This window comes from Nicotiana tabacum, unplaced genomic scaffold (genome assembly GCF_000715075.1).
Source record: "Nicotiana tabacum cultivar K326 unplaced genomic scaffold, ASM71507v2 Un00316, whole genome shotgun sequence".
In the NCBI taxonomy this organism is placed as follows: Eukaryota; Viridiplantae; Streptophyta; class Magnoliopsida; order Solanales; family Solanaceae; genus Nicotiana; species Nicotiana tabacum.
The window spans coordinates 1-68,461 of record NW_027438553.1 but is presented as its reverse complement, the minus strand read 5'-3'; the positions used below and the strand labels follow the sequence as shown (position 1 = coordinate 68,461).

The following is a 68,461-nucleotide window of genomic DNA, read 5'->3' as shown; positions in this document are numbered from 1 at the left end:
CGGAATAACTTTAAATTTTGCACTCGAGTCATAAATGACATAATAGACCTGTTTCAATTTTCGAAATTAAAGTTCGACCCCGATATCAATAAAGTCAACTACTGGTCAAACTTTCTAAAATTCTTCCATTTTTCAACTTTCACCAAAATGCGTCGAATTGACCTACGGACTTCCAAATCCAATTCCCATGCATACGTCTAGATTCGAAATCACCATACGAAGCTATTGGAATCATCAAAATTTCATTCTGAAGTCGTTTGCTCAAAAGTCAAAACTCTGGTCAACTCTTTTCATTTAAGCTTCAAAAGTAAGAATTGTTCTTTTATTTTAATTCCGAATCTTCCGAAAACCAAACTCGACCGCACACGTACGCTATAATAGATATTACGAAGCTGCTCGGTGCCTTAAACCGTTGAACGGGACGCCAATTCACAAAATGACTAGTCTGATGGTTACATTCTCCCCCTCTTAAAGCATACGTTCGTCCTCGAATGTGCCAAGAATTATTCTGAAGACATTAAATTACTGAGTGTATTATTACGCACATACTCGCGGGTGATCCCACGTCATCGCAAATTTAACATGGATCTGACAACACCATATCAGTTGAGATTATTTCTTTTATCCACATTTATAAAGTTTAAAGCCAAATTTCTCATACTCCAATTAATTTAAAAAGGTCCGCATTTTTATTTTATATCAGCACACCATGTTAGTCTCTACCGGCTGTAGCAACTCCTGCCTATGCACATATCATATGTATGCCCATAACCACGTCTCTGGTCATAATAGTTGTTCATTATTAATTCCAGCATCGTCAATTAACCTCATATTAACCAAAACCTCGTTTCAAATTTTCACAACGCTGACAGCAAATCGCGAGGCATGAAGACCTCATAATTATTTACCTGAATTAACGAGTCACATTTAACGCCACATGGGCACACATCTCATAGGCTAAAACTCAAAAGTTATATCACGAATATGGCTAAATATGCACAGAAAAATACATACAAGAGTTATCAAATAAGCCTAACAGACATGACTCCCTATTAGTACTATAGTACAAAATTAATTTTATAAAGGGAAAATTTAAACACATAAATTTAACCACAAGGATTTCATCCTCAACTCTAAATCACAAGTATTATGCACATTGTGCCAACAGAAATTTTTCATTTCTTTTTCTTCTTTTCATAAATTCCGATAAATAATTTCACAACACATAATAAACCTTCATGCCGGTAGGGCATATAATTCACAAAATTTTAATCAAAGATTAGACAAGTCTGTGAACCTCGTTATAAAAGACTTAGAAAGAATCATGTTCCTTGAAGCTCTGAACAAACGCAAATCAGTCATCCAAATAAAAGATTTAGTACAAAACCTTCCATGCTCAGGAATCTCAAACCCAGAAGCTTTTTATGATTGTTAAAACATATGCCTCCGACATAGGTTATGGAGGAATTCTTAAACAAAGAATAACCATAGAATCCCCTGAACAACTTGTTCATTTTATATCAGGAATCTGGAATTCCGCCCAGAAAAACTATTCTACTGTCAAGAAAGAAGTTTTATCTATAGTACTATGTATTACCAAGTTTCTAGACGATCTTATTAACAAAGAATTTTTAGTAAGAGTCGATTGTAAATCTGCCAAAGAAATTCTTCAAAAAGATGTTAAAAACCTTGTTTCAAAATAAATATTTGCAAGATGGCAAGCTCTATTATCTAGCTTTGATTTAAAAATAGATTTTATTAAAGGAGAAAAAACCTCTTTACCTGATTTTCTAACAAGAGAATTTTTACACGGAAAAAATGAGGTCCTTCAAGCCTAATACTCCTACCAAAGGAAAAGAGACCAATAATCCACAAATGGCTAGACTGTTTGTTCTTACTCCTATTACTCCAAACAAAACAACAACCCCTCAAAGGCCCCAACTTCCTCTCCAAAACAGGTATACAGCCTTAGCTGAGTATCCCAAGCTACCAGCCCCAATACCAGTTCCATCAGCGAAACTGACCAATCTCCAACCAACAAAACCTTTTGAAAAGGGATCAACTTCTAATTCCTCAATTCAAACCAAAGAAAGTTACACTATGAAAGTCCCAGAGACTTTTGCAGAAGTAGTCAACCCTTCGGCAAAGAAACCACAAAATGATCTTCCAAAAGAAGAAAAATTTGAATATGTTACCATCCAGGTATTACCTTTGCTAGCACTCGACAAAGAGTATGAAGGTCTCAGAATTGAAGACCTTATTAAACCTTGTTTTACAGATTTTAATTTCATGGATACCAAAAATCCCTATATAACAAGAAGGTACTATGAATCCATCCTTATTGACACTGATTCTATAGAAGTAGAGCACAGTTTAAACGACAAAAATCCAGAGTACATCAACTACTCTAGAGTTACTATTAAGAAAATATTGTCACCATTTGAATGGTTTGTTGATCACTTGCACACACCTATAGCACTATCAATGATGCATCGACCTCAAACATATAACTGGCATGACTACAAAGCTGCCTGGTTCAACTTCCTATACCTCAGGCCAGGACACACTTGATTTATTAAGTATTGCATAGAAGTCACTAAGGTAATAATCTCAAGATGGTTCTACGAGTGGTGGAGCATTTTTGGAGAAAACAAAGAAATACTTCCTTAACAATTCCTTAACAGGTTTGAAGATTTTCATACCAAAGAGGCAATATCATCCTTACCAGAGCACATTAAAATGTGCAAATACTTTATTCAGAAAAGAATTTCTTTTATTATTAGTTGGAACTTTTCTAAGGCAGAATTTGATAGAATTAAATATCTGTCTAAAGAATTCAAAATCAAAGGCTGGACTCCCAAACAGCAGATTCCCAAGACAAATGTTCGACAAAGCCTTACAAAAGCTTCATCTTCAAAGGCAGCGCTCAAAGAAAAGCTCAAGCAAGCTCTGCAAAATATTGACAACTACGAAGAACATCAAATCATGCAGCTAATAGAAGATGTTGCTTCATCAGGAGAAAGCAGTAACGGAGACATGTGCAGCCCAAAGGGAATAGCTTTGGCCTACATGGACCCCAACTACGAATAAAGAAATCCATCTTCGAGACGGACAAAACAAAAGGAATCTTATCCTTTTTGCTTTACACTAAAGCAATCACTTTACTTTTTCAAAAGTAAAACCACCCACTTTATTCTTTGTCTACAACTAAATTTTGTCTAACAAATTTAAGCGGTACATTTGTAAGCCTAAGATAAAAAGACATCTCTCTTCTAGTCTATTTAAGACCCACATTCCAATTGTAAGAGGCATCAGAAATTTTCCCAAATTTCAAAGACCTCTCTCCCTAAATATTCTCAAAACTTACTTCTCCTGTGTTTTTAATGTTCACTCAATAAAATCTTGTAAGTTTTTAAGGGCTTTTCTTATACTGTCTTTAGGAATTCAGGTACTTCCAGAGGAGGGTTCATTTCGCTAGGGATTGGACTAGCAAGATGGTCATTGTAATAGACTTTCGGGATTGCATAGGAGAAATCTAGTCCTGCGACTTTCCCTTTGTCATTATTGGTAACGTTTGGATTTGTATTTGCAAATGAAGTTGCGCTTTCCTCCGGGGGTTTTGAAGAAGAAGGTACAGAAGGAACTGTAGATTTTCTTCTAAAGGAACTGGTTCTGCTTGATAGATTGGAACCCGAACCTAAGAATTTGAGGCCTACAGATCCATCAGGAAATTGAATAACTTGTTCAATTTGGGATCTTTCAAGATTGGAAGTGGAAGGTTGAGTTATCGCATCAAAGTGCCATTCATCACTTGAGAGTATATCATTCCAGTTAAGGAGCCTAGGTACAAAGACTGTACTATGCTCGGTGTTTGCCTTTATTGTGAATTAACTCATACATGTAATGACACCATCTGATGTAACGACCCCAGCCAATTCATAGAAATTATATCAAGGGGCTGGGCCTCCCCCTCTTGGGCGCCCTCTACCTGCCTGTCCTCTACCCCTAACTGGTTGTGCACGTGGAGTATTAACTGGAATAAAGCATGTAGCCTGAGTGTTTTGAGGAAATTCGCCTCTCCCAAGTTTAGGACAATCTCTCATGATGTGCCTGATATCACCACACTCATAACAATTCCTCTGTGGGTGTGACTGCTCATACTGAGACTGTGTCGAATAATTGAAATAACCATTGTAAGAACCTCATGCCGGTAGTGTACTAAAAGTACTAACTGGAACACTACAAGTATTCTGAATTGCGGACTGGGCTGACCGACTGCTCGAGCCTCCGTCATGATGAGTCATAGCTGCAGAGTAGAATCCATTGAATCTTCCATCGAACATATTCTAACATCTTGGCAATCTCTACTACTTGCTGAAATGTAATGTCAGTCTGCTACTCTCGAGCCATACATATTTTAACTTCATAATCGAGCCCTTCAATGAATCTGCGGACTCGCTCTCTAACTGTAGGAACCAAGTTAGGTGCATGGCGGGCTAACTCACTAAACCTGATAGCATATTCTGACACCGTCATGGTGCCTTGACGCAACCGTTCAAACTCTGTGCACCACGCATCCCGAAGAGTTTAGGGAACAAACTATTTAAAAAACATCTCCGAAAATTGAGCCCAAGTTGGTGGCATTGCATCAGCTGGTCTACCTTCTTTATAAACTTGTCACCACTGATACGCTGCTCCTGACAACTAAAATATAGTAAAGGAAACTCCACTCACTTCCACAATACCCATGGTGTGGAGAATACGGTGACACTTTTCTAGAAATCCCTGGGCATCCTCTATAGCTTTGCCACTGAAAATAGGTGGGCTATACCTCTTAAACTCTAAAGTGTCTTTTGTTCCTCTTCTGATGCCTCTGACCTGACCTCAGGCTGAACCGAAATAACAGGTTGTACCGGCACCACACCCGAAACCTGACCAATGTGAACCTGTTGCTATGGAGTACGGGCAGTAAGAGACTGAGCTCCTTCCCCTATCTGTGAAATATTTGGTGAAACGGAGATCAATCCCGCCCGAGTTAATGTACCAAACATATTCAGGAACTGTGCTAAAGTCTCCTAAAGTTCGGGGGTAACAAAAAGTGTCTCTGGTGCATGTCCCCCAACTAGAGCTACTAGTGGCTCCTCAACTGCTGCTCTGACAGGTGCTCTAGCTGCGCCATGTGCCCTTCCTCGGCCTCTACCTCGGTCCCGGCCTCTCGCGGCCCTAGCAACATGTGCAGGTGTCTGCTCAGCTGACCCGGTAGCATGTGTCCTCACCATCTATGAGATAATAGAGATACAGAGTCTCAAATTCCAAAATCAACAAATTCCGCATGATAGGAATAAAGTAAGTGAAAATTTCCTAACAGTTCTGTAGCCTCTCGAAAATAAGTACATGCATATCCATACCGATCCTCAAAACTATACTAAACCAGTTCGTGACTCGTAGAACCTATGAACCTAGAGCTCTGATACCAACTTATCACGATCCAAAATCCCACCATAGGCATCGTGATGGCACATAGTCTCTAAAACTAGGTAAGCTGATATTAATAACAATTCAAGCCATTTATTTATATAGATAATCGAAACCAACAATGGAAATAATTATACAATCTCCCAAGACTGGTAATACTGAGTCACGAACTCTAACTGAACACATGAAATTATCTCAAGGATCGAATATATAATACTGTTCGAATAATAATTAATAATACAATAAAATAGGAAGACTCGAAGGGACTGCGACGACCAAGCAGCTCTACCTTGAATCCTTGAGATCAACACACTAACTCTGCTCGAGTCCAATATCTTCAGTACCTGGCTCTGCACAAAAATGTGCAGAAGTGTAGTATGAGTACACCACAGTCGGTACCCACTAAGTATCAAGACTAACCTCGGTAGAGTAGTGACGAGGTGCAGTCAAGACACTCTAGTCTAATAACCTGTGCACTATAACATACAAAAATAATAGAAAACAAATAGCAGTGATTGCAACAATAATCAACTAGTGATATAAACATCAAGGTAGCAAGAACACCAAAAATATTACTCAAATGAAAAATGAACACAAGTACAATCAATTAATCAAGTCCTTCAAAATATACATCTTTTATCTATAAGTTTTTCAAATAAAAATCTTTAGAATGTAATTCTTTCAATGAAATATATCTCTAATATACTTCATTCAAATAAATATCTTACGAATATAATTTTTTCAAATAAATATCTTTCGAATATAATTCTTTCAAATAAAATCTTTTGAATATAATTCTTTTCAAGTAAAATCTTTAGAATATATTTCCTTTCAAGTAAAAGTCACCATGTGATACCTTATTTCATAATCATAAAAATTACAGGTCTCAGTCCACTTTTATATTTCAACGGCACCTCGTGCCCATATTTCTATCATAACCGCACGGACAACTCACGTGCCAATAATAAAATTATCATATTTCTCCGGCACCTCGTGCCCATATTTCTTTCATAACCACACAGACAACTCACGTGCTAATAATAAAATTATCATATTTTCCCGGTACCTCGTGCCCACATTTCATACCACGACACTTGATAGGAAGATGTGGAGGTCGAGTATTAGGGTTATAGGTTAGGAGGTAGTTGAGTCGTGCCTTACTTCGTACCATTGTGGGACTAGCCATGTAGGAGTTTTGTCTAAGATAGCTAGTGGCAATGTTGTATTTTACTATTTCACTTTTCAGTGCAGGTCCTATTTACTAGCTATCGCTATCGCTTTTGCTTTGCATCTTTCTTCTAGATTTCATGGTGTTCCTATTTTCTTATGATTGATGCGGTGATACTAATATTGTCTCCCTTTGCTTTGTATCTTTCTTCTGGATTTCATGATGTTCTTATTTTTCCTATGATTGCTGTGATGATACTAATATTGTCTCCTTTTTGTCCTTTTGGCTTTTTGTTTTCTTGAGCCGAGGGTCTTTCGGAAATAGTCTCTCTACTTTTTCGGGGCAGGGGTAAGGTCTGCATACACACTACCCTCCCCAGACCTCATTAGTGGGATTTTACTGGGTTGTTGTTGTTGTTGTTGTTGTTGTATCATCTATCCCTATTCGCCGATTGAACCCGCTTATGTGACTATGACATGTCAATCTACACCTTAGTTATTTCTAGTGACAAATAAGATGGTATTTGGACTAACGGTAAATTTAACAAATATTCATATAACTTTATTTTCTTATACAAAAAATTATAAAACTTTCACTAACTCACACAAAAATTATAATGACCGAAAAACACAATTTTGCAGTAGTATTTTTTTATTCCAGGTTTTTTTAGTTTTTATTTTCAGTCTAATAATAGCCAAATTAAAATAAGAGACGCATATATTTTTAGCCACTCTAGAAAATAATAGCTACCTTCCAACCTCCTAGCAATACTCACAACCTGTTGGTAAGAAATATCCATCTCTAACTCCCGGGCCATGCTAAGCCTGATACTGGGGTGGAGTCCCTCAATAAACCAACGAACTCTCTCTCGAACTGTGGCAACCAAGGCTGGTGCATGTCGGGCCAAATCACTTAAGCGAACTGCATACTCTGTTACATTCATAGCACCCTGGCGCAACAGCTCAAACTTTGCGCGCCATGCGCCTCTTAGACTCTAGGGAACATACTCCCTCATGAACATATCCGAGAACTGAGTCCATGTAAGTGAAGCTGCCTCCGCCGGACTACCCAACTCATAAGCATGCCACCATACATATTCTATATATTTTTTGGCTCACGAATGCAATTAGTTTCGGCCGACCGGTCAATTTTATATTTTTTCTTCAAATAGAAATGACCCAACACAACCTGACCCAATACTCATATATGTAAATTAAAATAATACTAAAAGTAAATCCTTCCATCACAAAAAAATTAGCTTAGAATGCATGAGATTCTGGCAAAACAAAAGGGAAAAAAAATTATAATCAGAGAGCACTTGAGACAAAAATGCTTCATTTTGAATGAAAATCTTAAAAATAAAAATAAAAGATAGAAGTATTATATTTTGAAGAATTCACTTTTAGTATTATTTTAATTTATATAAATGGCTATTGGGTTGGGTGGGTCGATGTAACGACCCGGCCAGTCGTTCCGAGAGTTATAGCCATATTTTTTCATTCCTGCTTCTTTATGTGTTGTTCAGCGGTGTTGAGTTGTATCGAGTTGGTAGGTTTGGGTCCGGAGTAGTTTTGGAGTGAAATGAACACTTAGTCTCTTAGTTAGAAAGTTAAGTTAGAAAAGTCAACCGGAAGTTGACTTATGAGTAAACAAATTCGGATTTGGATTTTTATGATTCGATTAGCTTCGTTGGGTGATTTTAGACTTAGGAGTGTGTCCGAAATATAATTTGGAGGTCCGTGGTAGAATTAGGTTTGAATTGGCGAGAGTTGAAAATTTAGAAGTTCTTAGGCTTGAATCCGAGGTTGATTTGGTATTTTGGTGTTGTTTTGAGTGTTCCGAAGGTTCGACTAAGTTTGGTTAGTGATATATGACTTGTTGGAATTATTGGTTGAGGTCCCGAGGGCCTCGGGTGAGTTTCAGATAGGTTTGGGTTGTATTGCGCTCGTTTTTCTTATATTTTGACTCTGTTTCTTCAAGCATAAATGATATCATATTGAACAAATGAGCTCTGATTTCTTTTTCGATTAACGCATTAGATCCGTATCATAATTACGAACCCATAGCAAAAAGAATCGTCGAATTTGGACATCGTATGAGGATTTTATGATTATTTTACTGAAAAATTGGGTTGCCAGATTTTTCAGATTAATTACGAAATTGTCACTGACGGCGTATTTAAAAATATGCACTATTTACAAATATTGAAACCAACATATCTCCTTCGTTATAAGGTCAAATTGAGTTATTCAAAAGCCTAACTTGGCTAACATTTTACAAGGAATCCGTTGGAGACATAAAAAGTGAGTTTTGGGATTGTTTGCACGAGAAACGAGGTAGAATAGCAAGTAGAAAAATATATAAAATGAGGGTTTCTTTATTCGGTCATATTTTGAGTTGGGGGGCTCGGATTTGGGCGATTTTGAGAGCGATTTTCACCATAAGGATTGGGGTAAGTGTTCTCTACTCAGTTTTGATTATATTTCATGAATCCATCTTCGTTTTTGGGATTTGATTGATGATTTCAAAGTGAAATTGAGAGAGTTAGGGCTTGAGTTTTGGAGAGTTTTAGGTAGGGATTTGAGGGACCAAACGGAGTTCGATTTTGATAAATTTTATATGGTTAGACTCGGGAGAGGACGAGGGTTTTGATTCTGCCATTGTTAGCTGATTTCAAGACGTGGGCCCGAGGGCTGGGTTTTGGCATATTTTATAGTTTTTATTGTGGAATTCGATTCATTAGCCTATGTTGATGGTATTAATATGATTATGGTTAGATTTGGAGCTTTTGGAGACCGAATCCAGAGACGAGGGCATCGCGGAGTAGGATTTTACGTTGTTAAGGTAAGTAACAATTTTAACTCTGGCTTTGAGGGTATAAACCCGGAGAATTTGATATTGTGTGACTGTTTAGAAGTGATACCCACGCTAGGTGACGAGCGTGTGGGTGTGCACCACGAGGGATTGTGACTTGGTCCGTCCCGTAAAGCTGTGAAGCCTAATGGCTATTATCTGTGGTTATGTGTTTATTTGTTGTTGAACTTGTTTGCCTTCATGTTAGAGATCATGCTTAAGCTTTATTCATGCTCACATTAATTGTACTCAGTCATAGAAATTATTGTACATGCTTACCTCAATCTCTATTAATTGCTAATATGTTGTGATACTTGATGTGGGTTGTGTTCCCTTATTTGTTGATGATGGTGAGGCTAGTGAGGTACATGGTTGAGTGAGGCCGAGGGCCTGGTTGTGAGGATATTAATACCATAGCGCGTGAGTTGTCTGCGTAGCATGTGAGTTGACCGTGCGGGTTCAGGTATTGATACCATAGCGCGTGAGTTGTTCGCGTAGCGCGTGAGTTGTTCGCGTAGCACGTGAGTTAACCGTGCGGATCCAGGTATTGATATGAGGGCACGTGAGTTGTCCGTGCTTAGCGCTTGGGCTTTGGGAGCCCCTCCAGAGTGTGTACACACCCCTAGTGAGTGCAGAGTGTTGAGTGTTTTGAGTATTGAGTGCTGAGTGCGAGTGATGAGTGATGGAGTGACACTGCTGTGAGGTTGTATTTATTTGTGTTGTTGCTATATTTATCAGTTAAACTTCATTGTGGCATTTACTGAGTTATGGAATTTACCTGTTTATTTCTGTTTATTTTTAAATTGTGAAAATGAATAATTGGACTGTTTTACTTAGCTAGTCACTATTGCTCAGTTCCTTAGTTATTTATGTTACTTGCCGAGGTGGTTGTACTCATACTACACCCTGCACTTTATATGCAGATCCAGGTGAGTTACAGCGCGACGATCGTTGAGTTCAGGCCGGCTATTTGTGGAGATTGCAAGGTAGCTGCTAGCGTCCGCGGGATCTTGTTACTCCTTTTATCATTTCTTCTTTTGTATTGTATTGACAGTTAGACAGTTTTATTTCTTAGTTCACATATTTAGACGCCCGTGACTTAGTGACACCCCGATGTTTGGGGCTCGTTTTCGTATTTTTCTATATTATATTTAGAGTTGATTTAGTTTATGAAAAATTCAAATGTTGAAAATATTTTATTAAATTCTTATAATCGGTTTAGTAGTAATATTTTGAGAAGTAAGCTTGTCTTGTAACACGATAGGCGCCATCACGACCATGGTTAGATTTTGGGTCGTGACAGTCGGGTTGAGTTATTTCTATTTGAACCGGGTTATTATTTATTAGATTGAAAATAAATAATAAAAAAATTGGAATAACAAAATACTATGTGTGAGTTAATAAAAGTTTTATGATTTTTGTGTGACAAAATAAAGTCATAATTATATGACCATTTGTAAAATTTGTACATGAAATTTTGCAAGTTTTTTGGAAATTTTTTGAAAATGTATTTTTCAAAAGACCACTTTTTCAAAATTTTCAAAAAAACATTTTTTCCACTCAACAAAACTGCAACATCTTTTCAAGTGAAATGGATATCCAAACATAATTTTAAAATCCAGATATCATTTTTCAACCTAACTCTAAATACTACTTTTTTAAAAAAATTACAATTTTTATGTCCAAACGCCTACTTAATCTCCTTCCCTCGACTTTCATGTTTTGAGGTCGTTTGGTAGGATGTATAACAATAATGTTGAATATGGTGTATTAGTAATGCTGGTATTAGTTATGCTTGCATTAGTTATGCTGGCATTAGGTACACTGACATATTTCTTATCCATTGTTTGGTTTGATGTATTAAAGCATTGCACAATTTCTAAAAGAATTGTTTGTTTACAAAAATACCCTCATAACTAGTCTATCACTTTATTTTTTAAAAGAAGCATATGTTGAGGAATGTTTTTATATGCACAAGGTTTTAAAAATATTATTTAATTTGTCTACCTATATTGTAGTATATACACTACTAAAAATCCGGGCAAAACCGTCCAAAAAACCCGACCAAAGTGGGTCGGTAATTGTCAATAACCATCCAAAACGCGACTATTTACGTGTGGATGGTATTTTGAAGGTCGGAAGGGTATACCGACCAAAGTTGGTCGAAAATTACCGACCAACTTTGGTCGGTCAATTAAATTCAAAAAAAAAAATTGCCGAAAATTGGTCGTTTTTTTCCGACCAAAGTTGGTCGGTATTTTAATTATGTAATTAAAAAATACACCATCTGGGAATTGAACCAGGGTCTGTATTGTGGCAGGATACTATGCTACCACTAGACCATTGGTGCATTTTATTTTAAAGCTGTCTTTTATTTTATTTATACTCTTTAATTGTATTTTCGCACGAAAATAACCAACCAAAGTTGGTCGGTTTTATTAAAAAATAAAATTACCGATCGAATTTGGTCGGTTTTTTAAAATGACCGGGCGAATTAACCGACCGATTTCGGTCGATTTTTTTAATATTAATTTTAATTTATTTTAAATGAAAAACCGACCAAAGTTGGTCGGTTTCTCGAAAAATAAATTTTGCGGGACTCAAAAATAGTTTCCCGCATTTTTGCGCTAAAGAAAACCGACCAAAGTTGGTCGGTTTCGTAAAAAGAAAAATTAAAATTAAAATATTTTGAAAAATCGACCAAATTTGGTAGGTTTTTTGGCCGGTTTTTTGACCGACCAAAATTGGTCGGTCGACTGTGGTTAGTTTTTGTCAAATTTCTAGTGGTGATAACTAAATATTTATTTATAAAAAAAAAATATGCTAAGTATTTATTTATTTACTAGGGATATAATTTTATTTCTCACTTTCTTGAATTATTTCTACCTTGCATTAATATAATAGTATATTTTAATCAAGCAAATTTTGAATGACAATTTTGTCTTTAACTAAGTTGATGCATGCATTAAAATCCATTGCATTGTTAATGCCATGATTTCTTATGCACTGGTTATGCATAGGATAATACCAAAATATAGTGTATAACTAATACTTGCATAACTAATATATAAGTTCAAAAAGTGTACCAAACAAGATATTATGAATACACAAAGCCAATACATGCATTATTTTATCTAATGCATCCTACCAAACGACCCCGTCAAATAAAAATTTAAAACTTCTCTTCTTCTTTTGTTTATTTGTTTTCCCCGTCCTCTGACACTCTTATTATTTGAACTTTTTTCATCCTGACTTTGTTTTTTTTTTTAAAAACGAATAATGATGTATGTAACACAAAATTTTAATTTAACTATTGAAATATGTCCATTTAGATGTTTTCCAGCTACATAAGTTCAACCATGCATGATGTAGAATGATTACAGTGCGCGGGGAATTATCATTTTACTTACCGTTGCAACTATGCGAGACCTTATTAATTATAAAAAGGGTAACTTCAAATTCAAGCCAACCATGACCTTAAAATAAATAAATAATACTAACAATCTATGATATAATAAAAGTGAGAATGATAATAATTAGGATCAACCTAACACAGTAATTAATTTATTATTATTCATTGAGAAATAGTTTCAGAATATTTGTGACATTTATACATTGAAAAGTCTTCAATAATATGTTAACACTACTAGAAATTCGGTCAAAATCGATCGCGGCCAACTGATCGTGGTTATTTTATCTTTTATTTTTTTTACGAAACTGACCAACTTCGGTTTGTTATTTTTGGAGCAAAAATACGGAAAACTATTTTGACGTCCCGCGAAAATTATCTTTTAAGAAACCGACCAACTTTGATCGGTTTTTCATGTAAAATAAATTAGAATTAATATTCAACAAATCCATTAAAATCAGTCGGTTATGTTAGTCGGTCATTTTAAAAAGGGAAAAGGGCCAAATATATCACTCTACTTTCATATATTGTCTATATTTAACCCTCGTTATACTATCGGGCCAAATTTATCCCTACCGTTATACTATCGGGCCAAATTTATCCCTACAATCATCAAACTTTTTAAAATAGCCCTTGATCTGTTAAGTAATCAAAAATATCCCAAATTCCTTTTATTTAAATCACTTGTTGTTCTTCTTGGTCTACTATTTTTGAAATAATTGGCATTTACCTTCTTTTCGAATTAGAGAAAAAAATAAGAGAAAAAATATTAAATAATACAATTGAATAAATAAAGTATAGTAAATTAAAAAATCTAAATTAGGTAGTTTTTCTAAATTCTAAAAGTATTTACAACATCCCAATTTTAATGAATTCGTTGCACCAAATGTTTTTTTGGTCGTTTGTGAATTTTAATTGACCGACCGAAATCGGACGAAAATTGCGACCAACTTCGGTCGCTATTTATTATTGACCAGCCTAATTTCGACGGATTAAAGTCGGTTAAAAACTGATATGTTTTTTCAATTTTTCGACCGATTTCGGTCGGTATTTCTGGATGGTTTAAACAGTTTTCTAGTAGTGTATCTTGTGTATAATGATCGCCGCATACTGAGGAAACAATTCTAGATATCCACAGTTATGTCTAGTCCTGGTACAATTGTAATCGGCAACGCATTTTTTTTAAATCACACACAACGTTTCCTTCCAGGTTAAAGTATATAGATTCATGTACCACCAAATATCGTGGTGGAATTGCAAGTAGCCCTCATTTTTTAATTAAAAGTTTTAAATTTGAGCGTGCAGAACTACTGTGTTCTGAAAATAAAGCTGAAGCCTTATTGTTGCCTTCTTCTTGTTTTAATCTTATAAAAGACCATGAAGTAGAGCTAAAATGTACCATTCAAAAAGCAAAGGCCTATAATTATTGGCCAATTCCCTTGCACTTCCATGTTTGCCCATTAGGGACCCATTAAATCTCCAGACAAACACGGCAGAATTCTCAACCCATGCGGGCTACAATCCAAAAAAGGAATTTAATTTTATAAATTAATGTAATGTAATTAACATATAAATATTTAACCACTGTTAGTGTAAATATTATCAGAATGTATATCTGAATTTAATTTAAAATACAAATTTGAACAAGCAATCACATGGAAAGAGACATTTTGTTTGAAAGAAAAGGATAAAAAGGAGAAGATGCCCTTTTTGACCATATTTTGCGCTATGCATGTGTATAAAGTTGGCATAGTCAAATATGCTTACTCCACTATTCTAACTTTCCAAATTGGAAAACGAAAAAGAAAAGGGTGTTATTTGTACTTTAGGTCCCCCTACAGTTTTAAAATTAAGAAAATAATATTTTTAAATTTTTTACGTGTAAAAAAATAAATATTTTATGTGTAAAAGTAAAGAAAAGAGGTAGGATTATAGATCTAAAAACAAATTTGTAAATAACCACAAAATCAATTGAACTAAAAGAAAGTGCCCATATCCCTTTTTCAATTATGAGGTGTAATTATTACAATCTTATTACTATTAATTATTAACTAAGCACTTAGCTCCCACTCAACAAAATTCAACTTTCGGACGCATTTTTGTTTTAAGGAGGATAAAAAAAGGGTTTTCTTGCCTTCTTCCCACTGTTTTTCTAAAGGAACGAAAAGCCTATAGTATAATAATAATAATATCAGTTAAGACTTAAGAGTAATAAAAAAACGCGCAAGTTCAATTTTCCTTTCTTCTTCAATGTAATAAAAAAAATTAAAAAGAATTCTGAATAGACCAATATGGGTAGGAATACATGAGTCCATTGATAATTGGACTCACACTTGAGTGTCACTCTTCTTATTTCCGCCTTCCTCATTCATGTTGCGACACAGTCCTCTTGGTCTTGGGCTATTATTCTTCAGTCTCTTCACCTTTTTCTCTCTATGTACCAATTTGATCATTCAGATCCAGGTTCGTCATTTCCCTCTTCGTTTGCTTCTTTTTTTCCACAACTCTGCTAAACTCTTTTTGTGGGCTTCCCGTTTTGAAGTTCGAGCTTTTTTGGTTATCATTTGAAGCTCTTAAACTTTTAGTTTTCTCTTTCTTTCCGGTCTGCTTATGTATTTGTGCTTTTGAGGTTTATGAGGGTTTATGTACATTGAGTTCAGCTTTTTGTTTGACAAGAAAACAGGGAAGGTGTTTGTTAGAGCTGAAAAGTTTTGTGCTTTATGTTCTCTTTAGTTCTCAAATGACCAAAATTATGCATAACGTATCTAAAGAGAAAGGAAAAAGAAGGGTTCTTTAATATGAATGAATGTTTTTCATGTATATGTATATGGGATTTATTTATAGACATTCTTAAGCTCATAAGCTTCCAATACCCAGTTGCTTGTTTTATTTTTCTTTAATATCTTTTCATTTTTCAAAACTCAGCCTATGTGAGCTTCCACAGCATAGGAAATGAGGGTTTGGGGTGGGGGTTGGTGTAGGATCTGACCCAGCCTAAGAATAGGGTGACAGAATGCATAAAAATAGTTTAACTATGATGAATCCTCTGAATACTGAACTAATAGAGGTGTAGTTTATTGATTGATTAATATATTTTAATTTTTTTGCAAACTGCCAAAGGCTCAATACGAAAATTTGTCCTGTTGATTAGAATTTTTTGAATGTTATTCCTTCTAGTTGTAGATGTCATTTATTTTTCACTATTGTCTTTTCCTGCTCTTTATGCATAAGAAATTAGCTATGGTATTTGTTAATTACTGCTATCTATACAGGTTGAAAGAAGTTTTGCAGAACTGGTGTAGTTCTTTCCTTAGGGAAGAAGCAGTTGAAATATATTGGAGAATTCTGAAGAATGGAAGAAATACAGTCTCAATCAGATAATTATAGGTCTTCCTCATCTTCAGCAAGTAGTCCTGCTAGTAGGGTGCCATCAAGTAATTTCTTCTACTTGCGAAAACCTGGTGCATTTAGACAACCAATTTCTTTTGAAGATTCACCTGTTTGGGATGAGACGGATATAGAGGTCAAAGTCGACGAAGGAGGAGATTCTATACATGCTGCGACTACGCCACCCTCCCCTTCCCTGTCAAAAATCAATAGTGGTTCCTTACCCTCTCCTCGTTTACCGGAGGGGACAGTTGTTACAAGGAAGATTTCAGGGGCTTCTATTGCTTGGAAGGACTTGACTGTAACTATAAAGGGAAAAAGAAAATACTCTGATAAGGTGGTTAAGAGTTCACATGGTTGTACATTACCTGGAACAATGACTGTAATCATGGGTCCAGCCAAGTCAGGGAAATCAACACTCTTGAGAGCGCTTGCAGGTTTGTGGTATTCAGTTCACAGTCAGTTTATAGAAGAGCATTTAGTTGTTTGTGCATGATTCTGAACTAGTTTTCTTTTCCTTTTTTAGGAAGGTTACCTGATTCAGCGAGAATGTATGGCGAGGTGTTTGTAAATGGAACAAAAATGCACATGCCTTATGGTTCCTATGTATGTTGTAAGCGTTTACTATCATTGTGGTCATGCTTGCATACCAAATACGAAAAGATATATGTCCGAACTTTGGACTTTGACTTCCTGTTTTATAGTTTTTACATCACATTAGCTGCTGTTCACTCTGAACTGATTTTTGGAATATAAAATCATAATCACTATCATAGTAATGACTACCGGTTGAGTGACCTGTGGGTTCCTTTGGCAAGAAGATGTCCTTTCACATTTGAAGAAAAAAATTCATGCAACTGCGATGACATGGTATAATTTCATATAACTGATTTTTGGAAATCCTTTTTCCCATTTTCTTGTCCCATTTGAATAGCGCAAAAAAATCATGCAACTGCTTATTTCCTGGTTGAGTTAGGAGTTGCAGGTATGCATTTAGGCCTTTGAACCCCTTCCTGGTCGCAACCTTTAGATTAAATCGTTCTTTCCACTCAACCAATTCTCCGTCTTGCCCAAGGGGCTATGAAAACCATATTTTGCATAGGTTTGAGCACACATACAATCTACATAATCTAACACATTGAAAGCAATAGCTCAAACATTTAAGGTGGTAGGCTAACCATCACGTTAATATTAAAATAAGATAAAGTATGAATAGTTTATTTGGTTTGAATTACAGTTCAGAGGTGTTGGTACTTCTGGGCTCTTTGAAAGAAAACATCAATTGAATCAAGTAGGTTGCGAAGGGGGCAGTAGTTTTCTTTGTTGTTGTCAGCTTCTGCCTTCTGACATGGAAAGTTTGCTCATTCGCAGGGATATGTTGACAGAGAAACTACTCTTATTGGATCATTAACAGTGCGTGAGTTCCTATACTATTCAGCATTGCTTCAGCTTCCAGGTTTCTTTTGTCAGAAAAGGAGTGTGGTGGAGGATGCTATAGATGCTATGTCACTGGGAGATTATGCTAATAACCTTATAGGTGGCCATTGTTACATGAAAGGTCTTCGAAGTGGTGAGAGAAGGCGTGTCAGCATTGCTCGGGAACTTGTCATGGGACCACATATTTTATTTATAGATGAACCCCTTTATCGTCTTGACAGGTTCTTTTCTTACTCCTAGTTAAAAAATCACAGCAGTTTTTGTTGAACTTCATTGAGTTTACTCTGACATATTCAGAATCCATAACTGCATCAAGGATCTTCTTAGTCACTAGACTACTTTGAATTAGTAGCACAGTATAACTGTCAAATTGTGTAATGTGTCCTGTAGCTGCTGTAGTAGCTAAACAGCCAAATATTTAGTATGTTCTAGTTTTTCTGTCCAATAAAGTGTAAAATAATACTAAAGCTCCATGTTTATTTGACGAAGTAATTAGGCATAAAGATTGATTTGCTTGTCTTATATATAGTATGCGTGTGGTGACAGAAAAAAACCACATCATTCATTGAACTATGTAAGTATGTCAATAAAGTTGGGATATATCAAATCATACTGAAAGTTTATGTGATTCGATTATTCGAAAGGTCAAGTAGTAAAAAAGTCTGTAAATATTTCAGCATTAATGGGTAAAACATGTTAATAGAAAAAGGCTAGAATCATTCTTTTGGAAGGACCTGCAAATGAAATTTAGGATTGCTAGCTTAGCGCGTGTTGGTCTCTATAGTTCTAGGAGTCAGTTACCAGAAGAGAATGTGAAGATGCTTTGACTGGCTTGGTCACTGAAGTTTTTTCTGTCATACATGAAAGCATCCATTTAAGGTTGAGGGAGAACATGTGATATCTGGGTACCCTACTCTCTAAATATTTCCTTATTAATTCTCTGTGTTTTTGACTTTCTATTCATTGTGGTCGAGACTTGATGCTCTTGGCCCTCTTCTACTTATAAAAAATAATGAGCTACTCCAATTTAGCTGATGTTTAGTACTCCTTGTTATGTTTAGCGTTTCTGCACTTCTGATGATGGTTACATTGAAGAAGCTTGCCAACTCCGGCTGCACTCTGATATTCACCATTTACCAAAGCAGTACTGAAGTATTTGGCCTTTTTGACCGAATTTGCCTCCTCTCAAATGGAAAGACGTTATTCTTTGGTGAAACATTGGCTTGCTTACAGGTAGTTTTACCTTGGTATGCTTTGTTACACTGTCCATCTTGGTTCGTGTAAAGGTTTCGTCTTTTAGCAGTTATGATTGCATCAAACAAAAGCATTGACTAACGAATGATATTTTTTGTGCTGCAATGAGGGTTTGTTTGCTTTTTCCTTTAATAGGATAGACCCACTTGTGGGTGTGGGTTATCTGAGGAGAAGGAAGTCAATTGTTAGTGTCACGACCCGAAATTTCCCACCGACGGGACCGTGATGGCGCCTAACATTTCACTTGCTAGGCAAGCCAACGTTAGAAAATCGTTAAACCAATTCCTTATTTCCATTCAGTAAATAACAATAATTAACTAAGATGAAATATAGTAAGTGCGGAATATCATAAAATTGTATTAATTACTACCATCCGGATCTGGAGTCACAATTCACAAGCATTCTAGAATTTACTACAAGTAATAGTCTGAAAAAGAAATACAACTGTCTGAATGAAAGAAAACAGTAGGACATAAAAGATAGACGGGGACTTCAAGGTCTGTGAACGCCGACAGATCTACCTTGAGTCTCCGGACAGCGGACTAGTAGCAAATCTCGATCAACCGGAGCCGGTATCAAAATCTGCATAAAAAGTGCAGAGTGCAGCATCAGTATAACCGACCCCATGTACTGGTAAGTGTCGAGCCTAACCTCGGTGAAGTAGTGACGAGGCTAGGACAAGACTCCCACATATAACCTGAATAGTATAATCATGCTAGTGGCAACATCAGTAAGTAAAGCAATAACGCAGAAATAATGCGAAGGGGACATATAGTGGGGGAATACAACATAAAGAGTGAGAATAATGAAAAGACAGAATTACACAGAAAATCCGTAAACGAATTGAGCAATTAAAACAGCAAAGGAAACTGCCCGACATCACCCTTCGTGCTTTTACTCTCAATCTTATCAAATAAATAAATAGAACGGCACGACATCACCCTTCGTGCTTTTACTCTCTTCCTCACAATATAAATAATTCATGCACGGCATCACCCTTCGTGCTTTACACTCTTCCTCACAATATAATTAGATTATGCACGGCATCATCCTTCGTGCTTTACACTCTTCCTCACAATATAATTAAATTATGCACGGCATCACCCTTCGTGCTTTACACTCTTCCTCACAATTCACAGAATCAATAACAACAGATAGAGAGAAGTTTCACAAGAAATCAATATTTCATCAATGATTACCTTCACAATTTAACATCTCGACCTCGAATCAATATTCACAATCTTATCGACCTTGGTGGAATCGGATACAAGTCTCCCAACATTTCAACAACAACAATAAGCATGGATAACAAGATTTAAGACTACAATTCGCAAGAAATGGAATTTCACTCGCATGCTATGACTCGACCACAACGTATAAATGCTCGTCACCTCAACTATACGTCGTATTCAACAACAAAACACGTAGCAAATACTCACACAATACCTATTCCTTCAAGCCAAAGTTAGACACAACACTTACCTCGTTCCGAAGGCCACTTAATTCTCAATCACAACTTTTCCTTTGGAATTCACCTCTAAACCACTCGTATCTATTCAAAAATGACTCATTAATATCAAATATTGCTAAAGGAATCAATTATATTTCATAAATTAAATTTTCAAAATTTTCCTCCAAAAAGTTGAAAAAATCGACCCCGGGCCCGCTTGGTCAAAACCCGAGGTTTGGACCAAAATCCTTTTACCCATTCACCCCCGAGCCCGAATATGTAATTAGTTTTGGAATCCGACCTCAAATCGAGGTCTAAATCCCCAAATTCCCGAAATCCCTAGTTTCTACCCTAACCCCTAATTCTACTATGAAAACTCTAGATTTTAGGTTGAATTCTAGTAAAATGAAGTAAAAGATTGAAAGAAACGAGTTAAGTAACACTTACCTATGATTTGGGGAAGAAAATGTCTTTGAAAAATCGCCCTAGACCTTCTATCCTTTTGAAAACGAGAAGAAAAATGGCTGGAGTCCGAATTAAATGAACTCACTGCCCAGCGACCTTCGCACCTGCGCATCCGCATGTGCGGACAAGATGTGCGCTTCTGCGGAAAAGGACTGGGCCAACTGGGGCCGCACCTGCGGACAGGGTTCCGCTTCTGCGGTCCCGCTCCTGCGGAGAAAAGTCCACATCTGCGGAAAAACGAAGTCCAGGCCTGGGTCGCATCTGCGGGGCTATCGCTCGCACCTGCGACCAAAGGCTCGCAGGTGCGGGCACACCAGATTTGATGCACCAACAGCCTTGTTGAGGTTTGAACTCAACTCGCGCATCGCTCGAATGGCACCCGAGCCCTCGGGGCTCCAAACCAAACATGCACGCAAGTCTAAAAACATCATACGGACCTGCTCGCGCGATCAAATCGCCAAAATAACACCTAGAACTCTAAATTTAGCACCAAATCAAATGAAATTCTCAAGAACACTTTAAAATTTCTATTTTCTCAATTGGACGTCCGAATCACGTCAAATCAACTCCGTTTCTCACTAAATTTCACAGACATGTCTTAAATATCATAATGAACCTGTACCAGGCTCCGGAACCAAAATACGGACCCGATATTAACAATGCCAAATATCAATCAATTCTTAAAAACAAATAATTTTCAAACATTTAATTTTCATCAAAAATTCATAACTCAAGGTAGGGACCTCCGGATTTGATTCCGGGCATACGCCCAGGTCTCATAATTCGATACGGACCTACCGGGACCGTCATAGCACGGATCCGGGCCCGTTTACCAAAAATGCTGACCGAAATCAACTAAAATCAACTTTTAAGGCAAAAATTCTTATTTTCATTAGTTTTCAACATAAAAGCTTTCCGGAAACCTGCCCGGACTGCGCACGCAAATCGAGGAGGGTAAAAATGAGATTTTTAAGGCTTAAGAGCGCAGATTCGAGTTCTAAAACATAAGATGACCTTTTGGGTCATCACAGTTAGTCAGATGGTACCATATTTAAGAGATAAAATGAATGCAGTTGATTCAGCTGAAGTTCTTTATTTATTCTCATTTTGGATTAAAGCCGCCAAGAATGGTTTAGCAATGTCGAAATAAATATTTACTCAAGTTAGGATGGTTACTCTGGGGAATGTGCCTTTTAATAGGAGTACAGCTTTGCAGGATAAGGTTGTGTCAGTCGGACATATTTGAAGTGCGAGCGTCTGGGTTTCAAAGTCCAAATTGTTGCTTAGAAGCTTATTGCCCAATAAAGATCCCTATAGCATCTTATACGATTTCCTTACAAATTGGAAGAGATCACAAAATTTCAGTTTGTTGGTTTCTGACAAAGAAGAAATTGTCTAGAGAAATACTGGTGAGTGGTGACAAATGTTCCAAATGGACTAAATGTTTCAGAATCCGTGGGTAGTTGTTGGAAGAAAGGAAAGGAGTTCCTCTAAACTCAGTCAATGTTAACAGGGATTCAGACTGAACAAACTCACTTAAGGGGGCATAGAGGGAAGATTAGTTCACCAAGCGTGTGCACAATTATGAAATACTTTTGGAAATACATAGCTCTTGTGATGTTTATTCTCTGGTCATTATGTTTTGAATCAATATTCTGTTGTTAATGTTACTGATTGTTAGAGACTGACATATTTTAATTGGTGAAGCACTTCTCGAATGCTGGATTTCCTTGCCCAATCATGCAAAGTCCTTCTGATCACTTCTTGCGTGCTATAAACACAGAATTTGACAGGATTATTGCAATGTGCAAAAGCTGGCAGGTATTTGCTTATAAGCATTCAAAGTTCCACGTCTTTGCTTTAAAAAACTCAATCATAATGATCAAAGATAGGGATTGGTTTGTTGATTAGTAGTAGTTAGGATGTTGAAACAATTCTAACTCGGTACATTGTGCCACCTCTTTTCTCCATGTTCATGCTATTGTTTTATTGCACCGGGGTAAGCTCTTTGAAAGAGGAACGGGAATTTTTCTTTTATTTAAGATGCAAAATGAATGTTCAAAGATTTTCTCACCTGTTCTCTGGCCATCCTATCCCCTCCTGCTCCCCAACACAAAAGGGAAGATTTTCCTTTAAGTTTGTGATTTTATCATCTCAACAGGATGACCATGGAGACTTATCATCTGTGAGCATGGATACTGCTGTTGCTATACGTACCCTTGAAGCAACCTATAGATCATCGGCAGACGCTGCTGCTGTTGAGTCAATGATAATGAAGCTTACTGAGAAGGTATGTTTATTAAAAAAAAAAAGGAGGTATGTTTGTAATAGTTAAACTTACGGAGAAGGTATGTTTTTTCACTTTGTCACTATTGACATCGCGGATTGTCACTATTAACTTTGCTCAATCTTTTTCCAAGGAATTTTCAAGGTGTAAAGTAGAGATCTAAGCGATGCACACTTTAATGTGGCCACTAGACACTAGGAAATATTCCCATTCTTGATATGGACCAACTACATACATAAGCTATTAAGCCCGTGTGCTCTGGGCAGTAACATAATTCGAGCATCCTGTTGAAGGATGCTCTTGTCTGCTTTGGTTTGTTTTGACAAACTAGATTGGCCCAATTACCATTAATTTCTTGTGTGAGTTGAAGTTTTTGGTTTCATTAGTCCTAGAATGGAGCAGGAGGCCTAGAATTTAGCTTCCGTCTATTTCAGATATTGATTTCTAATCTTTAAAAAGAATAATTTGTATATTAAGAAACTGCACAGAAAGTCTTTATTAAAAAAAAAGCTACATAAAAAGTGCTATAAGTCACAATCTTTTACAAATTAATTGTAGTTAAAGAAATATTTCATAAATCATTGTCAAGTAGAAAAAAAGTGGCTTAGAAAGCCCTAGAGTGTTCAATCATAAAAGTTTTACTGGTCAAACAAACCATACTTACTGCCTGAGCTTCAATATAGTCTCTGATCTCTTGCATTCCGTCCTACAGGAAGGTCCATATCTCAAAAGCAAGGGAATGGCAGGAAATGCAACACGAGTTGCAGTTTTGACTTGGAGATCCTTATTGATTATGTCAAGGGAGTGGAGATATTATTGGCTAAGGTTGATTCTTTATATGCTTCTTGCCGTTTGTATTGGCACTGTGTTTTCTGGATTGGGGCATTCCTTGTCGTCTGTCATGGTAAGCTAATAATTAAAGAATCAGACGTGTCTTTTTCCTTTTGCATATGTCTAATTCAGTTGTCCATCCGTATGATGTTTGTGCACCACATCCTCCAGGTTTTGCTGTTTACACAGCCCATGAAGTATATCTTTTCCCGCTTTTTTGGTTGAAACCGATCATAGTTAACTAACTCAAGAACTGCATGTATTTCTTCATTTATGGTTGGACAGCATGAGGAAAACCCTTTCACTTCTATTTTCCTGTAATCACATAGGAGTGACTTGATATTGCTGTTTGATATTTTTCTGATGGAAACTATTTGCCATTGCTTGCCCTTGTTTTCAGTTTGCAAACTATGATGTTTTTCTTGCCATGCAGACAAGAGTAGCAGCAATATTTATATTTGTTTCGTTCACCTCTCTGCTAGGCCTCGTTGGTGTACCTGCCCAGTTGAAAGAGATCAAGGTGATGTCAGTAACTTATTCGTGTTTCTTCTGGATACTGCGCAAGCATGCTTCTATGAAACTTATTATATGCAAACGCCAGTTCTAAATGAACCCAGTACATGTGTGTATTTAAGAATCAAGGGTTGTTTGGTAGACTGAGCGTTGGACTATACATACACCTTATGGTCATTTGGAATGCCCAGGGACAGAAGTGTGATCCTCATTCCAGTCTCTTCTTCAATCTCATGAACCAAACATGGAATTCAAGTTGAAGAACCTGTACTAAAGTTTCCCTTTGTAGTGTCATAATCTCCGTATTCCACTCTTACTGTAATCTATCTGTTATCCAAAGCACTGTTGTTCATTCAAACTTGTTCAAATTAGTGGGGAGAAATGTAGACAAGTGCGGAGTTGAAGCGACTAAAATTCTCAGAACTAGGCTTCGCCAATGGTTGAAATATCTCGACTTTTCACTAGGACTGTCACATTTCTGGCCTGGTTTATTGAATCATACTCCCGTTTCAAACTCATCAGTCCTGACAAGCAAGCCTTCGAACTTGATTTCCCAAAGCAGCTGGGAACCTTTAGTATGTTTGGTGAGGTGCGATATTGATGATTAACATTGCATTTATATGTTGATTGTGCTACGGACATAATTAGCAGTAATAATCTAATCATGTACTAAAGATGCATAGCTTAAGTGGGAAAATCTGATATCGCAATGACATATAGGTCTTGTATTTTGTTCCACTGCAAAATAGAGCATTTAGATAGTGAGTATCCTCTTCATACCAAGTTAAACATTTCAATTTGTCATTGGTTTCGATTAACTCTTCCTTGCTTTTTGGAAAGTTGGTTTTGTTATTTGCCCTGATAATGGGCTGTTAGTAATCTCGTCCAGTTAAAAGAAAAACCCTAATCAAACATCTTGATGACTTGCAGATATACACCTGTGAAGAATCAAACCAGCATTCTGGGGCATTTGTTTTCCTACTTGGGCAGCTTTTTGCCAGCATGCCTTTCTTGTTTCTTATCTCCATCTCGTCAAGTCTGGTCTTCTATTTTCTTATTGGGCTGCGGAATGAGTTCAGCTTGCTGATGTACTTTGTGCTGAATTTCTTTGCGTGTCTATTGGTAAACGAGGGGTTGCTACTGCTTGTTGCTTCCATTTGGCAAAATATCTTCTGGAGCATCTTAAGTTTTGTGTCCATACATGTAAGTTCTGCCTTAAATCATTGATGAAGTTGACAATAGGTTCGTTGCCTTTCCTTTTGGTGTAATATTGTCATATTCTATTGATTAGAAAATAGGCAGTGATGATGGTGGCTGTGTGTGCTTCTACTTTGTCATAAGGGTCAATTTTCTTAAAAGGGGAATCGAGGAAGTTGGGCATCTGAATGTTTGCAATGCTAGTATTAGATAGGATTCTTTTAGTAGGAATATTATTTGAAACGAGACCTAACTTTTCCATTAAACGGCTATCATTTCTTGTGTTTCAGGTGATAATGATGCTTTCTGCTGGTTTTTTTAGAATCAGAAGTTCTTTGCCTGGACCAGTATGGATGTACCCCATATCTTATATTGCATTTCATACTTACTCTATCCAGGCAAGTTTGTGAATTTGCTTGAATTCATTAAGTGTATATTCTTGATCACTATTTATCTCTCAAGTAAACTTAAAAGTTTTCTTTGTACCAGGGACTGTTGGAGAACGAGTACGTTGGAACTTCTTTTGCTGTTGGGCAGGTGAGAAACATATCTGGTTATGAGGCTCTGGAAAATATCTATGATATATCCGATGACAAGAACGCTAAGTGGAAGAATTTACTGGTGCTGTTTCTTATGGCTGTTGCATACAAAGTTGTTGTTTTTATTCTGCTGAAGTTTTGTATCTGGAAAAACCTCTCTATCCGCAAACTTTTCCTGTGTAACCAAAATTCAATGAATCGCAGATAGATGCTATACTATAGAAAACCATTTGTTTCAGATTTTTGGGTATTATTGCTTATAGAATTAGCAATTAAAAGCATGAATATTTGTAAAGCATCCGAAGTCCCATATATCTCCGTTCTCCAGTGCTTTCAACCAATCAGTAATGCATGTAAACCTTGGAGCTGATATGAATCTCTTATGCATAATTTAAGAGAGAAAGGAACATTAGAGCTAATTTGTCTTCTGTACTATGAAGATGAAGATGAATTGTTCTTCCTGGTTCAGTTTGTACCCAGTAATCAGCAATAAAAGGAGAATATTTTTCACTAAGAGGAGAAAAATCATTCTTCCACTTGTGGGTATTTTTTCCCCCGTCTATAAACACTTCCAATTTTGATTCCGTATCACTTGTTTCAATCAACACCTGAATATTGCTACTAAATTTAGCTCAAAAAATCATGGAAGTTCCTGTTTTGCACGTATCGTACACCTTGTACCTTGTATGATTATCATCTGTCATTTACCTTAATAATTAAACTCAATAGCGAAAGTAATCCAGAAAAAGATTTTCTAAAGTATTCTAATAACATTTTCAAAGGAAAACGTGAAATGGTTTGAAATAGTGACCTTACTAGAAAATCGCGTAGATTAATCAACGGGAAAATAAAGAAATTTGGATTTGATAAATATTCTTTTCTTAAAGTTTAGGCACATGAGTGTTGGATTATATATCACAGTGGAAGCAATTTCAGTATTATATTCACGTGTAAATTAAACAATTAGCACATATATGTCAATTATACGAGTTACCTCTTGAAGCGTGTTCCAGAGTAGCAAGCTCACGACGTCCAAAACACGTTCCACAATCTTCTACTGTATTACCCAAATAATATCTAGAAAGAGAATTTCGGGTGGGCAAAATTCCAAGAAAAATTTGTGTAAAAAAAACGGCCAGCCCTATACCATGTATATAAAGCCACGTTTTTAGGGTAAAACCCTTTTTCAAAACCAGTTGGGTTTTCTTTTCCACAAAGGAAATGTTTCCTTTATTTCCTAGTATTTAGGCACGGTAGGGACCACATAATTTAATTAACAAGGCTCCCTATTATAGAATTAATTTCGAATTTCAAAATTAATTTTTACCATAATAAATTATGAATTATTCCATTAAAAATTCGTAATTGCACTCCTTAGTTCAACTTCGAAATTCTTCCATAAAACCTTATTTAACTCCCCATGTTAAGATTCAGATACTAATCAATCAAACTAAAGTACCGACAATTTAATTTATTGATTACTTCCTTTAGACTTTCGCTTAACTTATTTCATGTGTCGGATACAAAATCCACCGGCCGGGTTAACACACGAAAACTTATAAGCTTTCATAAAGAAGTATCATCAATCTCAAAGTCGAGACATGGATTCTATCAACTAATTATTTTTTCGCCAATGTATATCATTATTGTCCAATTTACCAGGCTTATTGACCGACGAAAGAATCTCGTCTTTTAATAAATTAAAATAATAAATGACACACACAACTAATAATAACTATATCAAGATTAAGAGTATAAGTACATTGAATAGACTAGAAAAATTATTTTATTAAGTCAGTATAAAATACTTATCTCTACTTGATCCGTTCAATACATACAAACTGTACTAGCACAAGAAGTCGGAATTAAACCATTCCCATAATCAAGCTAAATTATATTTAGTCTTGTGCTACAACCATTTCGATGGGTTGTCCAATTCCATCATTAGATTGTGAACATAAACTTTATGCCTTATAAGAACCGATGATTTAATCTTCTCTGTATAAGTTAAACTCTGTACACTAAATCATCTACTATATAAGCAAAGGACACACAGACAAATACATGATCTATTTAAAACAAAACTTTATTGATTTGAATAAATAAATAAATAATTATTTCATAAAGAATACTATAACAATACGCATGGTTTATAGTATATCCTAACAATCACCCACTTAGACTCATAACCACGCACCTACAAGTTTAACACCTATTCCGTCTACATGCCTATCAAAAGTCTTCTGTGGCAAGCTTTTGGTAAATGGGTTCGCCAATTTGTTCTCTGACGCAATCTTGGTGACTACTACATCCCTCTTTTCACTATGTCACGAATTAAATGATATTTATGCTCAATGTCCTTTGCTCTTTTATGGCTTCGTGGCTCCTTCGAATTTGCAACCGCACCACTATTATCACAATAAAGTATAATTGGTGCTTGAATCGAGGGAACCACACCCAAATCTCTTAGGAAGTTTCCGAGCCAAACCGCCTCTTTGGCCGCCTCAGAGGCTGCTACATATTCGGCTTGATGCTCCTCCAACTTATGGCTCCACCTCCCAAAGTAAACACATTTTTTGAGGTAGGCTTTCTAGAATCACTATCTAATTGGAAATCCGAATTAGTGTGCCCAATAGGTACGAGGTCATCCTAATGGTAGACTAGCATATAATCTCTAGTCCTTTTTATATAACGAACCGGTCGGTCATTTTGAATATTTTAGCCCCGATCTCATATTTATTGCCTCTTCTATATTATATTGTGGTTATGTGACTTGCCGAGGGTGTTTAGTTTTGGTTTCGGGCGAGTTTCAGTGTGGAATGGAACATATAGTCCCTAAGTTAGAGCTTTAAGTTGAAAGAGTTGATCGTAGTTTGACTTTTATGTAGACAACTCCGAAACAGAATTTTGATGGTTCCTATAGCTCTGTATTGTGATTTTAGACTTAGGAGCGTGTCCGGATGTTGATTTGGAGGTCCGTAGTTTGTTTCAACATGAATTGGCAAAAGTTAGAAAGATGAAGGTTTGGAAGATTTGGAAAGTTTGACCGAGAGTTGACTTTATTGATATCGGGGTCAGATTTTGATTTCGGAAGTTGGAATAGGTCCGCCATGTCGTTTATGACTTGTCTGCAAAATTTGAAGTCAATCGGAGTTATTTTGGTTTGAATCGACATTAGTTTTGGAATTCGAAAATTCATAATTTCATAGGCTTGAATTGGGGTTGCAATTCGTAGAATCGATGTTGTTTTATGTGATTTTTGGCCTTGAGTAGTTCCGTTATGTGTTTTGGAAGTTGTTGATATATTCGGACGGGATCCCGTGGGCCCCGGGTGTGATTCGGATTGAATCCGGAACATGTTTGGACTTGTTTGATTGCTGAAGTGTTGCTGGGACTGGAGCAATCACACCTGCGCATTCTTGGTCGCAGGTGCGGCACCGCAGAAGCGGTCCTTGGGCCGCAGAAGCGAAGCTGGCCTTGCCCAGCTAGGATCGCAGGTGCGAGGAGTTTTCTGCATCTGTGAGTCCGCAGGTGCAGAGAAGTGGTCGTAGATGCGGACGAGGCTAGCTTGGTCTATTGTCGCAGAAGCGGGCCTTGCCCGCAGGAGCGAGTGCGCAAAAGCGCGTTTTAGTCCGCAGAAGCGGAAGCACAGATGCGCGTTTGGTACGCAGAAGCGAAAAGTCATGACCGAAGTGGAAACCGCACCTGCGATGGTTCTTTCGCAGGTGTGGTGTCGCAGGTGCGACTAAAAGGCTGCAGATGCGGAATCCCTGGGCAGAAAAGGGGTCTTCGAGGGTTTGAGTTTCATAATTCATTTTTAGACCTAGAGAGCTCGGTTTGTGGCGATTATTCGGGAGATTCACAAGGAAATCATTGGGGTAAGAAATCCTAACTCGGTTTTGGTTAAATTACACAAATCTATTATTAATTTCATCATTTAATTTTTGAGTTGGAAATTTGAGAAAAAATTGTGAAAACTTCTTAGGCTAAAATTTGGGGATTTGAAAGGCGATTTGAGGTCGAATTTGAGTAATTCTTGTATGGTTGGACTCGCCGTCGAATGAGTGTTTGGGTTCTGAAACGCGAGCCCGAGTTGACTTTTTAAGTTGACTTTTTACTTCTTTGCAAAGGTCATAATTTTATTGTTCGAAATAGTTTCCTATGGTTTATATTTATGGTACGGAGTTGTTTTGGTTAGATTCGAGCCGTTCAGAGTTGGATAATCGAGGGAAAGGCTTACTAGTGGATTGAGTTAGCGTGTTTTGAGGCAAGTGTCTTGCCTAACTTTGTGTGGGGGAATTACCCCTTAGGATTGATGTTGTTTGTGATAACTGTGATGTGTGAAAACCGTGTATGCAAGGTGACGAGTGCGTGCACAGGCTAAATATGGAAATTACCAGTTTTAGCTATGTAGATTCCTTTTATGCCTTAATTGAGTTATCTTATCATGTTATATTCGTCATCATTAGTCTATTTTCACGTGCTTTACTTGTCTTATCTCTTACTTGTTAATTTCTCTACATGTTTAGTCGAAGTTCTTGCTTCCTTTATTCCATACTCACTATTAAGCCATTGAATTCTTTACTTGAATTATTATTCTTGAAATATCTTGTTGTGAAATTGGTATTGAGTTATAAAGGCCATTATTTATATTGAGGCAAAGTGTTAAGTTGTGAAATACTATTTTGTTGAGTTATTCACTTCCGGTTATTATTGTTGAGACTCTTGTGTATATTGTGGTTGAGCCATGGGCTCTTTATTGTGAAAAACACTGTTATTCTTGCTTTCTTTGGCAAGTTGAGTTATTGGGCACTTGATGTGCTATTTGTGATATATTGTGATATTGATACGCATGCGGTGATATAACGTTTTGGGGTTGAAACGCATGCGATGAGATAAGGTGGGCTTGATACGCATGGCTAGTAAGGAAACTACTAGAAGCCATGCAGTGTGATAAGCCAAATAACTCTACCTTTAATCCTTGCGATGAACATAATAACTCTGCTCGAGTCCAATATCTCTAGTACCTAGCTCTGCACAAAAATGTGCAGAAGTGTAGTATGAGTACAGCACAGTCGGTACCCAGTAAGTATTTAGACTAACCTCGATGGAGTAGTGATGAGGTACAGTCAGGACACTCTAGTCTAATAACCTGTGCAATATGGCATACATAAATAATAGAAAATAAATAGCAGTGATAGCAACAATAATCAACTAGTGATATAAATAGCAAGGCAACAAGGACACCATAAATATTTCTCAAATGAAAAATGAACCCAAGTACAATCAGTTAATCAAGTCCTTCAAAATATACATCTTTTATCTATATGTTTTTCAAATAAAAATCTTTAGAATGTAATCTGTAACGATCCGGCCGGTCGTTTCGGGAGTTATAGCCCCATTTTCAGCATTTCTATTTCTTTTATGCTCTTAAGCTATATTATGATATACCGGGTTAGTTGTTTCGGGCACAGAGTAGTTTCGGAGTGGAATGAGACACTTAGTCTCTTATTTAGAACCTTAAGTTGAAAAAGTCAACCGAATGTTGACCTATGTGTAAACAATCTTGGATTTGAATTTTGATGGTTCCTTTAGCTCCGTTAGGTGATTTTAGACTTAGGAGTGCGTCCGAAATGTGATTTGGAGGTCCGTGGTAGAATTAGGCTTGAATTGGCAAAATTGGAAATTTGCCGATTTCGATCGGCAGTGGAAAAATTTGATATCGGGGTTGGAATGGAATTCCGGAAGTTGGAGTAGGTTCGTACTGACATTTGTGACGTGTGTACAAAAATTGAGGTCATTCATACGTGGTTTGGTTGGTTTCGGCATCGGTTGCCGAATTTGGAAATTTAGAAGTTCTTAGGCTTGAATTCGTGGGCAATTTGGTGTTTGGATGTTGTTTTGAGTGATTCGAAGGTTCGACTAAGTTTTTATGTTGATATAGGGCTTGTTGGTATTTTTGGTTGAGGTCCCGAGGGCCTTGGGATGATTTCGGAAGGTTAACGGGAAGTTTGAAGTTGGGAAAATGCAGCTGGTGCTATTGTTCTGGTATGGCCCCACCTGCGGGTTGGAAACCGCAGGTGCAAGTTTCGCAGGTCCAAAATTTAGTCGCAGGTGCGGTGTTTGGAAGCCTGGGGTTTTATCGTAGAAGCGGATGAGGGGTTGCACCTGCGAGACCGCAGGTGCGAAGAGGTGATCGCAAGTGCGGGTTTTAGGACCTTAAGTGACTTCCGCAGATGCGGGCTTTTGGGGCACAGAAATAGAGGCCGCAGGTGTGCTATTTGGACCGCAGATGCGGTTTTGCTGGGTAGAAAGGCATAAATTGAACCCTTCGCGAATATTTGGTCATTCTTCACAATTTCAACTCGATTTTTGGAGCTTTTGGAGTGTTTTGAAGAGGGAATCAAGGGGATTTCATTGAGGTAAGTTACTTGAGCCTAATACTCGTATATATGGTGATTTTCCTTGTTTAATCATTGTAATTAGTGAAAATGAGGGGTTAGGGCTTGGAAACCTTTGGAGAGTAAATTAAGGATTTGAAGGACCAATCGATATCGGATTTTGATGAATTTGGTATGGTTAGACTCATGAGTAAATGAGCTTTCTAGTTTTGTGAATTTTGTCAGATTTCGAGACGTGGAACCGGGGGCCGGGTTTGAGCCAATTTTGGATTTTGGTCTAATTTTGAAGCTTTTCTTGTGGAATTCATTCCATTAGCGTATATTGATGGTATTGTACTGATTGTGAATAGATTTGGAGCATTTGGAGGCCGAGTCCAGAGGCAAGATCATTGCGGGGTAGAGATTTGACCGGTTTGAGGTAAGTTACGATTGTAAATCTAGTCCTGAGGGTATGAAACCCCGGATTTTGTATCATTCTACTATTTTTAATGACGCACATGCTAGGTGACGGGCGTATGGGCGTGCACTGTTGGGGATTTGTGACTTGGTCCGTCCCGTAGCAACTGTAAAGTTGCATACTTTATTGAAACCATATGATACTTATATGTTTTAGAAAGAATTTCTGTAAATTGGGCTGAATGCCATGTTTGGGCCTTGCGCCAGTGCTGTTTGGACCCTTAGGGGCTATTTCTTACTATCCTCTCATTGTTTTCGATTGCAAATCTATACTCAGTTATGTTTATACTTGTTTACCGCATAACTCAGTTTTATGACTCTATTTTGATGCATATAAATGTTTTGGGCCGAATGCCGTGTTTTACTGAAATGCCCGAGTTGCTTGAGAGGTTTATGACTGAGTGAGGCCAAGGGCCTGATTTGTAAGGATGAGTGTGGATCGGGGCTGCCCGCCTGCAACATACTTTATTATTATGGCACGTGAGTTGTCCGTGCAGCACGCGAGTTATCTGTGCAGATTATAGCGCTTGGGTTGAAGGAGCCCCTCCGGAGTCTGTACACACCCCCAGTGAGCACAGGTACCTACTGAGTGCGAGTGCCGAGTGCTGAGTGACTGGGAGGCATGAGTGATTGTGAGGTATGCCCGAGTGGCAAGAGTGATTGTGAGGTATGCCCGAGTGGCACAAGTGACTGTGAGGTTTGCCCGAGGGGCTGTTTATGATTTCATCATTTTTGCTCACCTTTGCATTTTTCCTCTGTTTGAAAACTGTTGAAAAAATATCTTTAAATGATTTTGACTGGAACTGGGTTTAAACGAGATGTTTTGATTCAAATCCTGATATTTAAAGCATGTGATAATTTATTGTGATTTCCTGATATGAACGTTATATGCTTTATTGTTCGTCACTACTGCTCAGTCTTTATTTATTGTTATTACTTACTGAGTTGGCGTACTCACGTTACTCCCTGCACCTCGTGTGCAGATCCAGGTGTAGCTGGATACGGTAGCGGTTATTGATTGTTCTGATTGCAGATTTTCCCGGGGATAGCAAGGTAGCTGCCTGGCGATCGCAGCCCTGCTCTTCTCCCTCTTATCTTCCTCTAGTTGTATTTAGCTATTTTTCAGGTTGAGTTAGCCTTGATATTGTTAGACAGATTGTAGTAGATGCTCATGACTAGTGACACCCCAATGTCGGGCTTTTCCTTCCGCACTTTTATTTTGATTGGAACTCCTTTACGAAGGTTTTTATGTTAAATAACATTGAAATTATCTTTGAAATGAAAATATCGGTTTGTTTTGGAAATGAGTCGGCTTGCCTAGTTCCACGATAGGCGCCATCACGATAGGGGTTAGTTTGGGTCGTGACATAATCCTTTCAATGAAATATATCTCTAATATACTTTATTCAAATAAATATCTTACGAATATAATTCTTTCAAATAAATATATTTCAAATATAATTCATTCAAATAAAATCTTTCGAATATAATTCCTTTCAAGTAAAATCTTTCGAATATAATTCCTTTCAAGTAAAAGTCACCATGTGACACCTCATTTCATAATCATAAAAATTACGGGTCTCAGTCCACTTTCATATTTCCACGGCACCTCGTGCCCATATTTCTATCACAACCGCACGTACAACTCACGTGCCAATAATAAAATTATCATATTTTCCCGGCACCTCGTGCCCATATTTCTTTCATAACCGCACAGACAACTCAGGTGCTAATAATAAAATTATCATATTTCTCAGGCACCTCGTGCCCACATTTCATACTACATCTGTATGGATAGTTCACGTGCCAATAATATAAACCGCCCGGCAATAGCCACAGGCTGACAATTTTAACATGAATCAAACTATTATCAAGTTTACCAAAACAACAAGACAAGTTGCACAAGAGATAAAAATAAACACAAGAAAAATCACAACATCACTTAAAAATCACCAACACAATAATCCCACATCATCACGTATCATCCGTGACAATAGCCACCCTTATCTCTCCTACAGCCACATGTATCACTCCACAATAATAGCCACCCTTATCCCTCCGCCTTGATAATATCAATAACCACCCTTATCGCTCCTATAGCTACCCTTATCTCTCCTTATAATAGCCTCCCTTATCTCTCCTCCCAGAAAATACTCCAACATACATAACAACAGTGATATGCCACCCTTATGTCCGCATATTATCAACAGTGAAATGCCACCCTTATGTCCGCATAACAATAACTCAAATCACCCAACAATTTACACGGAATATTATCATAACAACACAACACAACACAATCAATTCATATCACAAATTGCCCAATGGCCACAACCAATTTCAAAGATACAACAAAATCAATAAATTTCACAGCAAATAACCCAAGGCTCCACACAACGTATATAAAACCTCAAAAATAACATAGAGATGGAAAAGTAACTCAGCATAGGAAAACGCCTTTTTAATCCAATATTTTGATAAATATATATTAATGCCTCATTTTAAACTTATTTAATTAATTATTTTCAGATAAGGAATCTATAATGAAATTATTTCCAAGAAATGTCAACCAACCAACCACGGCATTTCACATAAAAATCAAAGTAGTAATCACACCAAATTAACATATAAAAACAACACCGGCAAGCGAGGAATGAGGCATGACAAATAAAGGATTTTATAAGTTCCAACCATTTTCCAATTTAATGTATAAGTGTGTCTATAAATTTTAACCGGTATAATTTGCACATATAAACCAAGTACGTACTCGTCACCTCGCGTACATGGCTTTCAATCACACAATTTTCACATAAGACTCAATGCCTAAGGGGTAATTCCCCCCCTCAAGGTTAGGCAAGAAACTTATCTTTTTGAAGTTAGGTCGATATTCCAAAATAGCCTTCTTACTTGTATTGACCTCCGGACAGCTCAAATCTATCCAAATTAATTGTATAACTTCATTACAATTCATCAAAATTAATTCGAGATAATATAACGTCGACTTAAAATTTTACATTAAAAAATCAACCGAAAGTCAACGCGGAATTTTTACGAAATCCAAACATCCATTCCGATACGAGTTCAACTATACCAATTTTATCAAATTTTGATAACAACTCGACCTCTAAATCTTAAATTTCCGTTTTTAGAAAGATTTTGCAAAAATCTCAATTTCTTCCATTTAAATCTGAATTAAATGATGAATATAACCATGGATTTATGAAATATAATCACTTTCGGATATAGGACACTTACCCAAGTTGAAGTCTTGAAGAAATCCTCAAAATCGCCTAAGAACCGTGCTCCAAAATCCAAAACGAAATGAAGAAAATGACCATTTTTGGTCCTTAAGTTTCTGCCTAATAAAAACACTAATATGGTCGCTAAAAGTCCAATTCCCATCGCTAAAAGTGCCAAATCTGGTCGCTAAAGGTGCGCACCATAACTGTTTATACCATCAATTTATTTTTCACTAAAAAGGCTCTAACTCCATCATACGAACTCGGAATTCGACGATTCTTGTTCCTATGAGACACAAATAATAATACGAACCTAGTCGATCAATCAAAACTCAATCCATAGCTCATTTGCTCAATGTGATACCAACTTCGCTCGTTAAAAAAATTAACTCATGTTTCGCGCTAAAAACCCAACCGCGACTTGATGAAATTAGACCACACATTTCAGATCATTCCTATAATTCATTATCAAACTCCCGGAAGTCTCGAAATTGAATTTCGATCTCTAGAACTAAACATAGACCTTTAGATCATTACATGTTTATGCTCAAAACAATGATAAAACACCAAACACGTTAAAAACCCATCCAAAACTCATCTGAGCCCCATGGAACCCCAACCAAGTATACTAACAAGTCCCAAAATACAATACGAACTTAGTCGAGGCTTCAAACCACGTCATACAACGTCGAAATTATGATTCGCGCCTCGAATCGAATTACGAGTTTTTAGATCTTCCTACTTTTATAATTTGCACCGAAATATATCAAATCAATCCGGAATAACTTTAAATTTTGCACTCGAGTCATAAATGACATAATAGACCTGTTTCAATTTTCGAAATTAAAGTTCGACCCCGATATCAATAAAGTCAACTACTGGTCAAACTTTCTAAAATTCTTCCATTTTTCAACTTTCACCAAAATGCGTCGAATTGACCTACGGACTTCCAAATCCAATTCCCATGCATACGTCTAGATTCGAAATCACCATACGAAGCTATTGGAATCATCAAAATTTCATTCTGAAGTCGTTTGCTCAAAAGTCAAAACTCTGGTCAACTCTTTTCATTTAAGCTTCAAAAGTAAGAATTGTTCTTTTATTTTAATTCCGAATCTTCCGAAAACCAAACTCGACCGCACACGTACGCTATAATAGATATTACGAAGCTGCTCGGTGCCTTAAACCGTTGAACGGGACGCCAATTCACAAAATGACTAGTCTGATGGTTACATTCTCCCCCTCTTAAAGCATACGTTCGTCCTCGAATGTGCCAAGAATTATTCTGAAGACATTAAATTACTGAGTGTATTATTACGCACATACTCGCGGGTGATCCCACGTCATCGCAAATTTAACATGGATCTGACAACACCATATCAGTTGAGATTATTTCTTTTATCCACATTTATAAAGTTTAAAGCCAAATTTCTCATACTCCAATTAATTTAAAAAGGTCCGCATTTTTATTTTATATCAGCACACCATGTTAGTCTCTACCGGCTGTAGCAACTCCTGCCTATGCACATATCATATGTATGCCCATAACCACGTCTCTGGTCATAATAGTTGTTCATTATTAATTCCAGCATCGTCAATTAACCTCATATTAACCAAAACCTCGTTTCAAATTTTCACAACGCTGACAGCAAATCGCGAGGCATGAAGACCTCATAATTATTTACCTGAATTAACGAGTCACATTTAACGCCACATGGGCACACATCTCATAGGCTAAAACTCAAAAGTTATATCACGAATATGGCTAAATATGCACAGAAAAATACATACAAGAGTTATCAAATAAGCCTAACAGACATGACTCCCTATTAGTACTATAGTACAAAATTAATTTTATAAAGGGAAAATTTAAACACATAAATTTAACCACAAGGATTTCATCCTCAACTCTAAATCACAAGTATTATGCACATTGTGCCAACAGAAATTTTTCATTTCTTTTTCTTCTTTTCATAAATTCCGATAAATAATTTCACAACACATAATAAACCTTCATGCCGGTAGGGCATATAATTCACAAAATTTTAATCAAAGATTAGACAAGTCTGTGAACCTCGTTATAAAAGACTTAGAAAGAATCATGTTCCTTGAAGCTCTGAACAAACGCAAATCAGTCATCCAAATAAAAGATTTAGTACAAAACCTTCCATGCTCAGGAATCTCAAACCCAGAAGCTTTTTATGATTGTTAAAACATATGCCTCCGACATAGGTTATGGAGGAATTCTTAAACAAAGAATAACCATAGAATCCCCTGAACAACTTGTTCATTTTATATCAGGAATCTGGAATTCCGCCCAGAAAAACTATTCTACTGTCAAGAAAGAAGTTTTATCTATAGTACTATGTATTACCAAGTTTCTAGACGATCTTATTAACAAAGAATTTTTAGTAAGAGTCGATTGTAAATCTGCCAAAGAAATTCTTCAAAAAGATGTTAAAAACCTTGTTTCAAAATAAATATTTGCAAGATGGCAAGCTCTATTATCTAGCTTTGATTTAAAAATAGATTTTATTAAAGGAGAAAAAACCTCTTTACCTGATTTTCTAACAAGAGAATTTTTACACGGAAAAAATGAGGTCCTTCAAGCCTAATACTCCTACCAAAGGAAAAGAGACCAATAATCCACAAATGGCTAGACTGTTTGTTCTTACTCCTATTACTCCAAACAAAACAACAACCCCTCAAAGGCCCCAACTTCCTCTCCAAAACAGGTATACAGCCTTAGCTGAGTATCCCAAGCTACCAGCCCCAATACCAGTTCCATCAGCGAAACTGACCAATCTCCAACCAACAAAACCTTTTGAAAAGGGATCAACTTCTAATTCCTCAATTCAAACCAAAGAAAGTTACACTATGAAAGTCCCAGAGACTTTTGCAGAAGTAGTCAACCCTTCGGCAAAGAAACCACAAAATGATCTTCCAAAAGAAGAAAAATTTGAATATGTTACCATCCAGGTATTACCTTTGCTAGCACTCGACAAAGAGTATGAAGGTCTCAGAATTGAAGACCTTATTAAACCTTGTTTTACAGATTTTAATTTCATGGATACCAAAAATCCCTATATAACAAGAAGGTACTATGAATCCATCCTTATTGACACTGATTCTATAGAAGTAGAGCACAGTTTAAACGACAAAAATCCAGAGTACATCAACTACTCTAGAGTTACTATTAAGAAAATATTGTCACCATTTGAATGGTTTGTTGATCACTTGCACACACCTATAGCACTATCAATGATGCATCGACCTCAAACATATAACTGGCATGACTACAAAGCTGCCTGGTTCAACTTCCTATACCTCAGGCCAGGACACACTTGATTTATTAAGTATTGCATAGAAGTCACTAAGGTAATAATCTCAAGATGGTTCTACGAGTGGTGGAGCATTTTTGGAGAAAACAAAGAAATACTTCCTTAACAATTCCTTAACAGGTTTGAAGATTTTCATACCAAAGAGGCAATATCATCCTTACCAGAGCACATTAAAATGTGCAAATACTTTATTCAGAAAAGAATTTCTTTTATTATTAGTTGGAACTTTTCTAAGGCAGAATTTGATAGAATTAAATATCTGTCTAAAGAATTCAAAATCAAAGGCTGGACTCCCAAACAGCAGATTCCCAAGACAAATGTTCGACAAAGCCTTACAAAAGCTTCATCTTCAAAGGCAGCGCTCAAAGAAAAGCTCAAGCAAGCTCTGCAAAATATTGACAACTACGAAGAACATCAAATCATGCAGCTAATAGAAGATGTTGCTTCATCAGGAGAAAGCAGTAACGGAGACATGTGCAGCCCAAAGGGAATAGCTTTGGCCTACATGGACCCCAACTACGAATAAAGAAATCCATCTTCGAGACGGACAAAACAAAAGGAATCTTATCCTTTTTGCTTTACACTAAAGCAATCACTTTACTTTTTCAAAAGTAAAACCACCCACTTTATTCTTTGTCTACAACTAAATTTTGTCTAACAAATTTAAGCGGTACATTTGTAAGCCTAAGATAAAAAGACATCTCTCTTCTAGTCTATTTAAGACCCACATTCCAATTGTAAGAGGCATCAGAAATTTTCCCAAATTTCAAAGACCTCTCTCCCTAAATATTCTCAAAACTTACTTCTCCTGTGTTTTTAATGTTCACTCAATAAAATCTTGTAAGTTTTTAAGGGCTTTTCTTATACTGTCTTTAGGAATTCAGGTACTTCCAGAGGAGGGTTCATTTCGCTAGGGATTGGACTAGCAAGATGGTCATTGTAATAGACTTTCGGGATTGCATAGGAGAAATCTAGTCCTGCGACTTTCCCTTTGTCATTATTGGTAACGTTTGGATTTGTATTTGCAAATGAAGTTGCGCTTTCCTCCGGGGGTTTTGAAGAAGAAGGTACAGAAGGAACTGTAGATTTTCTTCTAAAGGAACTGGTTCTGCTTGATAGATTGGAACCCGAACCTAAGAATTTGAGGCCTACAGATCCATCAGGAAATTGAATAACTTGTTCAATTTGGGATCTTTCAAGATTGGAAGTGGAAGGTTGAGTTATCGCATCAAAGTGCCATTCATCACTTGAGAGTATATCATTCCAGTTAAGGAGCCTAGGTACAAAGACTGTACTATGCTCGGTGTTTGCCTTTATTGTGAATTAACTCATACATGTAATGACACCATCTGATGTAACGACCCCAGCCAATTCATAGAAATTATATCAAGGGGCTGGGCCTCCCCCTCTTGGGCGCCCTCTACCTGCCTGTCCTCTACCCCTAACTGGTTGTGCACGTGGAGTATTAACTGGAATAAAGCATGTAGCCTGAGTGTTTTGAGGAAATTCGCCTCTCCCAAGTTTAGGACAATCTCTCATGATGTGCCTGATATCACCACACTCATAACAATTCCTCTGTGGGTGTGACTGCTCATACTGAGACTGTGTCGAATAATTGAAATAACCATTGTAAGAACCTCATGCCGGTAGTGTACTAAAAGTACTAACTGGAACACTACAAGTATTCTGAATTGCGGACTGGGCTGACCGACTGCTCGAGCCTCCGTCATGATGAGTCATAGCTGCAGAGTAGAATCCATTGAATCTTCCATCGAACATATTCTAACATCTTGGCAATCTCTACTACTTGCTGAAATGTAATGTCAGTCTGCTACTCTCGAGCCATACATATTTTAACTTCATAATCGAGCCCTTCAATGAATCTGCGGACTCGCTCTCTAACTGTAGGAACCAAGTTAGGTGCATGGCGGGCTAACTCACTAAACCTGATAGCATATTCTGACACCGTCATGGTGCCTTGACGCAACCGTTCAAACTCTGTGCACCACGCATCCCGAAGAGTTTAGGGAACAAACTATTTAAAAAACATCTCCGAAAATTGAGCCCAAGTTGGTGGCATTGCATCAGCTGGTCTACCTTCTTTATAAACTTGTCACCACTGATACGCTGCTCCTGACAACTAAAATATAGTAAAGGAAACTCCACTCACTTCCACAATACCCATGGTGTGGAGAATACGGTGACACTTTTCTAGAAATCCCTGGGCATCCTCTATAGCTTTGCCACTGAAAATAGGTGGGCTATACCTCTTAAACTCTAAAGTGTCTTTTGTTCCTCTTCTGATGCCTCTGACCTGACCTCAGGCTGAACCGAAATAACAGGTTGTACCGGCACCACACCCGAAACCTGACCAATGTGAACCTGTTGCTATGGAGTACGGGCAGTAAGAGACTGAGCTCCTTCCCCTATCTGTGAAATATTTGGTGAAACGGAGATCAATCCCGCCCGAGTTAATGTACCAAACATATTCAGGAACTGTGCTAAAGTCTCCTAAAGTTCGGGGGTAACAAAAAGTGTCTCTGGTGCATGTCCCCCAACTAGAGCTACTAGTGGCTCCTCAACTGCTGCTCTGACAGGTGCTCTAGCTGCGCCATGTGCCCTTCCTCGGCCTCTACCTCGGTCCCGGCCTCTCGCGGCCCTAGCAACATGTGCAGGTGTCTGCTCAGCTGACCCGGTAGCATGTGTCCTCACCATCTATGAGATAATAGAGATACAGAGTCTCAAATTCCAAAATCAACAAATTCCGCATGATAGGAATAAAGTAAGTGAAAATTTCCTAACAGTTCTGTAGCCTCTCGAAAATAAGTACATGCATATCCATACCGATCCTCAAAACTATACTAAACCAGTTCGTGACTCGTAGAACCTATGAACCTAGAGCTCTGATACCAACTTATCACGATCCAAAATCCCACCATAGGCATCGTGATGGCACATAGTCTCTAAAACTAGGTAAGCTGATATTAATAACAATTCAAGCCATTTATTTATATAGATAATCGAAACCAACAATGGAAATAATTATACAATCTCCCAAGACTGGTAATACTGAGTCACGAACTCTAACTGAACACATGAAATTATCTCAAGGATCGAATATATAATACTGTTCGAATAATAATTAATAATACAATAAAATAGGAAGACTCGAAGGGACTGCGACGACCAAGCAGCTCTACCTTGAATCCTTGAGATCAACACACTAACTCTGCTCGAGTCCAATATCTTCAGTACCTGGCTCTGCACAAAAATGTGCAGAAGTGTAGTATGAGTACACCACAGTCGGTACCCACTAAGTATCAAGACTAACCTCGGTAGAGTAGTGACGAGGTGCAGTCAAGACACTCTAGTCTAATAACCTGTGCACTATAACATACAAAAATAATAGAAAACAAATAGCAGTGATTGCAACAATAATCAACTAGTGATATAAACATCAAGGTAGCAAGAACACCAAAAATATTACTCAAATGAAAAATGAACACAAGTACAATCAATTAATCAAGTCCTTCAAAATATACATCTTTTATCTATAAGTTTTTCAAATAAAAATCTTTAGAATGTAATTCTTTCAATGAAATATATCTCTAATATACTTCATTCAAATAAATATCTTACGAATATAATTTTTTCAAATAAATATCTTTCGAATATAATTCTTTCAAATAAAATCTTTTGAATATAATTCTTTTCAAGTAAAATCTTTAGAATATATTTCCTTTCAAGTAAAAGTCACCATGTGATACCTTATTTCATAATCATAAAAATTACAGGTCTCAGTCCACTTTTATATTTCAACGGCACCTCGTGCCCATATTTCTATCATAACCGCACGGACAACTCACGTGCCAATAATAAAATTATCATATTTCTCCGGCACCTCGTGCCCATATTTCTTTCATAACCACACAGACAACTCACGTGCTAATAATAAAATTATCATATTTTCCCGGTACCTCGTGCCCACATTTCATACCACGACACTTGATAGGAAGATGTGGAGGTCGAGTATTAGGGTTATAGGTTAGGAGGTAGTTGAGTCGTGCCTTACTTCGTACCATTGTGGGACTAGCCATGTAGGAGTTTTGTCTAAGATAGCTAGTGGCAATGTTGTATTTTACTATTTCACTTTTCAGTGCAGGTCCTATTTACTAGCTATCGCTATCGCTTTTGCTTTGCATCTTTCTTCTAGATTTCATGGTGTTCCTATTTTCTTATGATTGATGCGGTGATACTAATATTGTCTCCCTTTGCTTTGTATCTTTCTTCTGGATTTCATGATGTTCTTATTTTTCCTATGATTGCTGTGATGATACTAATATTGTCTCCTTTTTGTCCTTTTGGCTTTTTGTTTTCTTGAGCCGAGGGTCTTTCGGAAATAGTCTCTCTACTTTTTCGGGGCAGGGGTAAGGTCTGCATACACACTACCCTCCCCAGACCTCATTAGTGGGATTTTACTGGGTTGTTGTTGTTGTTGTTGTTGTTGTATCATCTATCCCTATTCGCCGATTGAACCCGCTTATGTGACTATGACATGTCAATCTACACCTTAGTTATTTCTAGTGACAAATAAGATGGTATTTGGACTAACGGTAAATTTAACAAATATTCATATAACTTTATTTTCTTATACAAAAAATTATAAAACTTTCACTAACTCACACAAAAATTATAATGACCGAAAAACACAATTTTGCAGTAGTATTTTTTTATTCCAGGTTTTTTTAGTTTTTATTTTCAGTCTAATAATAGCCAAATTAAAATAAGAGACGCATATATTTTTAGCCACTCTAGAAAATAATAGCTACCTTCCAACCTCCTAGCAATACTCACAACCTGTTGGTAAGAAATATCCATCTCTAACTCCCGGGCCATGCTAAGCCTGATACTGGGGTGGAGTCCCTCAATAAACCAACGAACTCTCTCTCGAACTGTGGCAACCAAGGCTGGTGCATGTCGGGCCAAATCACTTAAGCGAACTGCATACTCTGTTACATTCATAGCACCCTGGCGCAACAGCTCAAACTTTGCGCGCCATGCGCCTCTTAGACTCTAGGGAACATACTCCCTCATGAACATATCCGAGAACTGAGTCCATGTAAGTGAAGCTGCCTCCGCCGGACTACCCAACTCATAAGCATGCCACCATACATATTCTATATATTTTTTGGCTCACGAATGCAATTAGTTTCGGCCGACCGGTCAATTTTATATTTTTTCTTCAAATAGAAATGACCCAACACAACCTGACCCAATACTCATATATGTAAATTAAAATAATACTAAAAGTAAATCCTTCCATCACAAAAAAATTAGCTTAGAATGCATGAGATTCTGGCAAAACAAAAGGGAAAAAAAATTATAATCAGAGAGCACTTGAGACAAAAATGCTTCATTTTGAATGAAAATCTTAAAAATAAAAATAAAAGATAGAAGTATTATATTTTGAAGAATTCACTTTTAGTATTATTTTAATTTATATAAATGGCTATTGGGTTGGGTGGGTCGATGTAACGACCCGGCCAGTCGTTCCGAGAGTTATAGCCATATTTTTTCATTCCTGCTTCTTTATGTGTTGTTCAGCGGTGTTGAGTTGTATCGAGTTGGTAGGTTTGGGTCCGGAGTAGTTTTGGAGTGAAATGAACACTTAGTCTCTTAGTTAGAAAGTTAAGTTAGAAAAGTCAACCGGAAGTTGACTTATGAGTAAACAAATTCGGATTTGGATTTTTATGATTCGATTAGCTTCGTTGGGTGATTTTAGACTTAGGAGTGTGTCCGAAATATAATTTGGAGGTCCGTGGTAGAATTAGGTTTGAATTGGCGAGAGTTGAAAATTTAGAAGTTCTTAGGCTTGAATCCGAGGTTGATTTGGTATTTTGGTGTTGTTTTGAGTGTTCCGAAGGTTCGACTAAGTTTGGTTAGTGATATATGACTTGTTGGAATTATTGGTTGAGGTCCCGAGGGCCTCGGGTGAGTTTCAGATAGGTTTGGGTTGTATTGCGCTCGTTTTTCTTATATTTTGACTCTGTTTCTTCAAGCATAAATGATATCATATTGAACAAATGAGCTCTGATTTCTTTTTCGATTAACGCATTAGATCCGTATCATAATTACGAACCCATAGCAAAAAGAATCGTCGAATTTGGACATCGTATGAGGATTTTATGATTATTTTACTGAAAAATTGGGTTGCCAGATTTTTCAGATTAATTACGAAATTGTCACTGACGGCGTATTTAAAAATATGCACTATTTACAAATATTGAAACCAACATATCTCCTTCGTTATAAGGTCAAATTGAGTTATTCAAAAGCCTAACTTGGCTAACATTTTACAAGGAATCCGTTGGAGACATAAAAAGTGAGTTTTGGGATTGTTTGCACGAGAAACGAGGTAGAATAGCAAGTAGAAAAATATATAAAATGAGGGTTTCTTTATTCGGTCATATTTTGAGTTGGGGGGCTCGGATTTGGGCGATTTTGAGAGCGATTTTCACCATAAGGATTGGGGTAAGTGTTCTCTACTCAGTTTTGATTATATTTCATGAATCCATCTTCGTTTTTGGGATTTGATTGATGATTTCAAAGTGAAATTGAGAGAGTTAGGGCTTGAGTTTTGGAGAGTTTTAGGTAGGGATTTGAGGGACCAAACGGAGTTCGATTTTGATAAATTTTATATGGTTAGACTCGGGAGAGGACGAGGGTTTTGATTCTGCCATTGTTAGCTGATTTCAAGACGTGGGCCCGAGGGCTGGGTTTTGGCATATTTTATAGTTTTTATTGTGGAATTCGATTCATTAGCCTATGTTGATGGTATTAATATGATTATGGTTAGATTTGGAGCTTTTGGAGACCGAATCCAGAGACGAGGGCATCGCGGAGTAGGATTTTACGTTGTTAAGGTAAGTAACAATTTTAACTCTGGCTTTGAGGGTATAAACCCGGAGAATTTGATATTGTGTGACTGTTTAGAAGTGATACCCACGCTAGGTGACGAGCGTGTGGGTGTGCACCACGAGGGATTGTGACTTGGTCCGTCCCGTAAAGCTGTGAAGCCTAATGGCTATTATCTGTGGTTATGTGTTTATTTGTTGTTGAACTTGTTTGCCTTCATGTTAGAGATCATGCTTAAGCTTTATTCATGCTCACATTAATTGTACTCAGTCATAGAAATTATTGTACATGCTTACCTCAATCTCTATTAATTGCTAATATGTTGTGATACTTGATGTGGGTTGTGTTCCCTTATTTGTTGATGATGGTGAGGCTAGTGAGGTACATGGTTGAGTGAGGCCGAGGGCCTGGTTGTGAGGATATTAATACCATAGCGCGTGAGTTGTCTGCGTAGCATGTGAGTTGACCGTGCGGGTTCAGGTATTGATACCATAGCGCGTGAGTTGTTCGCGTAGCGCGTGAGTTGTTCGCGTAGCACGTGAGTTAACCGTGCGGATCCAGGTATTGATATGAGGGCACGTGAGTTGTCCGTGCTTAGCGCTTGGGCTTTGGGAGCCCCTCCAGAGTGTGTACACACCCCTAGTGAGTGCAGAGTGTTGAGTGTTTTGAGTATTGAGTGCTGAGTGCGAGTGATGAGTGATGGAGTGACACTGCTGTGAGGTTGTATTTATTTGTGTTGTTGCTATATTTATCAGTTAAACTTCATTGTGGCATTTACTGAGTTATGGAATTTACCTGTTTATTTCTGTTTATTTTTAAATTGTGAAAATGAATAATTGGACTGTTTTACTTAGCTAGTCACTATTGCTCAGTTCCTTAGTTATTTATGTTACTTGCCGAGGTGGTTGTACTCATACTACACCCTGCACTTTATATGCAGATCCAGGTGAGTTACAGCGCGACGATCGTTGAGTTCAGGCCGGCTATTTGTGGAGATTGCAAGGTAGCTGCTAGCGTCCGCGGGATCTTGTTACTCCTTTTATCATTTCTTCTTTTGTATTGTATTGACAGTTAGACAGTTTTATTTCTTAGTTCACATATTTAGACGCCCGTGACTTAGTGACACCCCGATGTTTGGGGCTCGTTTTCGTATTTTTCTATATTATATTTAGAGTTGATTTAGTTTATGAAAAATTCAAATGTTGAAAATATTTTATTAAATTCTTATAATCGGTTTAGTAGTAATATTTTGAGAAGTAAGCTTGTCTTGTAACACGATAGGCGCCATCACGACCATGGTTAGATTTTGGGTCGTGACAGTCGGGTTGAGTTATTTCTATTTGAACCGGGTTATTATTTATTAGATTGAAAATAAATAATAAAAAAATTGGAATAACAAAATACTATGTGTGAGTTAATAAAAGTTTTATGATTTTTGTGTGACAAAATAAAGTCATAATTATATGACCATTTGTAAAATTTGTACATGAAATTTTGCAAGTTTTTTGGAAATTTTTTGAAAATGTATTTTTCAAAAGACCACTTTTTCAAAATTTTCAAAAAAACATTTTTTCCACTCAACAAAACTGCAACATCTTTTCAAGTGAAATGGATATCCAAACATAATTTTAAAATCCAGATATCATTTTTCAACCTAACTCTAAATACTACTTTTTTAAAAAAATTACAATTTTTATGTCCAAACGCCTACTTAATCTCCTTCCCTCGACTTTCATGTTTTGAGGTCGTTTGGTAGGATGTATAACAATAATGTTGAATATGGTGTATTAGTAATGCTGGTATTAGTTATGCTTGCATTAGTTATGCTGGCATTAGGTACACTGACATATTTCTTATCCATTGTTTGGTTTGATGTATTAAAGCATTGCACAATTTCTAAAAGAATTGTTTGTTTACAAAAATACCCTCATAACTAGTCTATCACTTTATTTTTTAAAAGAAGCATATGTTGAGGAATGTTTTTATATGCACAAGGTTTTAAAAATATTATTTAATTTGTCTACCTATATTGTAGTATATACACTACTAAAAATCCGGGCAAAACCGTCCAAAAAACCCGACCAAAGTGGGTCGGTAATTGTCAATAACCATCCAAAACGCGACTATTTACGTGTGGATGGTATTTTGAAGGTCGGAAGGGTATACCGACCAAAGTTGGTCGAAAATTACCGACCAACTTTGGTCGGTCAATTAAATTCAAAAAAAAAAATTGCCGAAAATTGGTCGTTTTTTTCCGACCAAAGTTGGTCGGTATTTTAATTATGTAATTAAAAAATACACCATCTGGGAATTGAACCAGGGTCTGTATTGTGGCAGGATACTATGCTACCACTAGACCATTGGTGCATTTTATTTTAAAGCTGTCTTTTATTTTATTTATACTCTTTAATTGTATTTTCGCACGAAAATAACCAACCAAAGTTGGTCGGTTTTATTAAAAAATAAAATTACCGATCGAATTTGGTCGGTTTTTTAAAATGACCGGGCGAATTAACCGACCGATTTCGGTCGATTTTTTTAATATTAATTTTAATTTATTTTAAATGAAAAACCGACCAAAGTTGGTCGGTTTCTCGAAAAATAAATTTTGCGGGACTCAAAAATAGTTTCCCGCATTTTTGCGCTAAAGAAAACCGACCAAAGTTGGTCGGTTTCGTAAAAAGAAAAATTAAAATTAAAATATTTTGAAAAATCGACCAAATTTGGTAGGTTTTTTGGCCGGTTTTTTGACCGACCAAAATTGGTCGGTCGACTGTGGTTAGTTTTTGTCAAATTTCTAGTGGTGATAACTAAATATTTATTTATAAAAAAAAAATATGCTAAGTATTTATTTATTTACTAGGGATATAATTTTATTTCTCACTTTCTTGAATTATTTCTACCTTGCATTAATATAATAGTATATTTTAATCAAGCAAATTTTGAATGACAATTTTGTCTTTAACTAAGTTGATGCATGCATTAAAATCCATTGCATTGTTAATGCCATGATTTCTTATGCACTGGTTATGCATAGGATAATACCAAAATATAGTGTATAACTAATACTTGCATAACTAATATATAAGTTCAAAAAGTGTACCAAACAAGATATTATGAATACACAAAGCCAATACATGCATTATTTTATCTAATGCATCCTACCAAACGACCCCGTCAAATAAAAATTTAAAACTTCTCTTCTTCTTTTGTTTATTTGTTTTCCCCGTCCTCTGACACTCTTATTATTTGAACTTTTTTCATCCTGACTTTGTTTTTTTTTTAAAAACGAATAATGATGTATGTAACACAAAATTTTAATTTAACTATTGAAATATGTCCATTTAGATGTTTTCCAGCTACATAAGTTCAACCATGCATGATGTAGAATGATTACAGTGCGCGGGGAATTATCATTTTACTTACCGTTGCAACTATGCGAGACCTTATTAATTATAAAAAGGGTAACTTCAAATTCAAGCCAACCATGACCTTAAAATAAATAAATAATACTAACAATCTATGATATAATAAAAGTGAGAATGATAATAATTAGGATCAACCTAACACAGTAATTAATTTATTATTATTCATTGAGAAATAGTTTCAGAATATTTGTGACATTTATACATTGAAAAGTCTTCAATAATATGTTAACACTACTAGAAATTCGGTCAAAATCGATCGCGGCCAACTGATCGTGGTTATTTTATCTTTTATTTTTTTTACGAAACTGACCAACTTCGGTTTGTTATTTTTGGAGCAAAAATACGGAAAACTATTTTGACGTCCCGCGAAAATTATCTTTTAAGAAACCGACCAACTTTGATCGGTTTTTCATGTAAAATAAATTAGAATTAATATTCAACAAATCCATTAAAATCAGTCGGTTATGTTAGTCGGTCATTTTAAAAAGGGAAAAGGGCCAAATATATCACTCTACTTTCATATATTGTCTATATTTAACCCTCGTTATACTATCGGGCCAAATTTATCCCTACCGTTATACTATCGGGCCAAATTTATCCCTACAATCATCAAACTTTTTAAAATAGCCCTTGATCTGTTAAGTAATCAAAAATATCCCAAATTCCTTTTATTTAAATCACTTGTTGTTCTTCTTGGTCTACTATTTTTGAAATAATTGGCATTTACCTTCTTTTCGAATTAGAGAAAAAAATAAGAGAAAAAATATTAAATAATACAATTGAATAAATAAAGTATAGTAAATTAAAAAATCTAAATTAGGTAGTTTTTCTAAATTCTAAAAGTATTTACAACATCCCAATTTTAATGAATTCGTTGCACCAAATGTTTTTTTGGTCGTTTGTGAATTTTAATTGACCGACCGAAATCGGACGAAAATTGCGACCAACTTCGGTCGCTATTTATTATTGACCAGCCTAATTTCGACGGATTAAAGTCGGTTAAAAACTGATATGTTTTTTCAATTTTTCGACCGATTTCGGTCGGTATTTCTGGATGGTTTAAACAGTTTTCTAGTAGTGTATCTTGTGTATAATGATCGCCGCATACTGAGGAAACAATTCTAGATATCCACAGTTATGTCTAGTCCTGGTACAATTGTAATCGGCAACGCATTTTTTTTAAATCACACACAACGTTTCCTTCCAGGTTAAAGTATATAGATTCATGTACCACCAAATATCGTGGTGGAATTGCAAGTAGCCCTCATTTTTTAATTAAAAGTTTTAAATTTGAGCGTGCAGAACTACTGTGTTCTGAAAATAAAGCTGAAGCCTTATTGTTGCCTTCTTCTTGTTTTAATCTTATAAAAGACCATGAAGTAGAGCTAAAATGTACCATTCAAAAAGCAAAGGCCTATAATTATTGGCCAATTCCCTTGCACTTCCATGTTTGCCCATTAGGGACCCATTAAATCTCCAGACAAACACGGCAGAATTCTCAACCCATGCGGGCTACAATCCAAAAAAGGAATTTAATTTTATAAATTAATGTAATGTAATTAACATATAAATATTTAACCACTGTTAGTGTAAATATTATCAGAATGTATATCTGAATTTAATTTAAAATACAAATTTGAACAAGCAATCACATGGAAAGAGACATTTTGTTTGAAAGAAAAGGATAAAAAGGAGAAGATGCCCTTTTTGACCATATTTTGCGCTATGCATGTGTATAAAGTTGGCATAGTCAAATATGCTTACTCCACTATTCTAACTTTCCAAATTGGAAAACGAAAAAGAAAAGGGTGTTATTTGTACTTTAGGTCCCCCTACAGTTTTAAAATTAAGAAAATAATATTTTTAAATTTTTTACGTGTAAAAAAATAAATATTTTATGTGTAAAAGTAAAGAAAAGAGGTAGGATTATAGATCTAAAAACAAATTTGTAAATAACCACAAAATCAATTGAACTAAAAGAAAGTGCCCATATCCCTTTTTCAATTATGAGGTGTAATTATTACAATCTTATTACTATTAATTATTAACTAAGCACTTAGCTCCCACTCAACAAAATTCAACTTTCGGACGCATTTTTGTTTTAAGGAGGATAAAAAAAGGGTTTTCTTGCCTTCTTCCCACTGTTTTTCTAAAGGAACGAAAAGCCTATAGTATAATAATAATAATATCAGTTAAGACTTAAGAGTAATAAAAAAACGCGCAAGTTCAATTTTCCTTTCTTCTTCAATGTAATAAAAAAAATTAAAAAGAATTCTGAATAGACCAATATGGGTAGGAATACATGAGTCCATTGATAATTGGACTCACACTTGAGTGTCACTCTTCTTATTTCCGCCTTCCTCATTCATGTTGCGACACAGTCCTCTTGGTCTTGGGCTATTATTCTTCAGTCTCTTCACCTTTTTCTCTCTATGTACCAATTTGATCATTCAGATCCAGGTTCGTCATTTCCCTCTTCGTTTGCTTCTTTTTTTCCACAACTCTGCTAAACTCTTTTTGTGGGCTTCCCGTTTTGAAGTTCGAGCTTTTTTGGTTATCATTTGAAGCTCTTAAACTTTTAGTTTTCTCTTTCTTTCCGGTCTGCTTATGTATTTGTGCTTTTGAGGTTTATGAGGGTTTATGTACATTGAGTTCAGCTTTTTGTTTGACAAGAAAACAGGGAAGGTGTTTGTTAGAGCTGAAAAGTTTTGTGCTTTATGTTCTCTTTAGTTCTCAAATGACCAAAATTATGCATAACGTATCTAAAGAGAAAGGAAAAAGAAGGGTTCTTTAATATGAATGAATGTTTTTCATGTATATGTATATGGGATTTATTTATAGACATTCTTAAGCTCATAAGCTTCCAATACCCAGTTGCTTGTTTTATTTTTCTTTAATATCTTTTCATTTTTCAAAACTCAGCCTATGTGAGCTTCCACAGCATAGGAAATGAGGGTTTGGGGTGGGGGTTGGTGTAGGATCTGACCCAGCCTAAGAATAGGGTGACAGAATGCATAAAAATAGTTTAACTATGATGAATCCTCTGAATACTGAACTAATAGAGGTGTAGTTTATTGATTGATTAATATATTTTAATTTTTTTGCAAACTGCCAAAGGCTCAATACGAAAATTTGTCCTGTTGATTAGAATTTTTTGAATGTTATTCCTTCTAGTTGTAGATGTCATTTATTTTTCACTATTGTCTTTTCCTGCTCTTTATGCATAAGAAATTAGCTATGGTATTTGTTAATTACTGCTATCTATACAGGTTGAAAGAAGTTTTGCAGAACTGGTGTAGTTCTTTCCTTAGGGAAGAAGCAGTTGAAATATATTGGAGAATTCTGAAGAATGGAAGAAATACAGTCTCAATCAGATAATTATAGGTCTTCCTCATCTTCAGCAAGTAGTCCTGCTAGTAGGGTGCCATCAAGTAATTTCTTCTACTTGCGAAAACCTGGTGCATTTAGACAACCAATTTCTTTTGAAGATTCACCTGTTTGGGATGAGACGGATATAGAGGTCAAAGTCGACGAAGGAGGAGATTCTATACATGCTGCGACTACGCCACCCTCCCCTTCCCTGTCAAAAATCAATAGTGGTTCCTTACCCTCTCCTCGTTTACCGGAGGGGACAGTTGTTACAAGGAAGATTTCAGGGGCTTCTATTGCTTGGAAGGACTTGACTGTAACTATAAAGGGAAAAAGAAAATACTCTGATAAGGTGGTTAAGAGTTCACATGGTTGTACATTACCTGGAACAATGACTGTAATCATGGGTCCAGCCAAGTCAGGGAAATCAACACTCTTGAGAGCGCTTGCAGGTTTGTGGTATTCAGTTCACAGTCAGTTTATAGAAGAGCATTTAGTTGTTTGTGCATGATTCTGAACTAGTTTTCTTTTCCTTTTTTAGGAAGGTTACCTGATTCAGCGAGAATGTATGGCGAGGTGTTTGTAAATGGAACAAAAATGCACATGCCTTATGGTTCCTATGTATGTTGTAAGCGTTTACTATCATTGTGGTCATGCTTGCATACCAAATACGAAAAGATATATGTCCGAACTTTGGACTTTGACTTCCTGTTTTATAGTTTTTACATCACATTAGCTGCTGTTCACTCTGAACTGATTTTTGGAATATAAAATCATAATCACTATCATAGTAATGACTACCGGTTGAGTGACCTGTGGGTTCCTTTGGCAAGAAGATGTCCTTTCACATTTGAAGAAAAAAATTCATGCAACTGCGATGACATGGTATAATTTCATATAACTGATTTTTGGAAATCCTTTTTCCCATTTTCTTGTCCCATTTGAATAGCGCAAAAAAATCATGCAACTGCTTATTTCCTGGTTGAGTTAGGAGTTGCAGGTATGCATTTAGGCCTTTGAACCCCTTCCTGGTCGCAACCTTTAGATTAAATCGTTCTTTCCACTCAACCAATTCTCCGTCTTGCCCAAGGGGCTATGAAAACCATATTTTGCATAGGTTTGAGCACACATACAATCTACATAATCTAACACATTGAAAGCAATAGCTCAAACATTTAAGGTGGTAGGCTAACCATCACGTTAATATTAAAATAAGATAAAGTATGAATAGTTTATTTGGTTTGAATTACAGTTCAGAGGTGTTGGTACTTCTGGGCTCTTTGAAAGAAAACATCAATTGAATCAAGTAGGTTGCGAAGGGGGCAGTAGTTTTCTTTGTTGTTGTCAGCTTCTGCCTTCTGACATGGAAAGTTTGCTCATTCGCAGGGATATGTTGACAGAGAAACTACTCTTATTGGATCATTAACAGTGCGTGAGTTCCTATACTATTCAGCATTGCTTCAGCTTCCAGGTTTCTTTTGTCAGAAAAGGAGTGTGGTGGAGGATGCTATAGATGCTATGTCACTGGGAGATTATGCTAATAACCTTATAGGTGGCCATTGTTACATGAAAGGTCTTCGAAGTGGTGAGAGAAGGCGTGTCAGCATTGCTCGGGAACTTGTCATGGGACCACATATTTTATTTATAGATGAACCCCTTTATCGTCTTGACAGGTTCTTTTCTTACTCCTAGTTAAAAAATCACAGCAGTTTTTGTTGAACTTCATTGAGTTTACTCTGACATATTCAGAATCCATAACTGCATCAAGGATCTTCTTAGTCACTAGACTACTTTGAATTAGTAGCACAGTATAACTGTCAAATTGTGTAATGTGTCCTGTAGCTGCTGTAGTAGCTAAACAGCCAAATATTTAGTATGTTCTAGTTTTTCTGTCCAATAAAGTGTAAAATAATACTAAAGCTCCATGTTTATTTGACGAAGTAATTAGGCATAAAGATTGATTTGCTTGTCTTATATATAGTATGCGTGTGGTGACAGAAAAAAACCACATCATTCATTGAACTATGTAAGTATGTCAATAAAGTTGGGATATATCAAATCATACTGAAAGTTTATGTGATTCGATTATTCGAAAGGTCAAGTAGTAAAAAAGTCTGTAAATATTTCAGCATTAATGGGTAAAACATGTTAATAGAAAAAGGCTAGAATCATTCTTTTGGAAGGACCTGCAAATGAAATTTAGGATTGCTAGCTTAGCGCGTGTTGGTCTCTATAGTTCTAGGAGTCAGTTACCAGAAGAGAATGTGAAGATGCTTTGACTGGCTTGGTCACTGAAGTTTTTTCTGTCATACATGAAAGCATCCATTTAAGGTTGAGGGAGAACATGTGATATCTGGGTACCCTACTCTCTAAATATTTCCTTATTAATTCTCTGTGTTTTTGACTTTCTATTCATTGTGGTCGAGACTTGATGCTCTTGGCCCTCTTCTACTTATAAAAAATAATGAGCTACTCCAATTTAGCTGATGTTTAGTACTCCTTGTTATGTTTAGCGTTTCTGCACTTCTGATGATGGTTACATTGAAGAAGCTTGCCAACTCCGGCTGCACTCTGATATTCACCATTTACCAAAGCAGTACTGAAGTATTTGGCCTTTTTGACCGAATTTGCCTCCTCTCAAATGGAAAGACGTTATTCTTTGGTGAAACATTGGCTTGCTTACAGGTAGTTTTACCTTGGTATGCTTTGTTACACTGTCCATCTTGGTTCGTGTAAAGGTTTCGTCTTTTAGCAGTTATGATTGCATCAAACAAAAGCATTGACTAACGAATGATATTTTTTGTGCTGCAATGAGGGTTTGTTTGCTTTTTCCTTTAATAGGATAGACCCACTTGTGGGTGTGGGTTATCTGAGGAGAAGGAAGTCAATTGTTAGTGTCACGACCCGAAATTTCCCACCGACGGGACCGTGATGGCGCCTAACATTTCACTTGCTAGGCAAGCCAACGTTAGAAAATCGTTAAACCAATTCCTTATTTCCATTCAGTAAATAACAATAATTAACTAAGATGAAATATAGTAAGTGCGGAATATCATAAAATTGTATTAATTACTACCATCCGGATCTGGAGTCACAATTCACAAGCATTCTAGAATTTACTACAAGTAATAGTCTGAAAAAGAAATACAACTGTCTGAATGAAAGAAAACAGTAGGACATAAAAGATAGACGGGGACTTCAAGGTCTGTGAACGCCGACAGATCTACCTTGAGTCTCCGGACAGCGGACTAGTAGCAAATCTCGATCAACCGGAGCCGGTATCAAAATCTGCATAAAAAGTGCAGAGTGCAGCATCAGTATAACCGACCCCATGTACTGGTAAGTGTCGAGCCTAACCTCGGTGAAGTAGTGACGAGGCTAGGACAAGACTCCCACATATAACCTGAATAGTATAATCATGCTAGTGGCAACATCAGTAAGTAAAGCAATAACGCAGAAATAATGCGAAGGGGACATATAGTGGGGGAATACAACATAAAGAGTGAGAATAATGAAAAGACAGAATTACACAGAAAATCCGTAAACGAATTGAGCAATTAAAACAGCAAAGGAAACTGCCCGACATCACCCTTCGTGCTTTTACTCTCAATCTTATCAAATAAATAAATAGAACGGCACGACATCACCCTTCGTGCTTTTACTCTCTTCCTCACAATATAAATAATTCATGCACGGCATCACCCTTCGTGCTTTACACTCTTCCTCACAATATAATTAGATTATGCACGGCATCATCCTTCGTGCTTTACACTCTTCCTCACAATATAATTAAATTATGCACGGCATCACCCTTCGTGCTTTACACTCTTCCTCACAATTCACAGAATCAATAACAACAGATAGAGAGAAGTTTCACAAGAAATCAATATTTCATCAATGATTACCTTCACAATTTAACATCTCGACCTCGAATCAATATTCACAATCTTATCGACCTTGGTGGAATCGGATACAAGTCTCCCAACATTTCAACAACAACAATAAGCATGGATAACAAGATTTAAGACTACAATTCGCAAGAAATGGAATTTCACTCGCATGCTATGACTCGACCACAACGTATAAATGCTCGTCACCTCAACTATACGTCGTATTCAACAACAAAACACGTAGCAAATACTCACACAATACCTATTCCTTCAAGCCAAAGTTAGACACAACACTTACCTCGTTCCGAAGGCCACTTAATTCTCAATCACAACTTTTCCTTTGGAATTCACCTCTAAACCACTCGTATCTATTCAAAAATGACTCATTAATATCAAATATTGCTAAAGGAATCAATTATATTTCATAAATTAAATTTTCAAAATTTTCCTCCAAAAAGTTGAAAAAATCGACCCCGGGCCCGCTTGGTCAAAACCCGAGGTTTGGACCAAAATCCTTTTACCCATTCACCCCCGAGCCCGAATATGTAATTAGTTTTGGAATCCGACCTCAAATCGAGGTCTAAATCCCCAAATTCCCGAAATCCCTAGTTTCTACCCTAACCCCTAATTCTACTATGAAAACTCTAGATTTTAGGTTGAATTCTAGTAAAATGAAGTAAAAGATTGAAAGAAACGAGTTAAGTAACACTTACCTATGATTTGGGGAAGAAAATGTCTTTGAAAAATCGCCCTAGACCTTCTATCCTTTTGAAAACGAGAAGAAAAATGGCTGGAGTCCGAATTAAATGAACTCACTGCCCAGCGACCTTCGCACCTGCGCATCCGCATGTGCGGACAAGATGTGCGCTTCTGCGGAAAAGGACTGGGCCAACTGGGGCCGCACCTGCGGACAGGGTTCCGCTTCTGCGGTCCCGCTCCTGCGGAGAAAAGTCCACATCTGCGGAAAAACGAAGTCCAGGCCTGGGTCGCATCTGCGGGGCTATCGCTCGCACCTGCGACCAAAGGCTCGCAGGTGCGGGCACACCAGATTTGATGCACCAACAGCCTTGTTGAGGTTTGAACTCAACTCGCGCATCGCTCGAATGGCACCCGAGCCCTCGGGGCTCCAAACCAAACATGCACGCAAGTCTAAAAACATCATACGGACCTGCTCGCGCGATCAAATCGCCAAAATAACACCTAGAACTCTAAATTTAGCACCAAATCAAATGAAATTCTCAAGAACACTTTAAAATTTCTATTTTCTCAATTGGACGTCCGAATCACGTCAAATCAACTCCGTTTCTCACTAAATTTCACAGACATGTCTTAAATATCATAATGAACCTGTACCAGGCTCCGGAACCAAAATACGGACCCGATATTAACAATGCCAAATATCAATCAATTCTTAAAAACAAATAATTTTCAAACATTTAATTTTCATCAAAAATTCATAACTCAAGGTAGGGACCTCCGGATTTGATTCCGGGCATACGCCCAGGTCTCATAATTCGATACGGACCTACCGGGACCGTCATAGCACGGATCCGGGCCCGTTTACCAAAAATGCTGACCGAAATCAACTAAAATCAACTTTTAAGGCAAAAATTCTTATTTTCATTAGTTTTCAACATAAAAGCTTTCCGGAAACCTGCCCGGACTGCGCACGCAAATCGAGGAGGGTAAAAATGAGATTTTTAAGGCTTAAGAGCGCAGATTCGAGTTCTAAAACATAAGATGACCTTTTGGGTCATCACAGTTAGTCAGATGGTACCATATTTAAGAGATAAAATGAATGCAGTTGATTCAGCTGAAGTTCTTTATTTATTCTCATTTTGGATTAAAGCCGCCAAGAATGGTTTAGCAATGTCGAAATAAATATTTACTCAAGTTAGGATGGTTACTCTGGGGAATGTGCCTTTTAATAGGAGTACAGCTTTGCAGGATAAGGTTGTGTCAGTCGGACATATTTGAAGTGCGAGCGTCTGGGTTTCAAAGTCCAAATTGTTGCTTAGAAGCTTATTGCCCAATAAAGATCCCTATAGCATCTTATACGATTTCCTTACAAATTGGAAGAGATCACAAAATTTCAGTTTGTTGGTTTCTGACAAAGAAGAAATTGTCTAGAGAAATACTGGTGAGTGGTGACAAATGTTCCAAATGGACTAAATGTTTCAGAATCCGTGGGTAGTTGTTGGAAGAAAGGAAAGGAGTTCCTCTAAACTCAGTCAATGTTAACAGGGATTCAGACTGAACAAACTCACTTAAGGGGGCATAGAGGGAAGATTAGTTCACCAAGCGTGTGCACAATTATGAAATACTTTTGGAAATACATAGCTCTTGTGATGTTTATTCTCTGGTCATTATGTTTTGAATCAATATTCTGTTGTTAATGTTACTGATTGTTAGAGACTGACATATTTTAATTGGTGAAGCACTTCTCGAATGCTGGATTTCCTTGCCCAATCATGCAAAGTCCTTCTGATCACTTCTTGCGTGCTATAAACACAGAATTTGACAGGATTATTGCAATGTGCAAAAGCTGGCAGGTATTTGCTTATAAGCATTCAAAGTTCCACGTCTTTGCTTTAAAAAACTCAATCATAATGATCAAAGATAGGGATTGGTTTGTTGATTAGTAGTAGTTAGGATGTTGAAACAATTCTAACTCGGTACATTGTGCCACCTCTTTTCTCCATGTTCATGCTATTGTTTTATTGCACCGGGGTAAGCTCTTTGAAAGAGGAACGGGAATTTTTCTTTTATTTAAGATGCAAAATGAATGTTCAAAGATTTTCTCACCTGTTCTCTGGCCATCCTATCCCCTCCTGCTCCCCAACACAAAAGGGAAGATTTTCCTTTAAGTTTGTGATTTTATCATCTCAACAGGATGACCATGGAGACTTATCATCTGTGAGCATGGATACTGCTGTTGCTATACGTACCCTTGAAGCAACCTATAGATCATCGGCAGACGCTGCTGCTGTTGAGTCAATGATAATGAAGCTTACTGAGAAGGTATGTTTATTAAAAAAAAAAAGGAGGTATGTTTGTAATAGTTAAACTTACGGAGAAGGTATGTTTTTTCACTTTGTCACTATTGACATCGCGGATTGTCACTATTAACTTTGCTCAATCTTTTTCCAAGGAATTTTCAAGGTGTAAAGTAGAGATCTAAGCGATGCACACTTTAATGTGGCCACTAGACACTAGGAAATATTCCCATTCTTGATATGGACCAACTACATACATAAGCTATTAAGCCCGTGTGCTCTGGGCAGTAACATAATTCGAGCATCCTGTTGAAGGATGCTCTTGTCTGCTTTGGTTTGTTTTGACAAACTAGATTGGCCCAATTACCATTAATTTCTTGTGTGAGTTGAAGTTTTTGGTTTCATTAGTCCTAGAATGGAGCAGGAGGCCTAGAATTTAGCTTCCGTCTATTTCAGATATTGATTTCTAATCTTTAAAAAGAATAATTTGTATATTAAGAAACTGCACAGAAAGTCTTTATTAAAAAAAAAGCTACATAAAAAGTGCTATAAGTCACAATCTTTTACAAATTAATTGTAGTTAAAGAAATATTTCATAAATCATTGTCAAGTAGAAAAAAAGTGGCTTAGAAAGCCCTAGAGTGTTCAATCATAAAAGTTTTACTGGTCAAACAAACCATACTTACTGCCTGAGCTTCAATATAGTCTCTGATCTCTTGCATTCCGTCCTACAGGAAGGTCCATATCTCAAAAGCAAGGGAATGGCAGGAAATGCAACACGAGTTGCAGTTTTGACTTGGAGATCCTTATTGATTATGTCAAGGGAGTGGAGATATTATTGGCTAAGGTTGATTCTTTATATGCTTCTTGCCGTTTGTATTGGCACTGTGTTTTCTGGATTGGGGCATTCCTTGTCGTCTGTCATGGTAAGCTAATAATTAAAGAATCAGACGTGTCTTTTTCCTTTTGCATATGTCTAATTCAGTTGTCCATCCGTATGATGTTTGTGCACCACATCCTCCAGGTTTTGCTGTTTACACAGCCCATGAAGTATATCTTTTCCCGCTTTTTTGGTTGAAACCGATCATAGTTAACTAACTCAAGAACTGCATGTATTTCTTCATTTATGGTTGGACAGCATGAGGAAAACCCTTTCACTTCTATTTTCCTGTAATCACATAGGAGTGACTTGATATTGCTGTTTGATATTTTTCTGATGGAAACTATTTGCCATTGCTTGCCCTTGTTTTCAGTTTGCAAACTATGATGTTTTTCTTGCCATGCAGACAAGAGTAGCAGCAATATTTATATTTGTTTCGTTCACCTCTCTGCTAGGCCTCGTTGGTGTACCTGCCCAGTTGAAAGAGATCAAGGTGATGTCAGTAACTTATTCGTGTTTCTTCTGGATACTGCGCAAGCATGCTTCTATGAAACTTATTATATGCAAACGCCAGTTCTAAATGAACCCAGTACATGTGTGTATTTAAGAATCAAGGGTTGTTTGGTAGACTGAGCGTTGGACTATACATACACCTTATGGTCATTTGGAATGCCCAGGGACAGAAGTGTGATCCTCATTCCAGTCTCTTCTTCAATCTCATGAACCAAACATGGAATTCAAGTTGAAGAACCTGTACTAAAGTTTCCCTTTGTAGTGTCATAATCTCCGTATTCCACTCTTACTGTAATCTATCTGTTATCCAAAGCACTGTTGTTCATTCAAACTTGTTCAAATTAGTGGGGAGAAATGTAGACAAGTGCGGAGTTGAAGCGACTAAAATTCTCAGAACTAGGCTTCGCCAATGGTTGAAATATCTCGACTTTTCACTAGGACTGTCACATTTCTGGCCTGGTTTATTGAATCATACTCCCGTTTCAAACTCATCAGTCCTGACAAGCAAGCCTTCGAACTTGATTTCCCAAAGCAGCTGGGAACCTTTAGTATGTTTGGTGAGGTGCGATATTGATGATTAACATTGCATTTATATGTTGATTGTGCTACGGACATAATTAGCAGTAATAATCTAATCATGTACTAAAGATGCATAGCTTAAGTGGGAAAATCTGATATCGCAATGACATATAGGTCTTGTATTTTGTTCCACTGCAAAATAGAGCATTTAGATAGTGAGTATCCTCTTCATACCAAGTTAAACATTTCAATTTGTCATTGGTTTCGATTAACTCTTCCTTGCTTTTTGGAAAGTTGGTTTTGTTATTTGCCCTGATAATGGGCTGTTAGTAATCTCGTCCAGTTAAAAGAAAAACCCTAATCAAACATCTTGATGACTTGCAGATATACACCTGTGAAGAATCAAACCAGCATTCTGGGGCATTTGTTTTCCTACTTGGGCAGCTTTTTGCCAGCATGCCTTTCTTGTTTCTTATCTCCATCTCGTCAAGTCTGGTCTTCTATTTTCTTATTGGGCTGCGGAATGAGTTCAGCTTGCTGATGTACTTTGTGCTGAATTTCTTTGCGTGTCTATTGGTAAACGAGGGGTTGCTACTGCTTGTTGCTTCCATTTGGCAAAATATCTTCTGGAGCATCTTAAGTTTTGTGTCCATACATGTAAGTTCTGCCTTAAATCATTGATGAAGTTGACAATAGGTTCGTTGCCTTTCCTTTTGGTGTAATATTGTCATATTCTATTGATTAGAAAATAGGCAGTGATGATGGTGGCTGTGTGTGCTTCTACTTTGTCATAAGGGTCAATTTTCTTAAAAGGGGAATCGAGGAAGTTGGGCATCTGAATGTTTGCAATGCTAGTATTAGATAGGATTCTTTTAGTAGGAATATTATTTGAAACGAGACCTAACTTTTCCATTAAACGGCTATCATTTCTTGTGTTTCAGGTGATAATGATGCTTTCTGCTGGTTTTTTTAGAATCAGAAGTTCTTTGCCTGGACCAGTATGGATGTACCCCATATCTTATATTGCATTTCATACTTACTCTATCCAGGCAAGTTTGTGAATTTGCTTGAATTCATTAAGTGTATATTCTTGATCACTATTTATCTCTCAAGTAAACTTAAAAGTTTTCTTTGTACCAGGGACTGTTGGAGAACGAGTACGTTGGAACTTCTTTTGCTGTTGGGCAGGTGAGAAACATATCTGGTTATGAGGCTCTGGAAAATATCTATGATATATCCGATGACAAGAACGCTAAGTGGAAGAATTTACTGGTGCTGTTTCTTATGGCTGTTGCATACAAAGTTGTTGTTTTTATTCTGCTGAAGTTTTGTATCTGGAAAAACCTCTCTATCCGCAAACTTTTCCTGTGTAACCAAAATTCAATGAATCGCAGATAGATGCTATACTATAGAAAACCATTTGTTTCAGATTTTTGGGTATTATTGCTTATAGAATTAGCAATTAAAAGCATGAATATTTGTAAAGCATCCGAAGTCCCATATATCTCCGTTCTCCAGTGCTTTCAACCAATCAGTAATGCATGTAAACCTTGGAGCTGATATGAATCTCTTATGCATAATTTAAGAGAGAAAGGAACATTAGAGCTAATTTGTCTTCTGTACTATGAAGATGAAGATGAATTGTTCTTCCTGGTTCAGTTTGTACCCAGTAATCAGCAATAAAAGGAGAATATTTTTCACTAAGAGGAGAAAAATCATTCTTCCACTTGTGGGTATTTTTTCCCCCGTCTATAAACACTTCCAATTTTGATTCCGTATCACTTGTTTCAATCAACACCTGAATATTGCTACTAAATTTAGCTCAAAAAATCATGGAAGTTCCTGTTTTGCACGTATCGTACACCTTGTACCTTGTATGATTATCATCTGTCATTTACCTTAATAATTAAACTCAATAGCGAAAGTAATCCAGAAAAAGATTTTCTAAAGTATTCTAATAACATTTTCAAAGGAAAACGTGAAATGGTTTGAAATAGTGACCTTACTAGAAAATCGCGTAGATTAATCAACGGGAAAATAAAGAAATTTGGATTTGATAAATATTCTTTTCTTAAAGTTTAGGCACATGAGTGTTGGATTATATATCACAGTGGAAGCAATTTCAGTATTATATTCACGTGTAAATTAAACAATTAGCACATATATGTCAATTATACGAGTTACCTCTTGAAGCGTGTTCCAGAGTAGCAAGCTCACGACGTCCAAAACACGTTCCACAATCTTCTACTGTATTACCCAAATAATATCTAGAAAGAGAATTTCGGGTGGGCAAAATTCCAAGAAAAATTTGTGTAAAAAAAACGGCCAGCCCTATACCATGTATATAAAGCCACGTTTTTAGGGTAAAACCCTTTTTCAAAACCAGTTGGGTTTTCTTTTCCACAAAGGAAATGTTTCCTTTATTTCCTAGTATTTAGGCACGGTAGGGACCACATAATTTAATTAACAAGGCTCCCTATTATAGAATTAATTTCGAATTTCAAAATTAATTTTTACCATAATAAATTATGAATTATTCCATTAAAAATTCGTAATTGCACTCCTTAGTTCAACTTCGAAATTCTTCCATAAAACCTTATTTAACTCCCCATGTTAAGATTCAGATACTAATCAATCAAACTAAAGTACCGACAATTTAATTTATTGATTACTTCCTTTAGACTTTCGCTTAACTTATTTCATGTGTCGGATACAAAATCCACCGGCCGGGTTAACACACGAAAACTTATAAGCTTTCATAAAGAAGTATCATCAATCTCAAAGTCGAGACATGGATTCTATCAACTAATTATTTTTTCGCCAATGTATATCATTATTGTCCAATTTACCAGGCTTATTGACCGACGAAAGAATCTCGTCTTTTAATAAATTAAAATAATAAATGACACACACAACTAATAATAACTATATCAAGATTAAGAGTATAAGTACATTGAATAGACTAGAAAAATTATTTTATTAAGTCAGTATAAAATACTTATCTCTACTTGATCCGTTCAATACATACAAACTGTACTAGCACAAGAAGTCGGAATTAAACCATTCCCATAATCAAGCTAAATTATATTTAGTCTTGTGCTACAACCATTTCGATGGGTTGTCCAATTCCATCATTAGATTGTGAACATAAACTTTATGCCTTATAAGAACCGATGATTTAATCTTCTCTGTATAAGTTAAACTCTGTACACTAAATCATCTACTATATAAGCAAAGGACACACAGACAAATACATGATCTATTTAAAACAAAACTTTATTGATTTGAATAAATAAATAAATAATTATTTCATAAAGAATACTATAACAATACGCATGGTTTATAGTATATCCTAACAATCACCCACTTAGACTCATAACCACGCACCTACAAGTTTAACACCTATTCCGTCTACATGCCTATCAAAAGTCTTCTGTGGCAAGCTTTTGGTAAATGGGTTCGCCAATTTGTTCTCTGACGCAATCTTGGTGACTACTACATCCCTCTTTTCACTATGTCACGAATTAAATGATATTTATGCTCAATGTCCTTTGCTCTTTTATGGCTTCGTGGCTCCTTCGAATTTGCAACCGCACCACTATTATCACAATAAAGTATAATTGGTGCTTGAATCGAGGGAACCACACCCAAATCTCTTAGGAAGTTTCCGAGCCAAACCGCCTCTTTGGCCGCCTCAGAGGCTGCTACATATTCGGCTTGATGCTCCTCCAACTTATGGCTCCACCTCCCAAAGTAAACACATTTTTTGAGGTAGGCTTTCTAGAATCACTATCTAATTGGAAATCCGAATTAGTGTGCCCAATAGGTACGAGGTCATCCTAATGGTAGACTAGCATATAATCTCTAGTCCTTTTTATATAACGAACCGGTCGGTCATTTTGAATATTTTAGCCCCGATCTCATATTTATTGCCTCTTCTATATTATATTGTGGTTATGTGACTTGCCGAGGGTGTTTAGTTTTGGTTTCGGGCGAGTTTCAGTGTGGAATGGAACATATAGTCCCTAAGTTAGAGCTTTAAGTTGAAAGAGTTGATCGTAGTTTGACTTTTATGTAGACAACTCCGAAACAGAATTTTGATGGTTCCTATAGCTCTGTATTGTGATTTTAGACTTAGGAGCGTGTCCGGATGTTGATTTGGAGGTCCGTAGTTTGTTTCAACATGAATTGGCAAAAGTTAGAAAGATGAAGGTTTGGAAGATTTGGAAAGTTTGACCGAGAGTTGACTTTATTGATATCGGGGTCAGATTTTGATTTCGGAAGTTGGAATAGGTCCGCCATGTCGTTTATGACTTGTCTGCAAAATTTGAAGTCAATCGGAGTTATTTTGGTTTGAATCGACATTAGTTTTGGAATTCGAAAATTCATAATTTCATAGGCTTGAATTGGGGTTGCAATTCGTAGAATCGATGTTGTTTTATGTGATTTTTGGCCTTGAGTAGTTCCGTTATGTGTTTTGGAAGTTGTTGATATATTCGGACGGGATCCCGTGGGCCCCGGGTGTGATTCGGATTGAATCCGGAACATGTTTGGACTTGTTTGATTGCTGAAGTGTTGCTGGGACTGGAGCAATCACACCTGCGCATTCTTGGTCGCAGGTGCGGCACCGCAGAAGCGGTCCTTGGGCCGCAGAAGCGAAGCTGGCCTTGCCCAGCTAGGATCGCAGGTGCGAGGAGTTTTCTGCATCTGTGAGTCCGCAGGTGCAGAGAAGTGGTCGTAGATGCGGACGAGGCTAGCTTGGTCTATTGTCGCAGAAGCGGGCCTTGCCCGCAGGAGCGAGTGCGCAAAAGCGCGTTTTAGTCCGCAGAAGCGGAAGCACAGATGCGCGTTTGGTACGCAGAAGCGAAAAGTCATGACCGAAGTGGAAACCGCACCTGCGATGGTTCTTTCGCAGGTGTGGTGTCGCAGGTGCGACTAAAAGGCTGCAGATGCGGAATCCCTGGGCAGAAAAGGGGTCTTCGAGGGTTTGAGTTTCATAATTCATTTTTAGACCTAGAGAGCTCGGTTTGTGGCGATTATTCGGGAGATTCACAAGGAAATCATTGGGGTAAGAAATCCTAACTCGGTTTTGGTTAAATTACACAAATCTATTATTAATTTCATCATTTAATTTTTGAGTTGGAAATTTGAGAAAAAATTGTGAAAACTTCTTAGGCTAAAATTTGGGGATTTGAAAGGCGATTTGAGGTCGAATTTGAGTAATTCTTGTATGGTTGGACTCGCCGTCGAATGAGTGTTTGGGTTCTGAAACGCGAGCCCGAGTTGACTTTTTAAGTTGACTTTTTACTTCTTTGCAAAGGTCATAATTTTATTGTTCGAAATAGTTTCCTATGGTTTATATTTATGGTACGGAGTTGTTTTGGTTAGATTCGAGCCGTTCAGAGTTGGATAATCGAGGGAAAGGCTTACTAGTGGATTGAGTTAGCGTGTTTTGAGGCAAGTGTCTTGCCTAACTTTGTGTGGGGGAATTACCCCTTAGGATTGATGTTGTTTGTGATAACTGTGATGTGTGAAAACCGTGTATGCAAGGTGACGAGTGCGTGCACAGGCTAAATATGGAAATTACCAGTTTTAGCTATGTAGATTCCTTTTATGCCTTAATTGAGTTATCTTATCATGTTATATTCGTCATCATTAGTCTATTTTCACGTGCTTTACTTGTCTTATCTCTTACTTGTTAATTTCTCTACATGTTTAGTCGAAGTTCTTGCTTCCTTTATTCCATACTCACTATTAAGCCATTGAATTCTTTACTTGAATTATTATTCTTGAAATATCTTGTTGTGAAATTGGTATTGAGTTATAAAGGCCATTATTTATATTGAGGCAAAGTGTTAAGTTGTGAAATACTATTTTGTTGAGTTATTCACTTCCGGTTATTATTGTTGAGACTCTTGTGTATATTGTGGTTGAGCCATGGGCTCTTTATTGTGAAAAACACTGTTATTCTTGCTTTCTTTGGCAAGTTGAGTTATTGGGCACTTGATGTGCTATTTGTGATATATTGTGATATTGATACGCATGCGGTGATATAACGTTTTGGGGTTGAAACGCATGCGATGAGATAAGGTGGGCTTGATACGCATGGCTAGTAAGGAAACTACTAGAAGCCATGCAGTGTGATAAGGTGGGCTAAAACGCGGGAAGATATTTCGGAAAAATAATTTTCAAAACTAAATGCAAGGCTCCCGCGGTGATAAGAAAAAAATGTGAATTATCTTTGTGATT

At 36.9% G+C, this 68,461-nt stretch overlaps 2 protein-coding genes across 2 annotated transcripts; both read left to right on the top strand.

The window, feature by feature from the left end:
* Positions 1 to 15,050: 15,050 nt before the first annotated feature.
* LOC142179080 (ABC transporter G family member 3-like) lies at positions 15,051 to 26,503 on the top strand. Its single transcript, XM_075248907.1, has 12 exons — positions 15,051 to 15,368; positions 16,178 to 16,729; positions 16,819 to 16,898; positions 17,664 to 17,950; positions 18,791 to 18,962; positions 22,606 to 22,719; positions 23,060 to 23,188; positions 23,898 to 24,089; positions 24,450 to 24,536; positions 25,460 to 25,732; positions 26,017 to 26,124; positions 26,216 to 26,503. The coding sequence occupies exons 2-12, from the start codon at positions 16,258 to 16,260 to the stop codon at positions 26,471 to 26,473; spliced, it is 2,172 nt and encodes a 723-aa protein (XP_075105008.1). The 5' UTR covers positions 15,051 to 15,368; positions 16,178 to 16,257; the 3' UTR covers positions 26,474 to 26,503.
* Positions 26,504 to 52,192: 25,689 nt separating this feature from the next.
* LOC107772752 (ABC transporter G family member 3) lies at positions 52,193 to 63,640 on the top strand. The gene is made up of 12 exons (XM_075248906.1): positions 52,193 to 52,505; positions 53,315 to 53,866; positions 53,956 to 54,035; positions 54,801 to 55,087; positions 55,928 to 56,099; positions 59,743 to 59,856; positions 60,197 to 60,325; positions 61,035 to 61,226; positions 61,587 to 61,673; positions 62,597 to 62,869; positions 63,154 to 63,261; positions 63,353 to 63,640. The coding sequence occupies exons 2-12, from the start codon at positions 53,395 to 53,397 to the stop codon at positions 63,608 to 63,610; spliced, it is 2,172 nt and encodes a 723-aa protein (XP_075105007.1). The 5' UTR covers positions 52,193 to 52,505; positions 53,315 to 53,394; the 3' UTR covers positions 63,611 to 63,640.
* The last annotated feature ends 4,821 nt before the right edge of the window (positions 63,641 to 68,461 follow it).

Excerpts from the sequence above, each read along its gene's own strand:
- LOC142179080 (XM_075248907.1), top strand. The coding sequence starts at position 16,258 with ATGGAAGAAATACAGTCTCAATCAGATAATTATAGGTCTTCCTCATCT. Across the intron at positions 16,730-16,818 it reads ACTCTTGAGAGCGCTTGCAG|GAAGGTTACCTGATTCAGCG; the intron begins GTTTGTGGTATT and ends TTCCTTTTTTAG. Across the intron at positions 23,189-23,897 it reads TAATGAAGCTTACTGAGAAG|GAAGGTCCATATCTCAAAAG; the intron begins GTATGTTTATTA and ends TCCGTCCTACAG.
- LOC107772752 (XM_075248906.1), top strand. The coding sequence starts at position 53,395 with ATGGAAGAAATACAGTCTCAATCAGATAATTATAGGTCTTCCTCATCT. Across the intron at positions 54,036-54,800 it reads ACATGCCTTATGGTTCCTAT|GGATATGTTGACAGAGAAAC; the intron begins GTATGTTGTAAG and ends GCTCATTCGCAG. Across the intron at positions 62,870-63,153 it reads TAAGTTTTGTGTCCATACAT|GTGATAATGATGCTTTCTGC; the intron begins GTAAGTTCTGCC and ends CTTGTGTTTCAG.